This window comes from Malus sylvestris, chromosome 3, assembly GCF_916048215.2.
Source record: "Malus sylvestris chromosome 3, drMalSylv7.2, whole genome shotgun sequence".
NCBI lineage: Eukaryota > Viridiplantae > Streptophyta > Magnoliopsida > Rosales > Rosaceae > Malus > Malus sylvestris.
Window position 1 is genome coordinate 25343567 of NC_062262.1, and position 64625 is coordinate 25408191.

General features: G+C 37.3%; 2 protein-coding genes and 1 long non-coding RNA gene across 5 annotated transcripts; all 3 read right to left on the minus strand.

Moving 5' to 3' along the window:
* Positions 1–6163: 6163 nt before the first annotated feature.
* On the minus strand, positions 6164–7255 carry LOC126614463 (uncharacterized). The gene is made up of 2 exons (XM_050282140.1): positions 6997–7255; positions 6164–6693 (listed from the first exon to the last, which is right to left on the minus strand). The coding sequence occupies exons 1-2, from the start codon at positions 7103–7105 to the stop codon at positions 6347–6349; spliced, it is 456 nt and encodes a 151-aa protein (XP_050138097.1). The 5' UTR covers positions 7106–7255; the 3' UTR covers positions 6164–6346.
* Positions 7256–9571: 2316 nt separating this feature from the next.
* On the minus strand, positions 9572–10421 carry LOC126614466 (uncharacterized). Its single transcript, XR_007620396.1, has 2 exons — positions 10258–10421; positions 9572–9904 (listed from the first exon to the last, which is right to left on the minus strand). It is a non-coding gene; the product is annotated as an uncharacterized LOC126614466 (long non-coding RNA).
* Positions 10422–25298: 14877 nt separating this feature from the next.
* LOC126614462 (dormancy-associated protein 2-like) lies at positions 25299–40884 on the minus strand. Of its 3 annotated transcripts, none has more exons than XM_050282139.1 (2): positions 40716–40884; positions 25299–25859 (listed from the first exon to the last, which is right to left on the minus strand). In XM_050282139.1, exons 1-2 carry the CDS (start codon positions 40819–40821, stop codon positions 25483–25485), a joined length of 483 nt encoding a protein of 160 aa, XP_050138096.1. In that variant the 5' UTR covers positions 40822–40884; the 3' UTR covers positions 25299–25482. The 3 variants fall into 3 exon arrangements, 2 of the variants coding, with proteins under 2 accessions (XP_050138096.1, XP_050138095.1); XM_050282138.1 differs by lacking the exon at positions 40716–40884 and adding an exon at positions 26166–26357; XR_007620395.1 differs by lacking the exon at positions 25299–25859 and adding an exon at positions 30503–30946.
* Positions 40885–64625: the final 23741 nt, after the last annotated feature.

The following is a 64625-nucleotide window of genomic DNA, read 5'->3' on the forward strand; positions in this document are numbered from 1 at the left end:
GAGTCGGCCGTTCAAGACTCATTGGCTCTCAGTGTTCAGTGTGCTGGCTCTGTGTCCAATATGGGCCAACGCCTACTTGCTCAAACTCGCCAAGTTGAATCATTGATGGCGGAAGTGGCAAGTCTTAAACAAGAGATCAGAGGGCTTAAGCACGAGAATAGGGTGTTACACGTGCTTGCAAATAGTTACTCTACGAGCATGAAAAGAAAGCTCGTCCAACTGCAGGAATCCGAAAGTCGGATTCAAAGTGATCACCAGAGGTTCGTTGCTAGATTCCGAAAGCAACTGATGCCTTCCCCTTCTGGTGTTTTGCTAAGTACTGGGGTGCCACATGATCAATCTCCAGTGCCTCCCCCTTCTGGGGTACTTCCGAGTACTGAGGCTTCACATGAGCAACCTTTGTGAAGGCTCCATCCTGTTTGTTTGTTTTAACTCATGTGTATGTATATATCTGTAATTTCTTGGAGATATTAATAAATAAGCTTTATTTCATTCAATGTATTGTGCCAAATACAATAAAGCATATACTTCACTAAGATGTGGTACTTCTGGACCAAATATTAATTTATCTTTACCCTCACGAAGATAAATGATTATTCTTAGTGTCTTCATCATATGAGTATTCAACTCATAATCTTCAATCCATATGGTTCTTTTAATATCATAAATATCATGGATAAGATTCGTGTTGGTAGATTGTTCGATCTGCAGCTCGAGACAATAATTCCTTCAACACTTTATAATTTTTCTAGACTATTCAGGAGTCCCAATTTAATATCATCAACTCTTCAAGAGTTATAATTTAATGTCATTGACTCTTGCAAGAGATTTTAGTATGTTGCAACAATATCATAATGATAGTACTCACTAAGGCAATTTATATCATCCATTGATATTGAGTACATAATTTATGCTTTACCCTTCGGGGCCTTACTTCAAGCAATTTGAATCATTCAAGGATTTTCTACACTTCATGACACATTTTCCTTTGGAATTTATACAGAGCAATTTGCTCCCATGTATATTTGAGGGATTTACTTATGAAGATATGATGTGGGTGACTCACAACCCTTCATATATAATTCTCCATTTATATGAACTCGTTTACAACCTTGTGTCATATCATGTAAGTGTATTACACTGTATTACAAATGCCCATATATAATCTCCTTGGTTCAACATCTTTTGGCTATTTGTATTGTATTCAAATATATATAGGTTCATTTGCCCACGTTCTTACAAAATTGTAATGGAATTGCCTTTCTCCATTTTGGCCAATAATTTTCCTTTTGTCGACGAACAAAAGAACGTGACTCAATATTAACACAGCTCATTGATGAATTTAGTAGCTACTTGTAAAAACCAAAATTACCATTGGTTATCATCAATCCGTGATCCCATATTCTCATGTGTATGCGCATGCATAAAAGCTTTTCATTTCTTTGGATATCCATTGCCTCTTCAAGGGCATTACACTATCTCTTCCAGGATAGTCATAGTTTAGAGAATGCGGATCATAACCTCTTCTTGAGCGTTATAGAGCTTGGATTTTAATCTCCACTTCCAAGAGTTGAGTCATTTAGAACCTATACGTCAATCATGCTTCATGCATGAGACATCAATATTCCCATGTCTGTGGATTGTCCTATCTGGGACGTGTATCCACGCGGCGACTGTCATGCTTCTGGCATGCAACAGTTATGCTTCGGGAATGCAATAGTTCAGTAGTGCCATATTATTCTTCTTTCGAATAACTGAACCTTTTGAGTCTAAAAATCTGCCACGCTTCAGGCGTGCAACAGATAAATCATTTACTGTCTCATTATTTTATCCAACAGAGACATCAATTCTTGTAGGCACATTTGCAGTAAGTATATATGATTTCATCACTTTCGTTGCATCATTCAATTATTCATATTTCATTTTCTTATTGATTGCTTCGTGAATCAAAATAAGACAAATTCTCTTCGTTCTTCTGGAACGGTCTTTTCTCATTATTCTTTTGGAATGATATTTTCTCATCGTTCTTCTGGAACGATATTATTTTCTCCCCCTAATGGCAGGAAAATTGTCTTATCAAAATGACAGTCCGCAAACCATGCGGTAAACATATCCCCAATCAAGAATTCCAAATATTGAATGATAGATGGTGTTCAACATCAATGCCTAAACTGCAATGATGCCTCATTTCAGTACGTTGTAGCAGTCTTACAGGCACATAGACAACACAACCAAAAACTCGTAAATGTATAATGTTTGGTTGGTTCCAAACCCGAGTTGTACTGAGAAGTATTGATGGTCGGTAACATGTCTCAACCGAATTAATAATGCATCATGTAAAGTTTACATGTCCCCATGTAGAAAATTGGCAATTTCGTTTTCATGAGCAGAGCGCGGGAAATCAATTTCATTCGCTTAATAAAGGCTTCTGCTAAACCATTTTGAGTATGGACATAAGGAACTTCTGGTCCTTATTTAATAGTCTGTAAACTGAGACTCTTATGGCTTTTATTACAATTAAGTTAAGGCACTGCGGCACTTCAAACTAATGGTACTCATCTAGGAACATCATGTCCTGATCTTCAGGATCAATGGACTTCATGCCAGATCCTTTTGTATGATGGAACTTCGGGTCCAATCATTTTATATGATGAGGATCAAGAAACTGCAGGTTCTGATCTGATCAAGGAACTTCAGGTCCTGTATATACTCATAGTAACAAAAGATAAGTACAATAAATAAATTAAAGCAATAGACGGTAATTCCAGCCATAATGAATAAATTGCATTTAAGTAAATAAAGTTTGTGACAAGGGCTTTAATTCAGCACCATCAAAACTTAAAGCAATAGGCGGTAAAACCGTCCATGGTAAATAAATTGCTTTAAAGTAAATAAAGCTTGTGACAAGGGCTTTGATTCAGCACCATTCACATAAATATCAAAGCTTTAAAGCAAAGGGTAATAATTCTACCCACTATAAATAAATTGCTTTAAATAAATAGAACTTGTGACATGGGCTTTAAACCAACACCATGCACATAAATATGCCAAAACAGAAAATACAATGATTAAGTCCTCATGTTTTGCTTTTTCATTTTCTTGGTCTGCCACTTCTTTTGTTTCATCCCTTTTATTTTTATTATTATTTCACAGTTCGAAGTCATTTTGGTTACTCAGTAAATAATAGTAACAATAAGTTCCAATTGGTGTTCCTCCTCCGGTGAGTTTCGAAAAAGTCGAAACGGTTCCCATAAGTTTTGGAGTCAAGAGTGTCTGCAACTTATGAGAAGATCTAACCGTTAGTTTTAATTCAAAATTTAGTATGATATGGATAAGAGGATACCAAACAACTTTCGTGAAGAAACAATTTCGATTTGAGCTATCGAAATGGCGTTTTGGTACTCATAAGGTGGCTGCCCAGTTTTCTGCGGAAATTGGAAACTGGTTTGGTATTTCAGACATCTGCCACGATCGCACCGTTAACATTTTCTGAAATTTTGATATGTTGTAGATACTGAGCAGACGAACAACTTTCAAGAAGAAAGTATTTCAATCCGAGGTCCGCAAGTTAGAGTTCCGAGGCTATTTACATGGCTGTCAAATTCTTTACGAATTTTGAGTATGTACTCTTTTGCTTCTGCAAATGATGATATACAGTCATACAACAATATATATAGTTGCTTCAAGTAAATCAATTGTACTGAGATTTGAAGATGAAATGAAAATTGTTTCTTATCTGTGAGATTCCAGCTGAAGGAGGTGAACAGGATTTGTGGCGTTGTGCTTTCCACTGACATGAGAGCTTCTCGTGCTGATAACGTGTTGTAAAATCGACTGTGGGTGCAGTGGAATAAATGAAACAAGACACAAAATTTACGAGGTTCCTCTACAGTCAGTGTGACTGGAGTACGTCCTCGGGGCAGCAGTGGTGCTTTCATTATAATTTGAAATAATAGGAGTACAAAGATAACTCTCTCTATTATCTCCTCTCATCTTCCTCTATTTTCTCTCTTCCTCTTCCTTCTCTCTCTTCCTCTTCCTTCCTTCCTCTCTTTCCTTCCCGTGAACTCCTCACATTCATCTATCTATTCTTCCTTTATATAAACAAAAGAAAGCACTATTCACTTTACAAATTTTCCACAAATGAATAGTGAAAATACTGTGCATAAATAGTAACAAACTATTCATGTGGACCATCCACATAATATTTACAACATTAATGAAGTTTTACTTTTCAAATTGTGTATTTTCCGAATGCCTGAACTAGCCCTATTAATACTTGGATGGTTTTTGGATCAGTTACTTATTATATCTATTTAATTAATTTTATGTATTTTACAAAATAATTCATGCCATTCATTGTATATTCAATGTATTAACTTTCAAATTGTTATATAACGTGCCGATTAAAAAATAATAATACTAATTTCATAATTTTGTGCATTAAATATAAAAGTCAATTTACCTACAAACACAACAATAAACCTAAAACAACTTCGGCTAATACTCCAATCTCCAATACACAAGACAAAAACTATATGTTCTGCGCAATTTTCAAAATAGTCTAATTTACCTATTCCATCAAACCAAAATTTAAAAGGTCTAATTTACTTCCAAAATGGTCTAATTCACCTACATGATTTATGTGCATTAGATTAAAAGTTTATTTAATTGCCTACAAGCACAAACCCACATCATTCGAACATTATGTAATATCCTTAATTTTTTATTTTTTGGAATAGGTAAATTAATTTAAATGTAGGTAAATTAGCATAATATTTTACAAGTAGGTAAAATAATTTAATATTTTACAAGTACATAAATTAGTATAATAATTGTATGTAGGTAATTACATGATTCAAAATGCAGGTAAATTAGTATAATATTTTATAAGTATGACACACCCCGACCTAAATCGAGGCATGCTGGCCGTCATCTGAAGATGACGTAGCCATGTGCGTCGTGCGGAAGTGATAGTGATAAGAAAATGTGAGTAATTAAAAACCAAAACTAACTAATTTACAGTAAGATAACCATAAAAGTGTGTAGAGGTGTTTAAAGTAGTAATGCAAGTACTCAGAGCCTAGGTTCTGACATACTTCAATTAATGTAGGAATCTCTTTTAGGTTTTGTATAATTAATACTTAGCCTGCTGGACTGCACTTAGGCCTATCCTGGGATTTTCTCGTGTGAGTTCTCAGAAAAAAAACCATGAGGGTGTGGTCGAGGCCCAAAGCGGACAATATCGTGCTACGCGGAGTCGTGCCCAGGATGTGATGGGGGCTTGGGCCGGGATGTGACAAGTAGGTAAATTAATTTGTATGTAGGTAATTACATGATTCAAACAATATTATTTTTTCTGTACAAGATATGTCTTTTTTTTTTTATAATTTTGGTAAATTAATTTATATATGTTGCTAATATTTATGATACAAGAAAGGTAAAATATCCATATAGATTTAATTGCTCATCATAATTAGGATGAGTAATAACATTTATTGACCGAATTAGGATTTTGTGGCATAAGTTGTAAATGTATTGTAATAGTTGGTCATATATTTGTCCACATGGCAGTTTATTTGAAATTTGGGTTTTATTTGAATGTTTAAATTTAGGTGAGTTTTTATTTGGAAAATAGGAGTTTCAAGGGCCTATATCTAAAAAAACCCTAAAATTAATTGTGATGGAGCATGGTGCAGTCAGAATGGTATGGGTGGTGTTGGTTGGGTGGCAAGGGATTTTGTGGGCATCTTTAAAGGTGCTGGAGGTGTTGGACAAATTCCGTGTGTCTCAAGTCTTATGGTGGAAGCGGAAGCAATGCGACTGGCTTTGTTGTCTTGTGTGGAGAAAGGCTTTGAGTCTGTTCTGCTGGAGACCGATTCTCAGGTTTTGGTTGACATGATTCATGGCCGGTTACAACCAAAGGCAGGTTTAGATAGAATCTTATGGGATATTAATCTTCTTAAGCAACATTTTGATGCTATTGAGTTCTTATATGCTCCTCGTGCCTGTAATAAGGCAGCGCACCTTGTGGCTTCTTATGTCACACGTGTGGAAGGTAGTCATTCTTGGGATGGTTTTAAACCAGAGTGGTTGTTTAATACTCTGGCATTTAATGTAAACATTTCGATTCGAATTTAATAATATCCAAATTTCGACAAAAAAAAAAAAAACTTTTAGTATATTTCTTTATTTACATGACAAATTTTTCGACCCGCCGCAGTGCGGCATGATACTTGTGAGATCCAAATCGCACAGTTCATGGACTACTGCTTTTATTGACTAGCAAATCTTTATTGCAACGCATACTACTTCAGTACCACAGGCAAATTGAAGGGTCATATATCTAATTCTGTAATTCAGCCTCTGCAGCGCCAGCTACTAGTTTTCCGTGATGGCCGTGCCCATGCTCGTACTCCCAATGTCCGTGGCCATGCCCGGGCTCCCAATGTCCGTGGCCATACCCGTGCTGCTTCCAATGTCCATGGCCATGCTCTCCAAATCCGTAGCCTCCGTGTCCATAGCCTCCATGTCCATAGCCGTGATCATGCTTTCCATGTTTGTGCTCGTAGCCATGGCCATGTTCCCAATGTCCATAGCCATGCTCATGCCCTCCATGTCCGTGCCCGTATCCATTTTTATGCTCGTATCCGTGATAATGGTCACCATAGGTAGCCTTTTCAACGCTCTCCTCTTGAAAAAGAAAACAATTAAGTTGGATATCAAAAACCGAAAATTAAGCCTTGTAAGTGCAGTAGCAGTAACTACCGATGCATGCAAAGCGACTAACCATCCGGATGTTCCCAAGTTACTAGTTTTCCCAACAAAAAATGTTTAAGTTCGAGAAGAAAACAGGTGGGAAACTAAAGTCAAAATTCGTAGCATGCATGTTAAAACCTGCTAATGATGAATAAAATGTGCCTAGCAAAATTTACAAATGCGTAATCGAATAAAAGAAACAAAAATGAATTTTAATTGAGAAAGCGAGAAACTCACGGGTTTGAGTAGGAGCAGTCTCAGTCAGCTCCCGAGCGGAAACCTCAGAGAAGATAAGGAAAACAGCAAAGACAAGACCTAGTAGAAGAAAAGTTTTTGAGGACGCCATGTTTGCTGATAATTAACAAAACGAGGTGATGGAATAGAATTATGAGGTAAGAGATGATCGCAGAGTGAAGTGAATATCATGTGGTTTGGCTTTCTCTATTTATAGACCTTCAAAATTAAGAGAAGGAGAGGGAAGATCTTTGGACACCCACATTTTTTTCACAGTAGAGTGGTAAACGAAAACTATTTTTACCTAATACATATCAAATTCCCTCGAGTAGTTTGAACTCTACCAAAGCATGCTCTGTTTGGTTTGATGATATGTTGATACCGCTACGTATTAAGTAAGAAATGAGCCATCTAACCTAACTAGTAGGTCATCAAAATTTGTTTCTACGCAATATGTGGCAAAGTGATCATAGTTGTAGATGGCTTTTGCTAATTATGTGAAAAATGTAACTAAGCACCATTAACTAAATCAAACAGAAATTGGTTTTCAGTTGTGATTCCTTAGAATAATAAATTGATATTGTAAATGATCAACAACTAAGTCAAAATAAGTAGTTTGTCATGATTAATAGTATAAGATGACATTTCAAGGGATATATCTACGTATGTAGACGGATATACTTTAGTTCATATTTAAATCCATTTACAATTGGACTACCAGATCCTGCCCGTATTCGGCTTGTTAGATTTGACTTGATCCATATGAAATAAGCATCAGATTTGGATCAAATCTAACTAAGACCATTTTTTTTTTTTTTTAAATATCATCCTTAATGACTTCATTCTTCATTCTTAATTTCATGGTGTATACTAATTTATGATGGAATACATATGAACAATGCTCAAACTTCAAGTCAAGATTCTTCATTTCAAATTCTACCTTGAAGTGCAAGGTAGTTTTACAAGGCTATTTTAGAGTCCAATTGGGATTTATATCAACGATACGGAATACAACCCTAGCAACACTAGAATATGACTTCTTAAGGAGTGTACCAGCAATTGTGTCAATTTTGTTGTGATTGAATACTTGAATTTGTAATGGAATGTAGCAAGAGTAAATGCTATGTATCACCAGCGCATATGCGTTGCGTTACAATTCAAATCATGACACTAAGCAATGTTAACGAATAGGGCAATGCTAGGAAGATCAATTTTTTAAACCAAATGATATGGTGGCTGATTATTGGATTATTAATTAAGTATCGATTAACGTGTTTATTTTTTATTGGTAACACATCATTTGGTTTGCAAATTTGGTTTAAAAATTTAGTCTCCCTAGCATTATCCTAACAAATAATACCGATATTCTTAAGCCCCTTATTTTTAGGTAATTTGAAATTACACATAGATCGGGCATGCCTCAATGCTGCAAAAAGATAAGAAATGCATAATTATAAAGTTAAGCCCTTAGACCATTTCTAACCCTTGGATTAAAACCTTACATTTTTAACTCATAAATTTAGGTTTTAAGCCTTAAAGAGCTTTTCTTTTCCAACCCTTATGGGTTAAAATTTTAACCTAAGATTACTAAGGAATGAGCTTAGGTAAATTTATTTTCTAAAATAATTTTTTTGAAAAATAAAATTTATGTAGACTATCTTAATTTATTTTTATGGACATTTTAACTAAAAAAATATTTAGATTCTAATAGTTGAACAAATAGATATAGATATAGTTATTTATAGAGTTTTTGGGTGAATCTTGAGTTAAATAATTTTTTTTTAAATTGTTATAGTAGTTGGGCTATTTGATTGTGGCCGACATTGGCGTCAGCCTGGGGCTTGCGCATTGTCAACCTTGGCGCATTCCGTGCGCATGTTGTTGGGCTACGGCTCGCCTATTACCTGGGCGTATCAATGCGCAAGAGTGGGTCGGGGGTTTCACTTTGGTTGGTTTCTTGGGTTAAATTTGCCCAAAAATCAGTTTTAACCTAAAGCTGATTTTTGGCCCAAGAGTTGAAGCAAGTTTTTTATTTTATTTTATTTTATTTTTCGGGGCGGGTTGGGGTAGGGGAGCCGGGAGGTGACATTTTTTAAGAATCTCTACCCATGCATTTTATAAAGTTGTTGCCTCCATAATATTTGTCTGCATAAAAACAAAAGAACTAATAGTTTCGAATACATCCACTAGATAATTCGAAAATTAGTATGGACCTTTCAACAATACAATCACCACCTCATTCATGGCGTGTGTTTGTAATGTATAGCTCAACAGCTTTAACTTCTTATTTTACCATAGCTAGAGCTTCCAAACCCTTTGTCAACAGTGCACAAAATAATTCTTTAACTAGATAATGATCGGACCAACTAGTTAATGGTATCGAAGTAGTACTTCACTTCCTAATGTTAGAAGATGTCCCAAATTTGAATCAGAAGCCCAATAATCAAAAAAATTATTGTCACCAAAATGATGAGTATCCAAAGAAACTCCTTAATAGCAGACTTGAAATGCTAGACATTTTTAACTTTGCAATATTTATTGAGAAAATTAAGGCGCATCGCAACACATACTAAGGTAATCGATCAAGAGAACACATACTAAGATGATTGATTAAGAGAATACAAGATAAAGCTTAAAGCCTGCCTATATATGATTGAGAGTTCATAAACTACTCAACCAATACAACTTTAGTGCATATTATACGACTCTTACAACTCACATAGACGCTACGAGGTTAGCTAATTCTTTGTTTGAGTCTTTGCAGCACAAACTCCCAGTTTTCCATCATGGCCCGTGGCCATGACCTCCTTGCCCCCCGTGACCATGACTCCTTGCCCTCCGTGACCGTGGTCATGTCCATGCTCATGGCCCTGAACTTGGTCGCAGTCGCAGGCCTTTTCTACGCTATCCTCTATGGGTAAAAAAAGAGAGTAGAACCTTACAAATTGAGAAGAAATAAAATGTTGAAATATTAATGTATACGTCACTAATTAGCTAGTTATAACAGGGTCCAAAATTAACATGTGCATGCACGTACAAATGCCCTACACGCAAAATGAATAAACTAACAGCATGTTTTTACATCGATCCAGAAGTGCTTAGAATCTATATATATTTCGTTCTGCAACCAATTTAGATATATACTGTTCAAGTTGCTTAGAAGACAATTTTGTTTGCCATACACTTGAGTACATCATGTTTTCACTCCTTCGGTCTATTTACTAGTTAAATATGTTTTAGTTAAGAAAGGGAGAAGAAACTCACGGGTTTGAGCAGTAGTCTCAGCTAGCTCACGAGCTGAGATTTCAGAGGAGAGAAGGAGAACGGCAAAGACAAGGCCAAGAAGAAGAAAAGTCCTTGAGGATGCCATAATTTTCCGAACAATATTAATACAAAAAGAAGCACAGTAATGGTTTCTGAAGGTTGTATCTAAGAGAGGATTGCTGTGTAGTATAAAGTGGTTTGACTCTCCCTATTTATAGACCTTTGTAAGAGAGTGGGAAGTGGGGGGACGGTGGTCGGAAAGGGTGCATTTTTGCTCACCCACATTAACTATAGGGTATGCTCACCACCATTTTCAATGCTTGACATGTGTAATTCATACTAACTCTAGTTAAGCCTTATTTTTTTTATTTTTTTTGCTTTAATTAATAGGTGAGAGAATCCTATTTTTACTCATTTACTTCCATATATATCCTTTCTTTTTTAATATTCTATTAAAACTTAAAAATCCCCTTTTTGAATACAAACAGACGCAAGTCTGCGCTACCATCTTCTAGGTTTTCATCTGCTACGCTACTGGGTTTTCCATCTGCTAAGGTATGCAATTCCCTTTTTTTTTTTAAGGATTATTATAGCCTATTACTTATTACATTGACAGTTGTAAAATTCACCTTTCACCCTATGAGAGTAATTGTCCAACCCAACCGGCAAGTAAGGATGGGCATTGAAATACTTTAAGTTATGTTCCATCATGTCCCTATATGCACAAACTCAGGTTTAAAGTTTAGCAAATTTTTGTCATGAATGTTTTATTTATTTATTTATATTTTTGTTCATTAGCATTGTTTTAGTATATTTCTGATGGATCAATTGGAATTGGTATCTAGGGACATATTGGAATCCCAAGTCAAAACCAATTCAATATGGCACCCATAAGTCAAGTCACACATTTTCCTTATGGATTTCCAATTGTTCCTTGTGTTCAAGGGATTCAAAATCTGCCAGTTCAAGGGATTCAAAATCACCAACTTGGATTTCAAGATATAAGTCCCATGATGTCCAATTACTCATTTATGAATCATGGGGTTTGTATCTACACTTAATGTACTATATATATAGTGTACTATATTTTTGTTCTCTAGTTTCATAAGTAATTTTTTTCTTTTTATTAATTTGCAGGAAAACATTCAACCAATACCTCTGGGAACCACTTTTCAACTAAATTTTTCAAATCCATCAACATCAAACATTCAACCAATACCTCTGAGAACCACTCCTGAACTGAATTTTTCAAATCCATCAACATCTTAGATCAAGTTGTAATACAATTTAGAGAATTTTGTTTGGAACGACATCCTTTGAAGTGAAGAATATTCATCCTACTAGCTTTGTACAATTTTATTTTGATGAGTTTCATATCAAACAATTGTATTTTGTTGGATATTGATGAGTTTCATCTCAAAGTACTGCCCACTTTTTGGACTAGCTTTTTGTACAATTTTATTTTGCCGAGTTTCATCTAAAACAAGTGTTATTTCAATGACATCATTACCCTACCAGGTATGTCAATTTTATTTTGAATTCCTAATCCCGTCAGGTCCATGATGGAACATAACTTAAAGTATTTCAATGCCCATCCTTACTTGCCGGTTGGGTTGGACAATTACTCTCATAGGGTGAAAGGTGAATTTTACAACTATCAATGTCATAAGTAATAGGCTATAATAATCCTAAAAAAAAAAAAAAAAAAAAAAGGGGAATTGCATACCTTAGCAGATGGAAAACCCAGTAGCGTAGCAGATGAAAACCTAGAAGATGGTAGCGCAGACTTGCGTCTGTTTGTATTCAAAAAGGGGATTTTTAAGTTTTAATAGAATATTAAAAAAGAAAGGATATATATGGAAGTAAATGAGTAAAAATAGGATTCTCTCTCCTATTAATTAAAGCAAAAAAAATAAAAAAAATAAGGCTTAACTAGAGTTAGTATGGATTACACATGTCAAGCATTGAAAATGGTGGTGAGCATACCCTATAGTTAATGTGGGTGAGCAAAAATGCATCCGGTCGGAAACAGATTGAGAGAAGATTTTTTATTAACTTTTTCCTAATCAGAAGACAAGTATGATTAAAGGCTAAAGAGCTAAAACATTATATAATTCATTTTGGACTTTAACAAGCAGCTTTGTTTGTCCCCGAATCCGTTAAACCCGCTCTTCGAAATTACCCACAGATTTAGGAAAGATATGAAAATGAGAATTTGGGTATATATGGGGATGGATACGAGGAAACCCAAAATTTCTGATACGATTATGTGAACAAGAGGTACCGTATAATTGAGCGTGTGGAGCCAAAAATAATCAAGAGGCGACACATGGATTTTTGGGTGAAAATGACAAAATTATCTTTGAAGCACATCGGGATTCCTACGCGCGAGTAGTGGACAATCATCCCTCAATCAAGTCAAAGGTGAACAAAATAGGTAATAAATTCAAAGTTATTTCATCCATCCTCATCCTATATTTTCCACAAGGTAATTATTTCATAACCTTCAAAACATTCCATATAAATTGAGTTAATTGGCTAATTAATGGATTTATTCCTAATTAATCCATTAATTACCAATTAAATTACCCACTTCACACAAATATACCCCAAAGGGCCGGCAACCTTTTCTTAAAAGGAGGACTGGCCATACTCTATATATTGAACCCCATTTTCTCTAAAAACCTAAGTCCACACTCTTACAAAACTCCAAAAACTCTCTAAACATTTTTTTCTCTAAATTCTAACTTTGGCATTAGAGGTTCTTCGGCCAAAGCCCCCCTCATTCATCGTGGGAGAGTGAAGCTTTTGGCCTTAACCAAATGTGTTCATTGTTTTGTAGGTGCAATTTTGTCCAAGATCAAGGAGGAAGAAATTTGCATCCATAGAGCCCTCTCTATATTTTCTAATACTATATACCTGTTTTCGCTAGTCATAGTTTTGGATTTAAATGTTTTATGGTTTGATTCGTGATTTGATAGTATTTTTTTTTTCATGATTATAGCCTTTTATGCTGCTTGCATTATGTGATCAAAACGTTTTTTTTCCATTAATTATGAATTATTGGTGAAATCGTTAACCCATACTCAATGTATTTATAATTATGAGGGCACAAACGATGGTTAATTATAATATGAATAATATTCACAATTATGTGACTGAATATGAGTCCACGACATACTTGTCTCCAATCTGAATTCTGAAGTTAAATTTTAAAAAGACTTGTTCTTAAGTCTCTCGTTTGTGGATCTAGAGTATTCATATTTATAATAGAGCTTCGAAGAAAATGGCTCACATAACAAAATTTTAATCAATTACACTCTATCAATTTTTTAATTACAAGGACAAAAACAAGGGTGCAATGACACCATCGTAATTATATTGAATTTGGGCGCAATGGTATCGTAATTCATTTGAAGTTTGACTCATAAATTATCGAAAACTGTTTCCTCATAAATTACCCGCAATTGTATCTTCATAAATTACCAGCAACTGTTTCTTCATCAATTACCAGCATTTTCTCAAACCTAAACAATTTCTATTATATGCTTTAAAAAATATTAAAAAGTGAGTCTCATAAAAATGTATGTAAAAACTGTGTCTTTAGATCCAAACTCTTTAAAAAGTTTTACTTTTTTCTACTTCCCCACGTAGAAGCTACTTTCTAATTAAAAGACTATTGACAGTAAGTGAAGAAATAGTTGCATGTGTTAATGTATATACCACGAATTTGTAAGAACAATATTACAGAGAGAGAGAGAGAGAGAGAGAGAGAGAGAGAGAGAGAGAGAGATGAAAGCTCAAGCTAATTTTCATGTATTGATGACTTAACTCTAAAGTTATTACATGAATGAGGTATTTATACAACTCACAAGATTCTACTAAACTAACTGCCTGTCTAAGATTTAGACAAGTGTCAACATCTCAAGTGCACTATCTCTATCATCCCCCCACAAACTCATGCTTTGATAGTCCAAGCATGAGATTGCTGCAATGAATTTTGAACAAAGGTGCACTAAGTCCCTTAGTCAAGATATCGGCAAACTGCTCATTGGAAGACACAAATTGCGCTTGAAGTTTGTTTGAAGCCACTTCTTCTCGAACAAAATGTACATCAATCTCGATGTGTTTTGTCCGTTGATGTTGTACGGGATTGAATGACAATGCTATTGCATAGAGATTGTCGCAAAATAACACAGGTGGTGATGATACTTGGATTTGTAGAAAACTCAGAATTTGTTGAATCCAATCCAGTCCTGCTGCAATTGTAAAGAATGCCCGATATTCAGCCTCAGTAGAAGACCTTGAGACTGTTTGTTGCTTTTTAGAAGACCATGATATGGGATTACTGCCTAAAAACACCACTAAACCCGTAGTGGACCTCCTGTCATTAGGATCACATGCCCAATCAGCATCACTAAACGCCTTTAATGTCAAGTCTCCTTGAGAATAGGTGATACCACACTCCTTAGTTCCTTTTAAATAACGCATGATTCTGTTAACAACAATCCAATGAGAAACCATGGGATTTTGCATGAATTGACATATCTGATGCATAGAGAATGCAATATCAGGTCTGGTGATTGTGAGATACTGTAAAGCACCTACAATACTCGTATATAAACTAGGATTTGAATATGGTTCTCCATCATCCTTCAGTAGCCAATTATAAGGCAAGCAAGGTGTTTCACATGATTTGGATTCAGACATTTATGTTTTCTGCAATAAATCAGTAACATACTTGTGTTGAGACAAGAACAAACCAGTGGAAGTTGCAGTGATTTGAATACCAAGAAAGAAATGGAGAGGACCTAAGTCCTTGATATCAAATTCAGAAGTCAAATCAGAAATCACTTGTTGAATGGCCTGAGATGCACTGCCTGTTATTATAATGTCATCCACATAGAGTAGGAGAATGACAATATTAGATTCCACAATTTTCACAAACAAGGAAGAATCCGAGTAGGTGTTCTTGAACCCCAATTTAGGTAAAAATGTGGTAAATCTCTCATTCCATGACCGTGGAGCCTGTTTCAGGCTATAAAGAGATTTATGTAGTTTACAGACTAGGTGAGGATTAGAAGAGTCCTCAAAACTAGGTGGTTGGGCCATATATACCTCCTCTTGAAGAATGCCATGTAAGAAAGCATTCTTGACATCAAGCTGCCGGAGAGACCAATTAAAATTAGCAGCAAGTGCAAGAATAATTCGTACTATGGTAGGTTTAACCACATGACTAAATGTATCACAGTAGTCAATTCCAGGTTCTTGACCAAATCCTTTGGCTACGAATCGGGCTTTATGCCATGCAATAGACCCATCAGAATGTCTTTTGATTAAAAATCCATTTGCAACCAACAAGATTCTTGTTAGGTGGCAGTGGAACTAAACTCCAAGTACCCTGAGTATACAATGCACCAATCTCATATGTCATAGCCTGTAACCACACTGAACTTTTAAGATCAATTTTGTAGGTGAGAGGCTCAGTATAAGACAAGTTAGTATCCTTGGAAACTGATAAGAAAGCCTTTTTCTTGATAATGCCACTCTTGCTTCTTGTCTGCATAGGGTGCAAATTGAGATGAGGAATATCCAATACTATTTGAAGACTGTCAGGACTATAGTCAAGTGCCACAAAGATATGAGAAAAATCACTTGTTGCACTAGTAATGGGCTGAGAGGAAGCAAGAGGTATGGATAATGATGTATCAGGTGGAGAGCTACTATGAGGTGGTGATCTGGGAGTAGGTGCATTGGAATGAATACTCATTGGTGAAGCGCGTATAAGGCCAGGAGATGATAATACTTCAGGGGACACTACCACATTATCATAAGTAACAACTGGTGTTTGACTCACATGTTGAGTAATAACAGGGATGACTTGTGACTTTGTTGCTGTCAATAAGTCTGTGTAAGGGAATTCTTTTTTAGAGAATACCACATGTCTAGATACATATATTCTTTGCCTAGATACTTCAAAACACATAAACCCTTTATATTTGGATGCATACCTCAAAAAGACACATTTTGTGGTTTTGGTTTGAAGTTTAGAGGTGTTGTAAGGTTTAAGAAGTGGATAACAGGCACACCCAAAAGTTCTTAGATGAGATAGAACTGGAACACAACTAAATAACATTTCAAATGGAGATTTATTTTATATTTTGGGTGTAGGCATTCTGTAAATAAGGTATATGGCAGTTTGACAGGCAAACGATCAGAATTGAGAAGGTAATTTTGCAGTTTGTAACAAAGTGATTGTAGTTTCAATCACATGCCTATGTTTTCTCTCAGCTACCCCATTCTGTTCAGGTGTATGAGGACAAGATTTTTGATGGAAAACACCTATATTTGATAGAAAATACTGCAGTTTATTGGAGATATACTCACCCCCTCCATCAATTTGCAGGATTTTAACCTTGGAATTAAATTAAGTGAGTACATATGAATAAAAGGAAATGAATGTGGCACAAAGGTCTGATTTATTTATTAAAGGAAACACCCAACAATATATAGTATAATCATCAATGAAGGTGACATAGTATCTAAACCCATCTACTGAAGTAGATGGTGCAGGACCCCAAAGGTCACTGTGTACAATCTCAAATGGTACTACAGACTTATTGACAGTAGATTGAAAAGGTAATTTGCAGAACTTTCCTTTTAAGCAACTGTGACATATACTAGGATTAGCCTCTTTAGTACATGCTAGGTGTGATTTTTGTAACATAAGGGACACAATGGAATTGGATGGATGCCCTAACCTATTGTGCCAGGTAGTTGAATTGACAAGTTGACCAAGGAAAGCTTTGTGTTCCACAATTGGTTGATTGGTTGCAAAACAAGGATGAGCAATGGAATGGATGAAGTAGAGTCCATTACTGCACAGTCCTTTGTATAGTAGTCTCCCTATGGCCTTGTCCTGAATCCAAATACAGAAGGCATAAAAATAAGCCAACAATTATTATCCAAGCATATTTTATGTACAGAGAAAAGGTTCTGTGTAAGCTTGGGAACATACAACACATAATTCAACTTAATTGGATGCACATAGGGTTTTAAAATAGTGCTACCAATATGTGAAACAGGCAAACCTTCACCATTTGCTATCTGAATGGTTTCAGTAGAAGGATATGGTGATGCCAAAGATAGATTATTAAGATCTGCAGTTATATGATTTGTTGCACCTGAGTCAGTCAACCAAATCTAAGGAGTGGACTGAGACAATGTTTGTGATAAAGCTGAGAAGCCAGTGTATGCATAGCTTGCATAGGTTGAGAGGGAGCTTGAAATTGATTGCCTGAGAACTGAGACTGATGAGAAAACCCTTATGGAGAATATGACTGCATCTGAGAATATTGGGAAGTGGAACCAGCCCTAATGAAGTTGGGACCTTTCTCATTGTAAAAACAAAACCAGGTACTATGATTGAATCTGCCACATATTTGACACTTGGGTTTCTCTAGTGGTTTAGATCCACAGAAAGATGCAGAATGACCATCAACATTGCACAACTGACAAGTAAGCATTATTGGAGCAAAAGAGCTAGATGAGAATTGGTTTGGAAACTAACCAAGTACATTGCGAGCATTTTGATTAAACCTGGCCTTGCCCTTATTCCTGTTGTTATTGAACTGCTTAAATCCACCAAATATAAATCCTGATTGTGTAGGCCATTTCTGAGAAGAATTAGGATGATTAGCCATCATAGCAGTCATAAAAGGTGCATTTGTATTGGACTCAACGATGACTTCCTCAGCAAGCAATTAAGACCTGAATTCCTTCAATGAAATAACATTCGTTCTTCCTCTTATAACAGTTCTAAATGTATTGTATTCTGTTGGTAATCCATTAAGGGCAAGAATAACAATATCTTCATCAGCAAAGTACACCCTAGCAGCAGAGAGATAATCTATGGCCTCCTTAATCAGTTACAAGTACTGAGCAATGGAATCAGATCCCTTTTTAATGGTTTGAAGATTAGACTTCATCTGAAATATGCTATTTTTAGAAACAAAAGAGAACTGCTGCTTCAATCGAGTCCACAAATCTTTGGAACTAGTGCTGCAATTAGCACATGACATAGCTACAGGAGATAATGTAGCTGTGATAAGCTGCATAAGTGCCCTATCATGCATCATCCAAACTAAGAACGTATCACAATCAGTGGAAGAAGAGGGATTTAGAACATTCATACCAGATTCTCTGGTCATTGAGGAAATTCGAGATGGACGGGGATGAGATCCATCCACAAATCCCATAATTCCATTACTTTCCAACAATAATTGCATTTGGAAGTGCCAATTCAGATAGTTGGTATCATCAAGTTTAACATTTACAGATGTAGAAATTGAAGACACAAGTGTAGTTATAGGGGATTGAAGTAGCTGTAACTGAGAACAAGTAACCACTTTTCCCTTGAAAAAATCAAGAAAACAACACGATGTAGTTGCAGATTTACCTCACAGAACACACAGCAAACACTTGGTGTGCAAGAAACGCAATAGTCGAAGAATCGAAAAGCAGGGACTTGATCTGCAATGTGAGAGATTCAAGAAACCCTAGAATCGAAGAAGACGAAGAGATGTCAACTACACACTCTTATCTGCAGTCGATGATTCAGAGAAGATGAAATTGCAGAAATCAGAGAAGACGAAATTACAGAAATTAGAGGTACGGAAGACTGGGATCGAAGCTTTAGCTGTGAGCTATCATGGCGATTGATACCATGTCAATGTATATACCACGAATTTGTAAGAACAATATTACATAGAGAACTTAGAGAGAGAGAGATGAAAGCTCAAGCTATTTTTCGTGTATTGATTACTTAACTCTAAAGTTATTACATGAATGAGGTATTTATACAACTCACAAGATTCTACTAAACTAACTGCCTATCTAAGATTTAGACAAATGTCAACATCTCAAGTGCACTATCTCTATCAGCATGAACCAAATTTCAACTTATAATCATGACTTTCAATGAAGCCAAATTCAATATTGACGGTGTGTGTTTTTGAATAAAAAATTTGTGAGACATGGAGGCAGATTGTCTGCCTTTCTGTTTGGGTGCCCTTCTCTTCCCCTCCTATTTTGTGCAGTTACAGTTAAGCCACGTCAACATTTTATATTATTTTTTTTATAAATATAATAAGACAAAAAACAATAAGAATATAAAATGTTGACATGAGTTAACCGTAACCGCACAAACATGAGGGGATGAGAATGGCACCCAAACAGGAGGGCAGATAATCTGCCTCCTATTTGATTAGTTTTCTATATTTTCCTTGTTATTAAAATGGAATAGGCTACTCTCTGTGCAGAAATTCTAGAGTATGAAGACCGGGTCACGTGTTTCTTAAGGCCCACACACATAAAACAACTTATAGCTACCCCGTTAATTTGAGTAGTGTTAGACATATCTTTTATTATCATTATTTACACTATCTCTAATAAAAATATAGCCAGTAATGTACGTAGATCTTATCTTTACTATAAAAATAGTACACATGGACAGTAAAAGTAGTACTTTTGCCTAGCTTATTAGATGGACCATCTCCCAAATAGAATGAGGTCTAGATCCTCTTTGTGAGGATTTCAGAATTCTCTAATTATATCTGTTTATCATACATCATGTGGCTACTTTTCGTCAGGTACTGTTTATATTTAATTTTAAATAAAAAAATTTATAACTTTTTCTGATCGTACAATATACGATGAACGGATGTGATTGGAGAATTTCTAGAATCTTCACAAAAAGAATCCGGAGAGAATTCTCATTAGCCCAAATAACCTTTCCTGCATGTGGGGGCAAGCGCCACAAACCTTTTTCCACCACACAAAATCTACAAAGTCCCATTGCACTCTAGGTAACCCTATCAGTTTTGAGCTTCGTAGCAAACTGTATCGTGATTAAATGGATTTCAATTTCAATTTTCATTTCACTAAATATTTTTAAAGATGATGTTTCAAATATGTGTTAACTACACAGAGGGTTAAAGATATAAAAGGTGATATTTGATATACATGTTTATTTGCAAAGAGTTATATACAACGATTAGGTATGGACAAATGCAAGTGGCCCAAAGGGTTACCTATCATAGTAGACACTATTTGACTTCTATATATTCCTAATTTCATGAATTAAACTTGCCATGCTGTCCATCTTGGAGTAAGATTTGAATTGTCATGTCCCGAACCCGACATACGTCCATGATCGATGCGTGACATCACCCAACATCCATATATCTAACAAATCCCTCCTCCAGGGTATGGACAAGGCATAACTCAAGATCCAATTCCATAATAATTTTCTGTATGCTTTATGGCTGCATCTAACCTCCTTGTTAGACTGCCTACGTACCCTAAACAGGGAGCAAGTCATTCGTAGTTCGTCGATCACTAATTCAGACATTTATTCCAATGTGTTCTAACGGGAATACATAGAATTCTGTAATCAATTATTAGAACTTGACATGCATGACATTACCAAGTTCAGGGCTACAAAACAAACCAACATGCCATCCAAGAATCTCATTCATCCATCATATAAATTCCATGTTTTCAGCACGACACTTCCATCCACAGCATGTAACATATCAAATAACCAATGAGCACATATTATTCTCAAGCCACATTGATCAACTAAAATAATCATAATAATAACAATCATATCCAACGTCATTCCAAAATCCCATCAATTAATCAATTCATGACTCAAAGATGCATAATCTTAGCATTTAACTACGTTAATCAATCAATGCGAATACATATCATTTCATGTATTTAAATAAGGAACTCTACATAATTCCCTATTTGAATTATAAGTAATTAAACATGGTGAATCTAATTAATATTCACAAGGTATTTTGTGGGTAATTCCCATTCACTCGGATCTAGGGTTCTAGATTAACCTTATGGAAATGAACAAGAGCAAGGATTCCGACCACTCAACGGAATCCAAAATATCTAACGATTTCTCATATTGTACTCAAATCTATCACATATATAATCAGTGCCTACATCATGGAAATGGTGCAATGGCCAACCATAACTCGGATAAACTGCGAAGCCCAGCTGAGTGACAATAATACAAGTATCTGATATTCAATAAAAGGAAAGACCATTGATCACAGTTTATAAACCTCAAAGATAAGTTCGTAATTATGAAAACATAGTCCAGTCTCTAACAACTCCGAAAGAGTCACCCAAACATCCAACGGCTTTTCCCATTTAAACCACCAAGATTCTCAAAAACCATCGTTCATATGCGCATTAAAAACTAGGACTAGAGGGACACAGTTCGGCCGAAGCCTACATATGTAACCAAACAGGAAGTGGCCCCTTATCGCGGATTAAGCAAGCAAAACCACCCCTGCAATAACCAAGTAGTCAGTGACCTCCTATCGTTGATTAACCAAGCAGAGTCACTCCTCCGCATCTGTTAGGCAGTGATCACCTATCGCAGATTAACCAAGCATGATCACCCCTAAGTGTGTGTGTGTGTGTGTGTGTGTGTATGGCCATACCAAAGATATAAGGATCGCCTATCGCGGATTAACTAAGCACGATCCATAGAAAATATGGTCCCTTATCATGGATTAACCAAGCAGGACCAAGCTAACTAAATAGGTAGTGACCTCTATCGAGAATTAACCAAGCAGAGTCACATCTATGGAACTGTTAGGCAGTGATCACCTATCGCGGATTAACCAAGCATGATCACTTCTAAGTATGTATGGCCATAAGGATCGCCTATCACGGATTAACCAAGCACGATCCATAAATAATTCGGTCCCTTATCGCGGATTAACCAAATAGGATCACTAGTGACCCCCTATCGCCGATTAACTAAGCAGGGTCATGGTCTCCTACTAGCCTTCAATTTAACAAACATTTCAATATGCAATTCAAATCACTTTTTCATAAATATTACCAATCCATGAATCAATTCACATTTAATAAAAATAGATCAATGGCCAATTATAGAAGAATCGCATTTTAACAGAAAACACATTTATAAAACCAAGTCATATCTACAAAGAATATTAATATAAAGAATCGGGTAATCACCATATCACATATATTAAAGTCACTCACCTAGATAGGTCCACAAAGCCTCAATGAGCCTCTATTAATACTAATTTTAGTTTTATAAACGATTCGAGACATGTTGACCAAAAGTCAACTCTCGATCAACGGTGGTGCCCACAACCCTACGTAATTCAATCCATAAGATCCGCACATCGGATTTCAGATCCGTAACTTCCAAAGAACCACATTATGCTTCTAAAACAACATATTAAAATTTCATTATGATCCAACGGTCGGATCGCCGATTCCTGTAATAATCAAGTAGCGTACCATAATAAAACTAAGTTCACAATAATCAAATCACATCATACGTATATCAAATCTGAGATCAAGACATCAATTTAGCGTAAAATAGTATCGGCGGCCCATTGGCAACCCGCCGCCGTGGGTGGCTGTTGGCCGCCCCAACTCAGCCGGAAAATTCAACTATTTCTAAAAATTACCAAATTTTATAGGAAAGTAGATCTCAGTGAGGGGAGAAATTTTCATACCTGGGCCGAAGTCTAGTTTGGCCGAGAAGTGGCCTGAAATCATCAAGAACCGCCAGAAAACCCTAAAAGGGTAAACTTCAATTCGTCCATTTTGTCTCTCCGCCGCCCCAAATGTTGATTGGGCTTTGTTCTTGGACTCCAAAGACACGTGAGGGTGGTGATGGTTGACGGAAGAGCTTGCAGAAATGGCGGATTCCGTCGTTGTGGCTTTGGGACACCCTCATCGGTTCGTCATCAAATTACCACCAAATTTCTTTGAATTTTTTTGGTGAAAATGGCAGAATAAAGGCCATGGAGTTGTTTAGTGGGGGTGGAAGGCCGTAATTCACCTGAAAAATGGACGCAAAACCGTTGGGAATGTCGATGGAACTCGGGTTGGGTCGAAATGGAGGATTGGGTAAGGGATCCAGTGAGTCTCTCCTCTCTCCCTTCCTCTCCTTTCTTTTCTTTGCCATTGGCCCCTTCATTTTCCTCTCTCCCCTCATTAGCCGAGACCTCTCCCCTTTCCTCCTTTTCTTTTCTTTTCCTCCCTCTATCTCTCTCCTTTCTCTCCTCAACTCTCCATCCTGGGCACCCACGTGGCATTTCCCCCCACCGCTCCAAAATTGCTAGAGCCTTCTAGATGAGAGCCAATTTACAATAATACCCCTAACTTTAAACGTTAATAACTCTCTCGTTATAACTATGTTTCATGAACGGTCTGCGCCTACGCATTTCTGAGATCGAGCTCTATTCAAAAATATAAATTGTGACCTCAAATGGTCTATGAATTTTAAATAATTAATTTCCAAACTTCAAGCCTCGTAACTACTGTAATAAAAATCTAAATTCAAACAAATTAAAATAAATTCTTGAACAATAATACAAATCTCAATAATTCAAATACGTAAATCATAACAGTGAAATCTAGGAACAAGATTTCACATGAATTGTGATTCAATTATAACAACATATTACCACTTTTTTCACTTCTTTGGTCATCCTTTATATATTGGATGAAGCTTCAAATAGTTCTACCAAACAAGCCCCAAATTCTTTCTGGTAATTGAGATTAGTCTCTGATTGTTTGATGATGCTCTATATATTTGATGAAGCTTCAACTAGCTTCTACTAGACAACCCCTGATTTCTTTATAGTAATAGAACTTCATCTCTAATTGTTTATTGTCTGATTAGATTATTATAATATTTGGGTTGTTGGATATGTTGGGTTTGAATTGAGTTTTTGTTTTCGTATTTCAGAGTGATGGATTTTTGAATGAAATGCACTCAACCCTAAATTCCAGTGGGGGTGGCTGAAGCAGTTGTCCAATATGACAAATGGCAGCCAAGGTTCCCTAAATTGCCCATCCCTTTAATTTTATGAAGTATGACAATTTGATATATATATATATATATATATATATATATATATATATATATATATATATATATGTATGTATGTAGAGAACTTACACCTCTTGACAGATTGTGTTGCTAGATAGTCTTTCATGTACCTGATTAAAATAAAGTTCATCATGTTATTCTATCCAAATATTGATTTGTTACAACGTTATGTAAATACTTTTTACACACCATTTTTATAACACATTTAGTCCTGTATTTGAAGACTTATATACAATACTTATAATTCGTTGGACATTCCGCGGCAACGCACGAGCTAAATCCCTAGTCACTACTATATTGTACAACTGCAGTTGGTTGGGGAAAAAAAAAGATGAGAATTGGGAAAGGCCACACAGGATATGTCCGCAATTTGTCTCCACCCCTAAAGCATCAATTCATTTTGCTTGTAAATACGCACTTGATTGTTTCCCCTCCCTTTTCCCGGTTCAAGTTTTTCATTGTCGCCATTTGCAAATGATAGATACAGGTTCCAAACTGAAGTTCGATAGTACAACACAACACACGAGCTGGGGTCCAAACATTAATTCGAAACAACACAAATAAAACAAATCAAATCGCATATTGCAGTATATAACAATTACTCTATTCTAAATTTGGAGAGGAGTGGTACGCTTGGCTATAAGTGCAACTGAGGGGAGAATTTGGTAGTACAAAATTACCATTTTTTAATGTAGATATGAGCTATGGTGTGGATTTGTGGGTTTGGGGCTACATGAGTTATGGTGTGAATTTGTGGGTTTGGTCTGTCATGTTCCTTAACTAGAGTAATGCTTTTACCAATTTAGGCCCGTACTAGGTCTGGTTTAATTAATTGTGGCTCATTTAAACATATCTGCTTTTTATTTATGGTCAATGGTTACATTAGTACGGGCAAGTTCATTTTCATATTATGGCAATGATTTAAAGCAATGTTAAAAAATTAGTGGATGGAATGCAATTTACTTGTATTATTGTTGAAAATAAACGTATTTCTTTTTAAATATTGCTTTAATTTCATTTTGATGAGAGAATAAACAAGATTTCTTTTTCTTATTCTTTTTCTTGCACATATATATAGCATTAAAACTTTTAGTATATTTCTTTATTTACATGATAAATTTTTTGACCTGCCGCAGCGCAGCATGATACTTGTGAGATCCAAAGCGCACAGTTCATGGACTTCTGCTTTTATTGACTAGCAAATCTTTATTGCAATGCATACTACTTCAGTACTACAGGCAAATTGAAGGGTCATATATCTAATTCTGTAATTCAGCCTCTTCAGCACCAGCTACTAGTTTTCCGTGATGGCCGGGCCCATGCCTGTGTTCCCAATGTCCGTGGCCGTGGCCGGGCTCCCAATGGCCGTGGCCATACCCGTGCTGCTTCCAATGTCCGTGGCCAAACCCGTGCTGCTTCCAATGTCCGTGGCCATGCTCTCCATGTCTATAGCCTCCATATCCGTAGCCTCCGTGTCCATAGCCTCCAAGTCCATAGCCGTGCTCATGCTTTCCATGTTTGTGCTCGTAGCCATGTCCATAGCCATGCTCATGCCCTCCATGTCCGTGCCCGTATCCATGTTTATGCTCGTATCCGTTATAATGGTCACCATAGGTAGACTGTTCAACGCTCTCCTCTTGAAAAAGAAAACAATTAAGTTGGATATCAAAAACTGAAAATTAAGCCTTGTAAGTGCAGTAGCAGTAACTACCGATGCATGCAAAGTGACTAACCATCCGGATGTTCCCAAGTTACTCGTTTTCCCAACAAAAAATGTTTAAGTTCGAGAAGAAAACAGGTGGGAAACTAAGGTCAAAATTCGTAGCATGCATCTTAAAACCTGCTATGCATGATGAATAAAATGTGCCTAGCAAAATTTACAAATGCGTAATCGAATAAAAGAAACAAGAAGTAATTTTAATTGAGAAACCGAGAAACTCACGGGTTTGAGTAGGAGCAGTCTCAGTCAGCTCCCGAGCGGAAACCTCAGAGAAGATAAGGAGAACAGCAAAGACAAGACCCAGTAGAAGAAAAGTTTTTGAGGACGCCATGTTTGCTTATAATTAACCAAATGAGGTGATGGGATAGAATGATGAAGGTAAGAGATGATCGCAGAGGGAAGTGAATATCATGTGTTTTGGATTTCTCTATTTATAGACCTTCAAAGTTAAGAGAAGGAGAGGGTAGATCTTTGGACACCCACATTTTTTCACAGTAAAGTGGTAAACGAAAAATATTTTTTACCTAATACATATCAAATTCCCTCGAGTAGTTTGAACTCTATTAAAGCATGCTTTGTTTGGTTTGATGATATGTTGATACCACTACGTATTAAGTAAGAAATGAGCCATCTAACCTAGCTAGTAGGTCATAAAAATTTGTTTCTACGCAATATGCGGCAATGTGGTCATAGTTGTAGATGCCTTTTGCTAATTATGTGAAAAATGTAATTAAGCACCATTAACTAAGCCAAAAAGAAATTGGTTTTCAGTTGTGATTCCTTAGAATAATAAATTGATATTGTATATGATCAACAACTAAGTCAAAATAAGTAGTTTGTCATGACTAACAGTTTAAGATGGCATTTCAGGGGATATATCTACATTTGTAGACGGATGTACTTTAGTTTATATCTGAATCCATTTACAATTGGACTACCAGATCCTGCCCGTATTTGGCTTGTTAGATTTAACTTGATCCATATAAAATAAGCATCAGATTTGGAACCAATTTTTTTTTAAAACATTATCATCATCAACAACATTCTTCTTCATTCTTAAATTCATGGTGTATACTAATTTATGGTGGAATACATATGAACAACGCTCAAACTTCAAGTCAATATTCTTCATTTCAAATTTTGCCTTCAAGTACAAGGTAGTTTTACAAGGCTATTTTAGAGTCCAATTTAGTTCATATCAATGATACGGAATACAACCCTAGCAACACTAGAATATGACTTCTTAAAGAGTGTAGGAAGTCAAGGACAAAATGGTAAATTGATTATTTTCTAGAAGGCTCCAGATTTCTGGAGTAAAGAATTGTTATGCCACGTGTGTAGTTGAGTTGGAAAAGAAATGAGAGATAAGGAGGGTGCAGACCAATCAGAAGAAGGAGGTGAGGAGATGACCAATGGGAGATGAGAGAAAGCAGAGAAAAGAGAAAAGTAAGGTCCAATCGGAAAAGAAGTGAAAGAGAGAGTGACCAACCAGAGAGGGAAGAAAGGAGGGAAAGGAGGGAAAGGAGAAGGAGAGGAACTCGGTCCTTTCCCCTTGACCCGTGACCCCGTTTCAAACCCGGTACCTTACGTGAGATTTTGCCATTTCCTTCGGCGATTTTTTGACTAATTTCACCAGGCCCCCACCTAGAAACTTCTCACCAGCTGTTCTTCTTTAATTTTCCACTCCAATTCGATGGGATTTGGCCTCGTTTCATGTTGTACAATGACGGCAACCCCGTGAGTCCCTAGGTGGCGATCCGCCATTTCTGAATGCAATCTCATCAATCTCCACCATCATTAGACTCTTCTTGAGGCTTGGAACAAAGCACAAACAATTGAAGGGGTGGCAAAGCACCGAAGGTGATGGATCGAAGCCACCCATTTCTAGGGTTTCCGACAAGTTTGAGTGCAATTGGGGATTTTCCCAGCCAAATTGGACTTATTCACTGGTATAAACCTTGCTCTACTCATTGAGATCTTCATTTCTGTGAAATTTGGTAATTTTTGGAAATAGTTGATTTTTTTCAACGAGTCAGGGCGGTCGGCCGCCAAGTGCAGCAGCGCGTGGGCCGAGACCCCACCAAACCATCCTAGGCTAATTTGATGCCCCAATTCCATAATTGACATCCGTTTAGTGAAATCTTGATGTTTTAATATAGTTTCGTAGTGGACCGCCTAATTGGCCACCACTTGGTTATTATATGAATGGACGATCCGACCGTTGGATCGGTACCAAACATTAATACATGATAGTACGTAATATTTGTAGACATTAAGAACTTACGGATCGGGAATCCAACGCGCTGATTGCGAATCTGCCATCCATTTTCCAAAATTCAACTGTTTTAGGATAGTTCCGTTATTAGCCATACTTTGTACGAAAATGCATAATTTCATTAGCATGTTATATTTACCTAAATGGTTTCGTTTCTAGGCGAAATGCATCGCAAGGACTCTCGATGCTACCAGGCGGGTTCAACTCGATGACATGATCTGTAAGTGGGTCTATTCTTTATATATATTGGTTAGTTTCCATATATACAAGCATTAATAAATTCTTTATGCGATTGCCATGATTAAATTAATGTTTATAAGAAATACCATATTGTTGGGAAACGATGAAATAATCCTACAAGATGCACAGGTAAGCTTACTATAAGGAGATGCCTTGATTATATTTATGGTCATGAATAGTACGATATTGATTAGAATTGTTGAATGGTTGTGGCATGACTATATTGATGTTATATGCTCATCGTTTGCTACATTGGTGTTGGTACTTGCCTAAGCCAGGACCAGTCTTTCACGTGTATGTGTACATCGCATCGTACGCTCACTTTGGATCCATTGTAGGTGCCAGTCCTGTCGTACAGGTTGCCATGGGCAACTCCGACTCGTATGTGCTATGTATAGCACCAGTCTTCACGTGATTGTAGTACTACATCGTATATTATTGTTACACCCAATCATGTTCATGTCAGAATACCTTTGCATGAACTTGTGTGTTAGCATGTGTCGATGAGCTATCTGATATGATATGTTGCTTATGTGAGATTATGTGATTATGGATGTCATGCCCTTATTTACGAGATATTGTGCCATAATGAATTCTTGAGATTTTGCAAGCGACGGTAAGAATTTTCTTACTATACGTAGTATGTATATTTTGGAAACTATAATGATTTTACAACGAGGGGTTATTATGTTTTCGAAAAGGATTTTTTTACAAAGAGTCGACGAGGATTCTTAGCAAATCTTGGTGTAGATGATTACCTTCAATGGTATAATTCTCACCCTATCTTACTGTACTTACTTATACTCTAACATCACATGTGAAATGGGTTCATTCCTGCTCACCGTGCACTCTATTACTTAGGCACTTTTAGGTTTAAGTTTATACACATTTTCCACATCACTACACTTTATAGTTTTGTCACCTTCCAGGTGTCAGCCAGCACGGCTCGATTCGGAGTCCAAGTGGACATTCCGGGTCGGGGTGTGTCAAAATTTATTTTCTAAAATAATTGTTTGAAAAATTAAATTTATGTAGACTATCATAATTTATTTTTATGGACATTTTAACTAAAAAAATATTTAGATTCTGATAGTTGAACAAATAGATATCGGTATTTATAGAGTTTTTTGGTGAATCTTGAGTTAAATATTTTTTTTTAAATTGTTATAGTAGTTGGGCTAATTGATTGTGGCCGACATTGGCATCAGCCTGGGACCCTCGCATTGTCAGCGTTGGCGCATTTCGTGCATCTCCCGCGTTACTGGGTTGCGGCTCACCTATTTCCTAGGCGTGTCGATGCGCAAGAGTGGGTCAGGGGCTTTACTTTGGTCGGTTTCTTGGGTTAAATTTACCCAAAAATCAGTTTTAACCTAAAGCTGATTTTTGGCCCAAGAGTTGGCACAAGTTTTTTTTTTTTTTTTCCCTTTTGTTTGGGGGGGTGGGGGGGGGGGTGACATTTTAGGTTCTAATCCAAAGATTGGAGTGAGTCTTAGAGTTAGAGAGGAAAAGTGGCGAGAAAGGGTAGCAAAATAGGTTAGAATTTTAGGTAACAGTTTGGTCCATACATCTCCTATGATGGTAGAATTTTGGGTTCCTTAAGTATTGAGAATGGTTTCTAAATAAGTAAAGGTTTGTACGTCATTGATTAAGAATCTCTACCCATGCATTTTATAAAGTTGTTGCCTCCATAATATTTGTTTGCATAAAAACAGAAGAACTAATAGTTTCGAATACATCCACTAGAATTCGAAAATTAGTATGGACCATTCAACAATGCAATCACCACCTAATTTTGTATAGCTCAACAGCTTAACTTCTTATTTTACCATAGCTAGAGCTTCCAAACCCTTTGTCAACAGTGCACAAAATAATTCTTTAACCAAATAATGATCGGACCAACTAGTTAATGGTATCGAAGTGGTACTTCACTTCGTAATGTTAGAAGATGTCCCAAATTTGAATCACAAGCCCAATAATCGAAAAAATATTGTCACCAAAATGATGAGTATCCAAAGAAAACTCCTTAATAGTAGACTTGAAATGCTAGACATTTTTAACTTTGCAAATATTTATTGACAAAATTAAAGCGTATCGTAACACATACTAAGATGATTGATTAAGAGAACACATACTAAGGTGATCGATTAAGAGAATACAAGATAAAGCTTAAAGCCTGGCTATATATGATTGAGAGTTTATAAACTACTCAACCAATACAGCTTTATTGCATATTATACGACTCTTACAACACACATAGACGCTAAGAGGTTAGCTAATTTTTTGTTTGAGTCTCTGCAGCACAAATTCCCAGTTTTCCATCATGGCCCGTGGCCATGACCTCCATGACCGTGGTCATGTCCATGGCCTCCGTGACCATGGTCATGTCCATGCCCTCCATGACCGAGGTCATGTCCATGCCCTCCATGACCGTGGTCATGTCCATGCTCATGGCCCTGAACTTGGTTGCCAGCCTTTTCTACGCTGTCCTCTAGGGGTTAAAAAAGAGAGTAGAACTTTACAAATAGAGAAGAAATAAAATGTTGAAATATATATACATCACTGAACAATTATATGAAGGTCTATAATTAAGATATGCATGCACGTACAAAAGGCACAAGCCGTACATACAAAATGAATAATTAACAGCATGTTTTTACATCGATTCAGTAGTTTTTAGAAGCAATATATATTTCGTTCTCCAACCAATTAAGATGTATATTGTTCAAGTTGTTTGGAAGACAATTTTGTTTGGCATACACTTGAGGACATGGTGTTTTTACTCCTGCGCTCTTCTTACTAATTAAACATGTTTTAGTTAAAAAATGGAGAAGAAACTCACGGGTTTGAGGAGTAGTCTCAGCTAGCTCACGAGCTGAGATTTCAGAGGAGAGAAGGAGAACAGCAAAGACAAGGCCAAGAAGAAGAAAAGTCCCTGAGGATGCCATAATTTTCCGAACAATATTAATACCAAGGAAGCATAGTAATGGTTTCTGAAGGTTGTATGTAAGAGAGGATTGCTGTGTAGTATAATGTGGTTTGGCTCTCCCTATTTATAGACCTTTGTAAGAGAGTGGGAAGTGGGGGACGGTGGCCGGAATGAGATTGAGAGAAGATTTTTTATTAACTTTTACCTAATCAGAAGATAAGTATGATTAAAGGCTAAAGAGCTAAAACATTATATAATTATCATTTTGGACTTTAACAAGCGACTTTGGTTGTCCCCGAATCTTCGAAATTACTCACAGATAGAAAGATATGAAAATGAGAATTTGGGTATATGGGGACGGATGCGAGGAAACCGAAATTTTCTAATGCGGTTATATGAAAATGAGAAGTTGGGTATGTATGGGGACGGATGCGAGGAAACCGTAATTGTCCCCAATCCAGCTCACTCTATATTTTTTAGTACTATATGCCTGTTTTCGGAAGTCAAAGTTTTGTATTTGACTGTATTATGGTTTGATTCGTGATTTGGTTGTATTTTTTTTTTTTCATGATTATAGCCTTTTATGCTGCTTCCATTATATGATCAAAACCTTTTTTTCCATTAATTATGAATTATTGGTGAAATCGTTAACCATACTCAATGTATTTGTAATTATAAGGGCACAACCGATGATTAATTTTGTGATTATAATATGAATAATATTCACAATTATGTGAATGAATATAAGTCCAGGATACACTTGTCTCCAATCTGAATTATGAAGTAAAATTTTAAAAAGACTTGTTCTTAAGTATTTCGTTTGTGAATCGTTTGTGAATCTAGAGTATTCATATTTATAAAAGAGCTTCGATGAAAAGGGCTCACAAAACAAAATTTTAATCAATTACACTCGATCAATTTTTTAATTACAATGACAAAAACAAGGGAGCAATGATACTATCATAATTATATTGAATTTGGGTGCAATGATGGTATCGTAATTCAGTTGAAGTTTGATTCATAAATTATCCAAAACTGTTTCCTCATAAATTACCCGCAATTGTATCTTCATAAATTACCAGCAACTATTTCTTCATCAATTACCAGCATTTTCTCAAACCTAAACAAATTCTATTATATGCTTTAAAAAATATTAAAAAGTGAGTCTCATAAAAATGTACGTAAAAAATGTGTGTTTTTAGATCCTAACTCTTTAAAGAGTTCTACTTTTTTCGACTGCCCCACGTAGAAGCTACTTTGTAATTAAAAGATTATTGACGGTGAGTGAGGAAATAGTTGCATGAACCAAATTTCAACTTATAATCATGACTTTCAATGAAGCCAAATTCAATATTGACGGTATGTGTTTTTTATGACCAAGGCTTATGGCGTTAGGATAAAGTTGGTTTGGAGGAAATAGTAGTGAACTACTTTGAAAAATTGTTTTGACTCCGAGGGTCCATCAAATGGAGAGGAAATTCTATAGTATGTTCAACCAAGGGTTACCGAGAGTATGAATGAGGACCTTACGAAACCGTTTGAGGATGAAGAGATAAAATTTGCTCTTTTTCAAATGCATTCAACTAAGGCTCTAGGACCAGATGGAATGTCTCCGGGTTTTTACCAAAAACATTGGGATATTGTTGGCAATGATGTATGCAACGGCGTTCGGGCTCTTCTCTCATCGGGAAGAATGTTGAAAAAGATCAATTACACTAATGTTACTCTTATTCTGAAGAATAAAGATCCGATAGTGATGACACAATTACATCCGATTAGTTTATGCAATGTCATTTATAAAATTTGCTCCAAAGTGTTAACCAATAGACTCAAAAGGGTGTTTCCAGAGATTATTTCTACTAATCAGAGTGCTTTTGTGCCGGGGAGATTGATTTCAGATAATAGCTTGGTAGCTTCGGAAATTGCTTATTATATGCATAAGAAGTCTTCTGGATGGGATGGAGTGATGGCATTGAAACTGGATATTAGTAAGGTGTACGACCGTATTGAATGGAGTTTCCTCAAACAAATGATGAAAAAGTTGGGCTTTGCGGACAGGTGGATTAATTTGATGATGGCGTGTGTGACTACCGTTTCATACTCGTTTAAGGTAAATGGCGAGCTGGTGGGTTATGTTCACCTGAAGCGGGGAATTCGACAAGGTGACCCTCTTTCTCCGTTTCTATTTGTGTTATGTGCGGAAGGTCTTTTAACTCTTTTTTATGCTTGGAAGAAACAAGGACGGATTAGAGGGGTCAAAGTGTGTAAGGGCGTTCCGACTGTGAATCATCTTTTTGTTTGCGGATGACAGCTTCATTTTCACCAGGGGCACGATTCAGGAATGCCTACAGGTGAAACATTTGTTGAAAACATATGAATATGTATCAAGACAAGCTATTAATTATGCGAAGAGTTGTGTAGCTTTCAGTGGAAACTTGTCTAAGTATGATGGATAGTTGTTGGCGGATTGTTTGGGCATGCCGCGGGTAATTTTCCATGATCGATATCTTGGCCTACCGGTTCTGGTGGGAAAATCGAAGAAGGATACGTTCGCATACATTAAAGATTGATTGTGGAAAAAATTAAATGGTTGGAAAGGAAGTCTTCTGAGTAGTGCTTGGAAAAAGATATTGATAAAAACCGTAGCCCAAGTTGTACCCCTATACACCATGCAAACTTTCTTGCTACCAAAAACTTTCTGCAATGAGTTGAATCAAATGGTGGCACAATTTTGGTGGGGAAAGGAACAAGGGAAGCGAAGGTTATATTGGATTCGGTGGAAAAAGTTATGTAAACCAAAGGGAGAGGATGGTCTTGGCTTTAAGGATATCTATGCCTTTAATCTAGCTTTGTTGGCAAAGCAAGGGTGGCGGTTGATACATGAACAATCCTTTCTAGCATCCCAAATTTTTGAAGCCAAATATTATACACAAACTGATTTTCTTTCGACACTGATGAAGAAAAATTCATCTTATGGTTGGAGAAGTATAGCTGAGGCCTGCAAAGTAATTAGGGTTGGAGCTCGGTGGAGAGTGGGGGATGGTGCTTCTATTAAAATTTGGGGTGATAGTTGGTTGCCAAGGGAAACTTTTTTCAAAGTTCTTAGCCCTATACCTATGGGAATGGATCAGTCCATTACTGTAGAGAAGTTGATCTCGGTGGAGAGAGGGATTGCATGGAACATGGAAGTAGTAAATAGCATTTTTTTGGCTGAGGAAGCTCGATTGATTCGGTCCATACCACTTAGTATCTCTCTGACATTGGATGTTTTAATCTGGTCCGCGGAGTCAAATGGGAAGTTTACAATGAAAAGTGCCTATTTTTTAGCTCAGATTGGCAGAGAAGTCAATGGACAAGAAAGCAATGGTTCTTCGATTACACACGAGATGAAATTTTTGTGGAGAGCTCGAGTACCTGAGAAAGTAAAGTTTTGTGTGTGGCGATGTTGTATGAATGCATTACCAACATGGGATAATCTGAAAATAAAGAAAATCACTACGGATGCTGCTTATATGTTCTGTAATGGCGAAGAAAAAACCTTGGTGCATTTGATGAGGAATTGTCCTAGAACGACTTTGATTTGGTTAATAAGCCCGTTGGGTCTACGGAGTAGAACAGACACTAGGGGACATTTGGTGGTTGGTTCACAAGACTGGCTAGTGATTTATCAAGTGAAAGCTTTGATTTGTTACTTGTGATTATTTGGAGCATTTGGAAGGAACGAAACTCGTTTTTATGGCAGGGAAAGGCGCTTCAACCTTTGGAGTTGGTTTCTAGAGCACAAAGTTGGTTACAGGAATTCTAGTGATGGCATGGGTAAGAATAAAACAAGTAGCAGCAACGAACCAAAGAAATGGAAGAAACCGGAATTGGGCTGGGTAAAATGTAACTTTGATGCGGCCTAGGATGAACAACATGAGGTTGGTGGTGTTGGGGTGGTGATTTGAAATGACAAGGGGGAGTTTATAGCAGCAAAGGTGACACAACACACTGCCATTTGTTCCCCGCAGCTGGCTGAGATGATGGCAGCAAGGGATGCGGCTTTGTTTGTCAAGGAGTGGCAATTTCCAGCTTTGGTTGTTGAAGGTGATGCTTTGTTGGTGATGGCAAGACTAAAAAAATGTAGGAAGTGATGACACCTCACATTTTGGAAACATTCTAAATGACACGCGGTCAATTGTTCATTCATTGCCAAAGTGGAAGGTTGAATTTAGTGGAAGGGAGACGAATAAGGTGGCACATAGGCTAGCGCATATGAGTTTGAGTTATGGTAACATTATGACTTGGTTTGAAGAACCTCCTGATATAATTTTTTATCTTATCTTTGAGGATAGTAATTCCTAATTAATTATGATGGTGCGGGACACTTTTGTCCCTTCAACCGGGTTGAAAACCTCGGCAAGGTTTTTATCGAGGCCATTTGTTCGCACCCTATCCTCAATTATGTAAGTATCCATTTCTTATTAATGACTATCATACTTTTTCAAAAAAAAAAAAAAATGGAATACGCTACTCCTTGTGCAGAAATTCTAGAGTATGAAGACTGGGTCACATGTTTCTTAGGGCCCACACACATAATACAACTTATAGCCACCCCGTTAATTTAAGTAGTGTTATAGGGATGGGCAACGGTTATGGTGAGCGAGTAACCGCGGTTATTTACCCATAACCGTTTATATTCATACTCACATAACCGTTTACCAGTTGGGTAATTGCATATTGCATAAATGGTTATACCTATACCCATAATCGTTTATAAATGGTTAACCATACCCATAACTGTGTACTCATTTAACCATAACCGTTTACCCATTTAACCATAACCATTTACCCGTTTACCCATTTTTGAACCCATTTATCCTTTTTTTTACCCATTTACCCATTTTTTCACCGGTCTGCATGTTTTTCTAATAACTTGAAAATTAAAAAAGAACAATTTGTCATAATTTTTGTTTTTTAACAATTAAACACCGTTATAGGTACATTTTAGCATGCATTTCCCTATTTTAATAATTTAAGTCCTCATATAATTCCAATAATTGAAATAATAGTTTACAAAACTAAATGATTCAAAGCTTATAAATATTATGAAACTAAACACTTTCGAACACAAATGTTTTCAGAAGAGGTTAATTAATTATGTGGCTTTGTGCTTAGGTGTAATGTGTCCCTTAATTTACGTGACTTTATGGAGCAACTGCATCAGAAGTATGTATACTGATACATGGGATCTGCTTGCACAATGTGGTCACATCATGGGTACATAATCTTCTTGCTGTGATTTTGTTACCGGGCAAACTTTATGCTGTAATTTAAAAATATTTGAATCGCGTGAGTGTTCACACTCAAAAGTATTCATCCTCTATTAAATTAAATGGAGGGAGAGATGAGCAGGGATAGAGCGTTTGAGACTATGAATCTAGGGGACAGATTGAAAATTTAAGGTTTTTTATTTTTAATTTTTTTAATTTTAAATATATTAAATTAAGGGGTATGTTATCCACACTCCATTTTACTTCTCACACACCCTTTGATAATTTCTGTCTATTGATCTTCTTCAATTCATCCGATCCGACGGCTGAAAATTAAAAATGTGTGTGAGAAGTAAAATAGGGTGTGTGGATATCACACCCCTAAATTAAATGGGTAAATAGATATCCATTATAACCGCAGGTAATACCCATAACCGATGGATACCCATTATAACCACAGGTAATACCCATAACTGCCCATTTAAATTTCACGGATAAACGATTATACCCATAACCGTAACCCTAAACTTTAAATGGATGAGTAACCACAATTACCCAAACTCATGGTTATTTTGCCCATCCTTAAGTACCACCTCGTGTTCCGGTTACACTGAAAAATTTCTCTAATTTTGGTTTAAAAATGTGGTCTCCCTAACATTATCCTAATGAATATACTGATATTCGTAAGCCCCTTATTTTTAGGTCATTTGAAATTACACATAGATTAGGCAAGCCTCAATGCTGCAAAAATAAGAAATGCAGAAATATAAAGCTAAGCCCTTAGAACATTTCCAACCCTTGGGTTAAAATCTTAAATTTTAAACTCAAAAATTTAAATTTTGAGCCAGAAAGAGCTTTTCTTCTCGGATCCATCTAGGTTAAAATTTTAGCCTAAAATTATTAAATAATGAGTTTAGGCTAAATTTGTGACAACCCGTCCCTAATTTCACGATTTTATAAATTTTAAAAGAGTGATTTTATGAAAATGCCCTTAGAGTCGAGGATGTTTGACTTTCGTTGGCCGTCTTTCATGACGTGTACAAGTTACTCTTTTTGTGAATTCTCGAGGTACTCAACAATATGAACGCGTGGGCGCAAATGGAACACAATTTGGGATTATAATGACTGAAGTCGAGGACAAAATGGTCAATTGATTATTTTCTGGAAGGCTCCAGATTTTTGGACCAAAGAATTGTTATGCCATGTGTTTGGCTGAGTTGGAAAAGAAATGAGAGTTAAGGAGGGTGCGGACCAATCAAAAGAATGAGGTGAGGAGATGACCAATGGGAGATGAGAGAAAAGAGAGAAAGAAGGAGAGTGAGGCCCAATCAGAAAAGAAAAGAGAGAGAGAGTGACAACTAGAGAGGGAAGAAGGGAGGGAAAAGAGAGGAACCTGATCCTTTCCCTTTGACCCGTGACCCGTTTCAAACCCGGTACCCTATGTGAGATTCCGTTATTTCCTCCTGCGATTTTGTGACAAATTTCACCAAGCCACCACTTAGAAACTTCTCACCGGCTGTTCTTCTTCAATTTTCCAGTACAATTCAATGGGATTTGGCCCCATTTCATGGTGTACAGCGACAGCAACCCCGTGAGTCCCTAAGCGGCTATCCGCCATTTTTGAATGTTATCTCATTGATCTCCACCATCATTAGACTTTTCTTGAGGCCTGGAACAAAGCCCAAACAATTGTAGCGGTGGTGGAGCACCGGAGGTGACGGATCGAAGCCACCCATTTTTAGGATTTCCAGCGAGTTCGAGTGAAATTGGGGATTTTGCCCACCAAATTGGATTTGGCCACTGGTATAAAACTTGATTTACTCATTGAGATCTTTATTTTTGTGAAATTTGGTAATTTTTTGAAATAGTTGATTTTTTCGGCGAGTCAGGACGGCAGGCCGCCGCATGTGGCGGCAAGTGGGCCGAGACCCCACCAGACCATTGTAGGTTAATTTAATGACCCGGTTCCATAATTGACATCCGTATAGTGAAATCCTGATGTTTTAATATAGTTTCGTAGTGGACCGCATAGTTGGCCGCCATTTGATTATTTTATGAATGGACGATCCGACCGTTGGATCGGTGCCAAACTTTAATAAGTGATAGTACATAATATTTGTGGACATTAGGAACTTACAGATCGGGAATCCAACGTACGGATCTTCCCGAATTGAATTTCTAAAGTTTGTAAAATCCAACGTTGAACGCCACTTGAATTTGCGATTGGCGGAGATCCAATTGTTGGATCGTAAAGAAGTTTTAATATGTTGTTCTAGAAGCATAGTGTGGACTTTGGGAAGTTACGGATCGGAAATCCATGGGCGGATGTTCCAGATTGACTTGTGTAGGGTTGTGGACCTCACCTTTGATAGAGACTTGACTTTTGGACAATCTGCTACGAATTGATCTTAAATATTAAAATCCGTATTAATAGAGACTAGGTAGGGCTTAGTGGGCCTATATTGATTAGTGAGTTATCCTAGATAATATATACATTGGTTGACTTTTAGGTTTAACCGTTGACTTTTTGTAAAATTTGACGGGGACCCTCCTTAGCGTATTTCAATGCGCTGATTCCGAATCCGCGGTCCATTTTTTGAAATTTGATCGTTGTAATTTCATTAGCACGTTATATTTACCTAAATGGTTTCATTTCTAGGCGAAATGCATTACAAGGACTCTCGATGCTACGAGGTGGGTTCGACTCGACGACATGATCTGTGAATGAGTCTTTTCTTTATATATATATATATATAATGTTTATAAGAAATACCTTATTGTTGGGAAATGATGAAATAATCCTACAGGATGCATAGGTAAGCTTACTATAAGGAGGTGCCTTGATTATATTTATGGTCATGAATAGTACGATATTGATTAGAATTGTTGAATAGTTGTGGCATGACTAAATTGATGTTATCTGCTCATCATTTACTGCACTGGTGTTGGTACTCGCCTGGGCCAGGGCCAATCTTTCACGTGTATGTGTACATCGCACCGTACGCTCAGTTTGGATCCATTGTAGGTGCCAGTCCTGTCGTAGTTCCCATGGGCAACTCCGACTTGTATGTGTTGCGCATAGCACCAGTTTTCACGTGATTGTAGTACTACAACGTATATTATTATCACACCCAGTCCTGTTCATTTCAGAGTACCTCTGCATGAACTCATGTGTCAACATTTGTCGATGAGCACCCGATATGATATGTTGCTTATGTGAGATTTTGTGATTATGGATGTCATGCCTTTATTCGAGATATTGTGCCATAATGAATTCTTGAGATTTTGCAGGCGACGGAGTATTTTCTTACTATACGTAGTGTGTATATTTTGGAAACTAAATTGGTTTTATAGCGAGGGGTTATTATGCTTTCGAAAATGATTTTTTACAAAGATTTGTTTCTAGGCCCACTCACCCTTGTTTTTCACCTACCCAGGTTTTATTGCCGAGCTTACATGTCGATGAAGATTCTTGGCAAATCTTGGTGTAGACGATCACTTTCGATGGTATAATTCTCACCCTATCTTATTGTACTGTACTTATGCTCTAACATCATGTGTGAAATGAGTTCATTCCCGCTCACCGCGCACTCTATTACTTAGGCACTTTTAGGTTTAAGTTTATACACATTTTTCATATCACTACACTTTATGGCTTCGCTCACCGTGGTCATGTCCATGCTCATGGCCCTGAACTTGGTCGCCGGCCTTTTCTACGCTGTCCTCTAGGGGTAAAAAAAAGAGAGAAGAACTTTACAAATAGAGAAGAAATAAAATGTTGAAATATATATACATCACTTAACAACTATATGAAGGTCTAAAATTAAGATCTGCATGCACGTACAAAAGCCACAAGCTGTACATACAAAATGAATAATTAACAGCATGTTTTTACATCGATTCAGAAGTTCTTAGAAGCAATATATATTTCGTTGTCCAACCAATTAAGATATATTGTTCAAGTTGCTTCGAAGACAATTTTGTTTGGCATACACTTGAGGACATGATGTTTTTTACTCCTTCGCTCTACGTACTAATTAAACATGTTTTAGTTAAAAAAAAATGGAGAAGAAACTCACGGGTTTGAGGAGTAGTCTCAGCTAGCTCACGAGCTGAGATTTCAGAGGAGAGAAGGAGAACAGCAAAGACTAGGCCAAGAAGAAGAAAAGTCCTTGAGGATGCCATAATTTTCCGAACAATATTAATACAAAGGAAGCACAGTAATGGTTACTGAGGGTTGTATGTAAGAGAGGATTGTTGTGTAGTATAATGTGGTTTGGCTCTCCCTATTTATAGACCTTTGTAAGAGAGTGGGAAGTGGGGGAGGTGGTCCGAAAGAGTTTGAGAGAAGATTTTTTATTAAATTTTTCCTAATCAGAAGATAAGTATGATTAAAGGCTAAAGAGCTAAAACATTGTATAATTATCATTTTTGACTTTAACAAGCAACTTTGTTTGTCCCCGAATCCGTTAAACCCGCTCTTCAAAATTACTCACAGATAGAAAGATGAGTAATGTTATTCATATCATGTTTTTATATCATATTTCTATACTACCTTAGATGGCATCTGATGTGGATAGCCACATCATTTGAAAAAATTGCAAAACCCAAGGAAAGGAAGGAGAAAAACTCATCGTATACCACAATCATCATTTAATTAACTAGTTTTTCTTAATTATTAGTTTATTAAATACAACAACAACAACAAAGCCTTTTCCCACTAAGTGGGGTCGGCTATATGAATCCTAGAACACCATTGCGCTCGGTTTTGTGTCATGTCCTCCGTTAGATCCAAGTACTCTAAGTCTTTTCTTAGGGTCTCTTCCAAAGTTTTCCTAGTTCTTCCTCTACCCCTTCGGCCCCGAACCTCTGTTCCGTAGTCACATCTTCGAACCGGAGCGTCAGTAGGCCTTCTTTGCACATGTCCAAACCACCGTAACCGATTTTCTTTCATCTTTCCTTCAACTTCGGCTACTCCTACTTTACCTCGGATATCCTCATTCACAATCTTATCCTTTCTCGTGTGCCCACACATCCCACAAAGCATCCTTATCTCCCCTACACCCATTTTGTGTACGTGTTGATGCTTCACCGCCCAACATTCTGTGCCATACAACATCGCTGGCCTTATTGCCGTCCTATAAAATTTTCCCTTGAGCTTCAGTGACTTACGACGGTCACACAACACGCCGGATGCACTCTTACATTTCATCCATCCAGCTTGTATTCTATGGTTGAGATCTCCATCTAATTCTCCGTTCTCTTGCAAGATAGATCCTAGGTAGTGAAAACGGTCGCTTTTTGTGATCGTCGCTAGATTGCTCCGGTCATTAGTGTGGATAAGTATATAAATGGATATAGAGATAGGAAAGCAAACACCAGATGTACGTGGTTCACCCATATTGGCTACGTCCACGAAATAGAGGAGTTCTCATTAATTGTGAAAGGTTTACACAAGTACATAGGTTCAAGCTCTCCTTTAGTAAGTACTAGTGAATGATTTAGTACAAATGACATTAGGATATATTGTGGGAGAATGATCTCGTAATCACGAAACTTCTAAGTTCCGGAGTGTGGTATCGTCTTGACTTGCCTTATCTGTCTCGTAGGTAGATGTGGCATCTTCTCTGGAAGTACTCTTCCTCCATCCAGGGGTGGTATCTTTAACTGGTGGAGATGCACAAGGTAATGTATCAATTTCACTTGAAGCTTACTTGTAGTTTCAGGCTTGGTCAAGCGCGATACAAACCATGTAGTAGGAGTCCTCCAAGTCGCCGAGCTAGGGGATCTGCTGAAAGAGGTGACAGACAAGGTAAGCAATCAAAGCTCCAAGCAATCAGTCCCAGATCAGAACTTTGATTTCGAGTTCCGGCTGATTGTTCACATTCTCCCTATCTTGCAGGCAGCATGAAGGATAAAGAGAAGAAAAAAGAGAAGAGATGATATGGGATACTTTTGCTTTTGAAAAAGTAACTTTCCATAGGCTTATTCTTGAACTGGGCTGGAGGGTTTTCTGGTTTCCTCCAGAGTATAAGGCCGACTGAAGAATTTGAGGGTCAAAACAAGTCCATCAAATCTATAGTACGTTCGACCCTGCTGATATGGAATACTTTTGCTTTTGACAGAGTAGTGGATGTATCGGCACGTGTGCTGTTACGCTTGTCTTCACATGCTTCCTTGTATCCTTCTCACTTGCCCTATATGTTCCTCAGGCAGATGCGGTATCTTCCCTGGAAGCATAAGATGTTGAAGATGAGTACTCGAGAGCAATGCCAGGTAAGTAATCAAGTAAGGGGTTCCAGGCAGTCAGTTCCTGACTGGAAGCTTGATTCCAAGTGCTGACTGATTGCTCTCTTTCTCCTTGTCTTGCAAGTAAGAACAAGGCCAAAGGAAAAGACAGGGAAAAAACATGATATGGGATACTTTTGCTTTTAACCCTGATGATATGAGATATTCTTGCTCTAGTATAGCTTGTTTGCAGAGGTATTATCGGGGGGAAAGAAAGCTGAATATTTCGAAAGGTTTCTTTGGGAGTGCCCTCTCAGATATGAGGAAGGGTTGAGCATTTTTGCAGGTCTGCCTGTCTGTTGGGGATGGAGGTCAACATATATAGGAGTCTCCCTAACAACAAGTAGTAATGCTATTCCTTTACCCTGCTTGGTCATAACACGGTAGTGGGAGCTGACAGCTTCACATGTTTTAATTTTGTCAGAGCACTTTGAAAAAGTGGTATGTGGTATCTGGAAAGCTGATGTTTCGTGTAAAGATTACAGACAAGCTTTATCCAAGGAGATCTGGCTCTTGAAGTTGGGAAAGTGGTGCCTCTTCGGTTTTTGAACAAGCAATCCTGTCGGAGATCTGGCTCTCGAGATTCGGAGAACGATGCCTTTTCGATTTTTGAGAAAGCAATCCTGCTAGGGGTCTGGCTCTCGAGATTCGGAGAGCGGTGTCTCTTCGATTTTTGGGAAAGTAATCATGTTGGGAGTCTGGCTCTCGAGATTCGGAGGGCGGTGCCTCTTCGATTTTGGAGCAAGCAATCTTGTTGGGAGTGTTTTCTCGAATGTGAGAAAAGGTTGGGCATGTTTGCTAGTCTATCTTGCCACGAAGCACAGAGGTTGACACACAGGGACTTTCCAATTATCCAGCAGTGGTACTGTTCCTTTACCCTTGTGGGTAATAATATGGTAGCTAGACCTTCAAAATTTATGTGTCTAAACTTTGTTAGTGCTATTTCTTTGCTATTCTTTTACCCTTCTTGGTCAGAGCGGTGTAGTGGGAGCTGCAAGCTTCACGTGTCTCAACTTTGTCAGAGAACTTTGGCAAAGTTATCTGTGATACCCATGAGCTAATGTTGCGTGTGGGAAGTGGGTGATTGAACAGTAAGATTCATGTGCTTTCTACTTCACCAGAAATCTTCGACATAATGCCCATAATTTCCGCAAAGCTGACAGGTGCTGACAAGGCTGGAAAAGTAGGTGCCTCTTCGATTTCTGAGATCGGCCCTCGTGGTCTCTGAGCAGCCCAGCTTTTGAGAAAGCAAGCGCCTCTTCGATTTCTGAGATCGGCCTTCGTGGTCTTTGAGCAGCCCAACTTTTGAGAAAGCAAATGTCTCGTGGTCTCTGAGCAACCCAGCTTTTGAGAAAGCAAACGCCTCTTCGATTTCTGAAGCTCCGTCGAATGCAGATTTTTATAGAGGCTGGCATTAAGTTCCAAAGCACACTTAAATCTCCACCAGTAGAAGCTCCATTCTTGCACTTCTAAGATCTTGATTTGTCCGACCTCTTCTCTCTTCAACACCTTTGAAAATGTCTGGCCCCTCCGACCGTCGTTTTGACTTGAACCTTGTTGAAGAGGCAGCCACGCCTTCTCCAGACAACATATGGCGTCCATCATTCGTCTCCCCTACTGGTCCTCTTACCGTTGGGGATTCCGTGATGAAGAATGATATGACCACTGCGGTAGTGGCCAGGAACATTCTCACTCCCAAAGATAACAGACTACTTTCCAAACGGTCTGATGAGTTGGCTGTTAAGGATTCTCTGGCTCTCAATGTTCAGTGTGCAGGTTCTGTGTCTAACATGGCCCAACGCCTATTTGCTCGAACCCGCCAAGTTGAATCATTGGCGGCTGAAGTGATGAGTCTCAAACAGGAGATTAGAGGGCTCAAGCATGAGAATAAACAGTTGCACCGGCTCGCACATGACTATGCTACAAACATGAAGAGGAAGCTTGACCAGATGAAGGAATCTGATGGTCAGGTTTTACTTGATCATCAGAGATTTGTGGGTTTGTTCCAAAGGCATTTATTGCCTTCGTCTTCTGGGGCTGTACCGCGTAATGAAGCTCCAAATGATCAACCTCTGCTGCCTCCTCCTTCTAGGGTTCTGTCCAGTACTGAGGCTCCAAATGATCCCCCTTCAGTGCCTGCTCTTTCTGGGGCTCTACCGACTGCTGAGACTTCTCTTAAGCAACCTTTGTGAAGGCTCCCTCTTGTTTGTTTATTTTGAATCATGTATATGTACATATTTGTGACTTATCGGGGATATCAATAAATAGCTTTCCTTCATTTCAACGTATTGTGTTAAATACACCAAAGCCTTCTTCGCTAAGTTCTCTGAATTTTCTTTTGTTGAAGCTTGTATGTTGAAGCTTTGTGAGTGGAGCATGTAGGTTGAGGTAGTATTCCCTTAATTTCCCGAGTGAGGAAAACTTCTCGGTTGGAGACTTGGAAAATCCAAGTCACTGAGTGGGATCGGCTATATGAATCTTTGAACGCCATTGTGCTCGGTCCTGTGTCATGTCCTCCGTTAGATCCAAGTACTCTAAGTCTTTTCTTAGAGTCTCTTCCAAAGTTTTCCTAGGTCTTCCTCTACCCCTTCGGCCCTGAACCTCTGTCCTATAGTCGTATCTTCTAATCGGAGCGTCAGTAGGCCTTCTTTGCACATGTCCAAACCACCGTAATCGATTTTCTCTCATCTTTCCTTCAATTTCGGCTACTCCTACTTTACCCCGGATATCCTCATTCCTAATCTTATCCTTTCTTGTGTGCCCACACATCCAACGAAGCATCCTCATCTCCGCTACACCCATTTTGTGTACGTGTTGATGCTTCACCACCCAACATTATGTGCCATACAGCATCGCCGGCCTTATTACCGTCCTATAAAATTTTCCCTTGAGCTTCAGTGGCATACGGCGGTCACACAACACGCCGGATGCACTCTTCCACTTCATCCATCCAGCTTGTATTCTATGGTTGAGATCTCCATCTAATTCTCCGTTCTTTTGCAAGATAGATCCTAGGTAATGAAAACGATCGCTCTTTGGTATTTCTTGATCTCCGATCCTCACCCCTAACTCGTTTTGGCCTCTATTTGCACTGAACTTGCACTCCATATATTCTGTCTTTGATCGGCTTAGGCGAAGACCTTTAGATTCCAACACTTCTCTCCAAAGGTTAAGCTTTGCATTTACCCCTTCCTGAGTTTCATCTATCAACACTATATCGTCTGCGAAAAGCATACACCAAGGAATATCATCTTGAATATGTCCTGTTAACTCATCCATTACCAACACAAAAAGGTAAGGACTTAAGGATGAGCCTTGATGTAATCCTACAGTTATGGGAAAGCTTTCGGTTTGTCCTTCATGAGTTCTTACGGCAGTCTTTGCTCCTTCATACATATCCTTTATAGCTTGGATATATGCTACTCGTACTCCTTTCTTCTCTAAAATCTTCCAAAGAATGTCTCTTGGGACCCTATCATACGCTTTTTCCAAATCTATAAAGACCATGTGTAAATCCTTTTTTCCATCTCTATATCTTTCCATCAATCTTCGTAAGAGATAGATTGCCTCCATGGTTGAGCGCCCTGGCATGAACCCGAATTGGTTGTCCGAAACCCGTGTCTCTTGCCTCAATCTATGCTTAATGACTCTCTCCCAGAGCTTCATTGTATGACTCATTAGCTTAATACCCCTATAGTTCATGCAATTTTGTACGTCGCCCTTATTCTTGTAGATAGGCACCAAAGTGCTTGTTTGCCACTCATTTGGCATCTTCTTCATTTTCAAAATCCTATTGAAAAGGTCAGTGAGCCATGTTATACCTGTCTCTCCCAAAACTTTCCACACTTCGATTGGTATATCGTCTGGGCCTACTGATTTTCTATGCTTCATCTTCTTCAAAGCTACAACCACTTCTTCCTTTCGGATTCGACGATAAAAAGAGTAGTTTCTACACTCTTCTGAGTTACTCAACTCCCCTAAAGAAGCACTCCTTTCATGTCCTTCATTGAAAAGATTATGAAAATAACCTCTCCATCTATCTTTAACCGCGTTCTCTGTAGCAAGAACCTTTCCATCCTCATCCTTGATGCACCTCACTTGGTTTAGGTCCCTTGTTTTCTTTTCCCTTGCTCTAGCTAATTTATAGATATCCAACTCTCCTTCTTTGGTATCTAGTCGCTTAGACATATCGTCATAAGCCGCTAACTTAGCTTCTCTCACAGCTTTCTTCGCCTCTTGCTTCGCTTTTCTATACCTTTCACCATTTTCATCGGTCCTATCCTTGTATAAGGCTTTACAACATTCCTTCTTAGCCTTCACCTTTGTTTGTACCTCCTCATTCCACCACCAAGATTCCTTTTGGTGTGGGGCAAAGCCCTTGGACTCTCCTAATACCTCTTTTGCTACTTTTCGGATACAACTAGCCATGGAATCCCACATTTGGCTAGTTTCCCCCTCTTTATCCCACACACACTGGGTGATTACTTTCTCTTTGAAAATGACTTGTTTTTCTTCTTTTAGATTCCACCATCTAGTCCTTGGGCACTTCCAAGTCTTGTTCTTTTTTCTCACTCTTTTGATATGTACATCCATCACCAACAAGCGATGTTGATTAGCCACGCTCTCTCCTGGTATAACTTTGCAATCCTTACAAGTTATACGATCCCCTTTCCTCATTAGAAGAAAATCTATTTGTGTTTTTGACGACCCACTCTTGTAGGTGATCACATGTTATTCTCTCTTCTTAAAGAAGGTGTTGGCTAAGAAGAGATCATATGTCATTGCAAAATCCAAGATAGCTTCCCCATCCTCGTTTCTCTCTCCAAAACCATGGCCACCATGAAAACCTCCATAGTTGCCTGTCTCCCTGCCCACGTGTCCATTTAAATCTCCTCCTATAAATAACTTCTCCGTCTGAGCAATTCCTTGCACCAAGTCTCCAAGGTCTTCCCAAAATTTCTTCTTCGAACTCATATCCAACCCTACTTGAGGTGCGTACGCACTAATCACATTGATAAGTTCTTGTCCTATTACAATCTTGATTGCCATGATTCTATCTCCTACCCTCTTGACATCTACCACATCTTGTGTCAAGGTCTTGTCCACGATGATGCCAACACCGTTTCTCGTTCTATTTGTGCCCAAGTACCAAAGTTTAAACCCTGAGTTTTCTAGATCCTTTGCCTTAAGACCAACCCACTTAGTTTCTTGTAGGCACATAATATTTATCCTTCTCCTCACCATAACTTCCACTACTTCCATAGATTTTCCCGTTAAGGTTCCTATATTCCACGTTCCTAAACGCATTCTACTCTCCTGAACTCTACCCTTCTGTCCTAGCTTCTTCACCCTCCCCCGTCCAATGGAATCAAAGTACTTCTTTTGTGTGTCCCGTGTAAAGTTGATAGGTGCATATGCTCCCAAACAACTTTGAGTGGAGTCGTTCGAAAAGAAGTTTCTATGGCCCCCTTGCTCATTTAACACTGCATCTGGGTGCCTATGGAGATACAGCGACCCTTACTCACTTATCACTGTGCTCGGGCCACACAGCGCGCCACTTACGGGTGACGCCCTAGCTTTAGCGCGATTTCGTTCTGAATTCATTTTCATAAGGATTCGACGTAACTGTGGAGTGCCAGCTGTCGACTACCTGACACCCTCCCCCTCCTCCTTTACCCGGGCTTGGGACCGGCAATGTAAGATAAACTTACATAGGCGGAGTTTATTAGTTTATTAAATAATGAACTAAATTTAAAAATCTGATTAATTCAAATGATGTGGCTCTCCACATCAAATGTTACGTAAAGTGATATGAAAATGTGGTACAAAAATATGGTATGAATAGCATTACTCTAGAAATATATGAAAATGAGAATTTGGGTATATATGGGGACAGATGCGAGGAAACCGTAAATGTCCCCAATCCAGCTCACTCTATATTTTTTAGGGAACTTTCATAAAAAGGGCTTATACTAAGTTTATTTTAATAAAAAATCATGCTATAACTTTATTTAATAAAAAAAGACTTAAATTTTAATGAAAAACCCTTGAGTTTTAATAAAAATGACAAAAGAACTTAAATTTTAATAAAAAGACATAATTTTAATATTAAAAAAATATCTGACGTGCACACCTACGCATCCTCACACAAACAAACTGTTTATGAAACTTTCTACACTGTTTACGAAACTTAGGACACTGTTTATAAAACTTAGGACATTGTTTATGAAACTTACTATACTATTTATGAAAATTTACGATACTGTTTATGAAGAAGAGGGCACCATCGAAGCCCAATGGAGAAGACGAGGGATTGCTACACATGGATGTGGCGAATTCATGCCCAATGGAGAAGAGGGCACCATCAAAGCCCCCAAGGGCCTCACCTTTTCGATGGTGGATGTTTTGTTGTGTTGCACATCCTTTCAACCACTACGGTTATGCACACGCATTCCTTTCTCTCTTAAATTTTAAATGCAAAATCAATTTGAACTCTGAAGAAATCTCTATTTCTTCCCCTTATCAATGTTGGCATTAGGTTTTGTGAAAACTTTACAAAAGTATTCCACATATATTAGCACAGATGATGACTCAGTTAATTCAGGTTTTTCCATTCTTATAACTTTAGTCACATTTTGCAACCTGGATATCTTCGTGATCTTTTAGGCATTACATCGAACACTTGGCAAGCGCGCTAAGCGGAGCAAAATTTCTTTAACTTATCGACCACGGATTCATCCACTGAGTACTGAAATTGCAAGAATACGTGACATTCAAAGTGTACGCATACTCTGGAAGAAAAGATTATGTATCAGTATCTAAAGCATTAATCATCTTAACCATAACAAAGAGCATTCGGGGGTTATATCAAATCGATCTCTAAGTTGTTAGGTATTAAAATTAGTTAAAAGATAGCTTACCAGGAGCAATATATCCACAAGAACTGCAACTACAGACATAGTCGTAGACCGTGGCATGTCCATCACCCTTGCCAACCCGAAATCCCCAACACGGGATTCAAACTTGTGGTCAAGAAGAATGTTACTGGACTTTATATCACGGTGAAAGATTATAGGTTTGGTATGTATTTGAGGATACTCTATTGACCGTGGCATTTAATTACAGACATAATGCTTTAGATACTTGCTTGGCGTAGTAAGTAGGGCCGCACCAAATTTTTGTTATGTATTTTTTTATTTATTTTTTCTTTCTCTTGTCCTTATCATTAAATAAAGTTAGTAGGTGGTTTTTGGGTAAAGTACAAAAAACTACCTCAACTATTGGTGTCACGACACTTTCATACCTCATCTTTTAAAATTGACAATGTCATACCGCATCTAACGAATTTGTGACAATGTCATACTTCCGTCAGTTTTTCTGTTAATTTCTCTGTTCAATGCTGACGTGGCCCGACACGTGTCCCACTCACTAATCCAGCTGGATTAAAAAATAATTAAATATATTTTTAATAATTAAATATTAAAAAATTAAGAATAAAAAAAAACAAAAATTTCCTAGGGGTGCGGCATCCTTTCCTTCTCCCACACCAATTTCAATTTTTTTTTTGTTCTTCTCTCTCCTCCTTTTTCTTCTCATCTTCTTCTTCTTCTCCTGGGCAATTTGTCACTTTTTTTTTTTTCGTTTTCAATTTTTTTTATTCTTCTCTCTCCTCCTTCTTCTTCTTCTCCTGGGCGATTTGTCACTTTTTTTTTTTTCATTTTCAATTTTTTTTGTTCTTCTCTCTCCTCCTTCTTCTTCTTCATCTTCTTCTTCTTCTCTTGGGCCGAAACATCCAATCACTTTTTTTTTTCCTTCTTCTTCTTCTTCTTCTTGGGCCAAAACTGGGTTCGATTTTTTTTTTTTTTTTGTTTATGGGTTGCAGGTAGAGGGAAAAGGGGATGAAGATGAAGATGGGGAAGAGACAGAGAGGGTTCTTTTTCTTCTTCTTGGGCCGAAACTGGGTTCGAATTTTTTTTTTCTGGGTTGCAGGTAGAGGGAAAAGGGGAAGAAGATGAAGATGGGGGAGGAGAAATGAGTGCCCGTTGGGTTGGGGGGGACGAACTGGGTTGGTAGAGTGAAGGAGTGGCGAGAAAGGGGGGAGAGAGAGAGAAAAGAGAGAGAAGGTGGTGGAGGATGTGTGGGTAGGGGTTTTGGGTTGCAAAGAAGAGAGAGTGGCGAGAAATGGGGGAGAGAGAGGAGAGAGTGAGAGAGATTTAATATATATATTTTATTATTTTATTATTTTTTATTATTAAAAATATATTTTATTATTTTTTAATCCAATTGGATTAGTGAGTGGGACACGTGTCGGGCCATGTCAGCATTTAACAGAGAAATTAACAGAAAAATTGACGGAGGTATGATATTGTCACAAATTCGTAAGATGCGGTATGACATTGTCAGTTTTAAAAGATGAGGTATGAAAGTGTCGTGACACCAATAGTTGAGATAGTTTTTTGTACTTTACCCTTTTCTTTCTTATTCAAGTCTTGTCATTGAATTTTCTGAGAAGGCAAACCTTGCCCTTCATTCATTGCTTTTTTTACTCTTTGCATTTTCTTTATTTTGGATCAGGATCCTCTCCTGAGCAAATGGAGAGGATCCTCCTGATCAGGCCCATCTGGCCATTCAAATTTTATCCGACGGCTACAATTATTATAACTTTTAGAAAGCCCCCTGTTTATAACCGTTGGATAAAATTTGAATTGCTTGATGGGCTTGGTTAGGAGGATCCTTTCCATTTGCTCAGGAGAGGATCCTAATCCCTTTATTTTACTCAATACCAAAACATTTTAATATTGCTTATCTGTCAATTATTGTCTAGGGTTGGTAATCTTGGTAAACTGCAATTAATAATTAAATATTACTTGTATACTGCATACTGATACTTGTAAATTGCAATTATCTAATATTACTCGTAAATTGCATTTCATTATTAAATATTACTTGTAAATTGCATATTGTTACTTGTAAACTGCAATTACTTAATATTGCTTGTTTGTCAAGTGATTTGACTACAATTGCATCAGTGCGTGATTATTACAATTTGTGTGTGATTATTCAGTACTAACAATTGCATACTGATATGTATAATATTAAACTATGCGTAATTATCATTATGCTTTAATTAAATCTTGTGCTTTAATTAAATCTTGTGCTTTAATCCTGACCAACAGTTGCATACTGATATATATATATATATATATATATATTGTTTCATGCTTTAATTAAATGTTGTGTGTAATTATCTTTATTAATTGATCTCTGGTTATTATATAGTAGTATAGTTTATCCTATACTTGTTAAAACTTTTGAGTGACAAACTGTTTTAATTTCTACAGTATTATAGCAATCTTACATCTCTCTCACTTGTTATTAGTCAGTATTACATAACAAATGGCAAGCCTAGAAGAAGCCAATAGTGTTAAGCCTGGAAAATTTAGTGGCCATAATTTCCGTAGGTGGCAAAAACAAGTGAAATAATGGTTAACTGTCTTAGGACTTTTATCCGCACTTGAAGAAACTCAATCAAACAAGAATTTCTCTTCTAAAGAGTCATTTTCTAAACTAACCCCTGAGCTAATAGAATACCATTGTCACAACAGAATCTTAAGTGCCCTTTCTGATCACCTCTATGATGTGTATCATGCTACTACATCCACCATCAAAGAACTTTGGGAAACTTTAGAAGCAGAATATGGAATTGTAGATGCTGGGATGGATAGGTTCACGGTCTTAAACTTTAATAATTATGAGATGGTAAATAATAAATCTATGGGGGAACAAATATATAAGTATCAAGAGCTATTAAGAGGTGTTGAAAAGAAAGGAACGAAGTTCAATGAGGACTTTAAAGTTTCCTGTCTTATTGATATACTGCCTCAATCTTGGAATGACTTTGCTAGAACCTTAAGGCATAAACAAGGAAAACTTACTTTGTTTCAAGTCATAAATTCAATTTGGATCGAAGAGAAATATATAGTGAACTTAGTTGAGAATGACATCCACAAAAATGGAAAAAACAAAAACAATTTCACCATTAATAATAAGAAGAATTTCAAACCTAGAAAAACAAATTTTAAATTCAAATCACCCAACCAAAATAAGAACTTCCACAAGATTAAGGATCAAAGTAGAAAGAAGGGGGTTTGCTTCGTTTGCGGAAGAACCAATCATAAGGATAAAGATTGCTTCAACAAGAAGACTAAGGAGAACAAGTCTAAGTCCAATCATAATGGTCCACAAGCTCAGGTGAATATACTGATAAAGCAACAATCTACTGAAACACATTTTAAGTATGATTCCTTTGTCAATTTTACTTATGAAAATAAGGATTGGTGGGTAGATTCTGGAGCTAATGTACATGTCTGTTTTGATCGTGAAATTTTTAAAACCTACCAGAAATCAGGTGAAGGACATGTAACTTAGGAAATGACTCAATGTTGCAAGTGCTTGGAATTGGAGACATAGAACTAAAGATGACATTAGGAAAGTTCTTAATTTTGAAGGACGTGCGACATGTACCTGATATTAGAAGAAATTTAATTAATGGATCATGTTTAGTAAAGCAAGGCTATAAAGTTGTAATGGAATCAAATAAGGTTGTAATAACCAATAATAATGTATTTATTGGAAAAGGTTTTATTAGTGAAGGATTATTTAAGTTAAGTGTTTCTTCAGAGTGCAATACTCTTCCAAAAGTTCTTAATGTTGAATCTCGTAATGTTTGGCATGGACGGTTGGGATATGTAAACTTGTTCAAAATTAAGAAAATGATGGATTTGGACCTAGTCCCAAAGTCAAATATGAATCTTAAGCATAAGTGTGAAATTTGTGTACAAGCAAAACAACCTAAGAAACCTTTTAAGTCCTTGGAAAGGAATACCCAAATTTTAGAGTTTATACATAGTGTTGTTTGTGACTCGAATAGATTACCTACTAGAGGTGGTAATAAGTATTTTGTCACATTCATACATGATTGTTCGAAGTATTGTTATATTTATTTGATAAAGAGCAAGGATGAAGTATATGGTAAATTCAAGATTTACAAGACTGAAGTGGAAAATCAATTAGAGAAAAAGATAAGGAGACTTAGGTCTGATAGAGGTGGTGAGTACACTCTTACCGATCTTAGTGTTTTTTGTGAAGAACATGATATTATACATGAAGTAACAGCACCCAATTCTCCACAATCAAATGGAGTTGCAGAAGTGAAGAATGGGACCTTATTGGACATGGTGAATGCAATGCTTTTGAGTTCTGGATTACCGGAAAATTTGTGGGTGAAGCAATTTTGACTGCATGTTTTATATTAAATAGAGTAATCATTAAAGAAAATACTACTACTCCATATGAAATGTGGAAAAAAAAAAGAACACTAAATCTCCAAGTCTTGAAAGTGTGGGGGTGTTTGGCTAAAGTTGCAATCCCAGAACCTAAGAGAAAGAAGATAGGACCTAAAACTGTGGATACTGTTTTCTTAGGTTATGCTCATAATAGTAGTGCCAATAGATTTCTAGTCATCAACTCTGAAATAAATGAAATTTCGAATAACACTATATTGGAGTCTAGGGATGCAACATATTTTGAAGACATATTTCCTTTCAAGACTAGAATGCAAAAGCAAGTGGTAGATATATCATGCACTAGTACTAACAAAGCTTCCACAAGTATTAGCCATCAAGTTACTAATGAAGAACCTCTAGCAGAACTTTGAAGGAGTAAGAGACCTAGAGTGGAAAAGAACTTTGGTGATGATTTTTATACTTTTTTAATTGAAGGTGATCCAACAACATATAAGGAATCCATGATCTCTGTCGATGCTCCATTTTGGAAAGAAGCTATAAACAACAAAGTTGAGTCTATTTTACAAAACAACACTTGGGAACTAACGGATTTACCACCTAGTACTACACCAATTGGTTGTAAGTGGGTATTTATGAAGAAAATGAAGCCTAATGGAAGTATTGACAAGTACAAAGCTAGGCTAGTAGCCAAGGGATTCACTCAAAAGAAAGGAATTGATTATTTTTGACACTTACTCTCATGTGTCTAGGATTACCACAATTAAGATTCTCATAGCATTAGCTTCTATACACAATTTAGTAATTCATCAAATGGATGTTAAAACAGCATTTGTGAATGGAGACTTAGATGAAGAAATTTACATGGAGCAGCCCAAATGATTTATATTGAAAGGCCAAGAACATAAAGTGTGTAAGTTGGTTAAATCGTTATATGGATTCAAGCAAGCTCCTAAGCAATGGCATGAGAAGTTTGATAAAGTCATTTTAGAATATGATTTTGAAGTTAATGAGCATGAAAAGTGTCTACAGTAAGGAATGCAATGGACAGTGTGTTATACTATTATTTGGAACAAGTCTGGAAATTGTCAAAGATGTTAAATCATATCTATCAAGGAGATTTGACATGAAAGATCTAGGAGAAGCCAATATTATTTTGGGAATGAAAGTAGAAAAAACACAAGCATGTTTTATTATAAACCAAGCTAGTTCAATTAAGAAAATGCTTAAGAAGTTCAATTTTTTCAATTGCAATCCTATCTCGACACCATATGAACCAAGTGTGTGCTTACTTAAAAACGTGGTGAACCCGTGTGTCAACTCGAGTATTCTCAAATGATTGGGTCTTTGATGTATATAGCAAATAAAACTAGACCTGATATAGCTTATGCCGTTAGAAGGCTAAGTAGATACACTCATAATCCAAGTAAAGAACACCGGAATGCTTTAAGGCGAGTGTTTAAGTATCTAAGAGGAACTATGGATTATTCTATACACTATAAAGGATTTCCTTATGTAGTAGAAGGGTACAGTGATGCAAATTGGATCACTGATAGCTCCGAAGTGAAACCTACTTTAGGTTATGTATTTTTATTGGGAGGAGTAGCTATATCTTGGGGATCTAAGAAACAAACAATAATTTATAGAAGTACAATTGAATATGAACTCATAGCTCTTGATACTACATGTATAAAGGCTGAATGGATTAAGAATTGTTTGCTTGATACCCCATTGGTGAGCAAGCCTATACCTACCATCTCCATACATTGTGATTATAAGGCCGTGATAGATTTAGTGAGGCAGACATATACAAATAACAAATTAAATAGACGTATTAATGTTAGATACAAATCAGTGAGAAGCTTGTTAAATAAAAAAGTTATTTCTTTGGACTATGTGAAGTCGGAAAAGAACATTGCTGATTAATTGACCAAAGGTCTATCTAGTAAAGGGGTCTTAGATTTGTCGAGGGGGATGGGATTAAACCCATAAGGAAGTCACCTAGGGAAGAAACCCAACCTTTGTGATTGGAGATCCTATGAAGAAGGTTCAATGGGTAGAAACAATCCATATTGCGTGACTTATATTCCAGCACTCTAAAATAGGAGATTTGAAATGAAATCCCCTACTCATCCCTATGACATTTGTGCTGATGATATGTGATGTTAAGGAAAGACATTGTCCTAAATGAGTTCCAAGGCGGGGAATCTCCCGTAGAGTACAAGTCACATGTACTCTTGGAGGACTCATCTAAGTGAGAGTATTCATGAGGCCGCAACTGTGAGAATTGGGTTGTTCTCTAAAAACACTATGAGAATCAAGATTAAGCGCATGGTCATAAATAGCGCTAACCCGCACCAAGTTTTTTATCAATACTATGTGTGTCAAATGTTGTAATCTGAATTAGAGGAATCTAGTTCAAGACTTAGTTCACTGTGATTCCTTCAGATGAAAACTGTGAACACTAAGTGTAGGTTTAAGTCCAAAAGACACCTACACCCATTGCATGGTATACAAATTGCCCAAACTTCCGTTTCTTCAATTGTGTCTATTTTATTCCTCATAGAGTTTTGAATCTTATGAGGGATTGTTGCTTATTTTAATTATTTTAATTATATGTTTTTTTTAAGATTCAAAACTTATCATTATTTTATTTTATTTATTTTAATATTTAAGAGTTGTGTTTTATTTGAAGAGTCATAATCATTTTCTAAAAGGGTATGAGAAGTTCTTTAAATAAGAAACCTCAGACAGAAAACATAATACGCAAAAACTTTTCTATCTCCCTCAATTCTCACATCTCTATCAGTTTACATTCATACTTCATAATTCTTGGGCAACTGATCACTACTTGGCAATCCCGTCTGCAATTGGCGTGCATATCGGATCAGACATCCTGTGAGGCTTTGGGTTGTATCTTAGAGTTGTAGGCACCGCCACAACCTGCACATAGGGAGGCATCTACAGCTTTAGGGCAGCGACATCGCGCCTCTCTTTGGTTCATAGGCCAAATATTGTTATTCCCTTTTCCTAATTTAATTTTCATAAGTTTGATAGTGATTATACATTTAATTTGCTATATTTGATCATATAAATATTTGGTATATCTCTGCAATATATTTCACATAAACGAATCAAACTTTTGGGCGAGCAATGGTGGTGGCCGGTAGGATGTGTAAACAAGGCAGAAGATGTAGCCGCAAAGGTGTATATGAAGAAAGGGTTGTTCCCACTGTCATGTTGAATACCTTGCCTTATCTCATATGTCAATAAACAATGTTGATTTGTCGTTTTTTAACCAAATCTTCTACCTAAGAGAATAGATATGCAAATCATATCTGTATTTCACCACTACCATATTAATTCTCCCTCTTTACGTCACTAGTCTTCAATTTGGTATGGAAAACTAAATTCTAATCTTATAATTTATCCTTAGTTTTTGCTTTTTTGACATATCAAAATGACTCATGGTTTCTGCACCTAACCATTTGTTTTTTATAGTGGTGAGTAAGATGGCTGGTTTATTTTTATCTGATTTTATTAATGTCCAACATGTCATTACCTATTGCCCGCTGCTTTTTCCCTCTCGATGGATCCCACCTCCACCGAATTGGATTAAGATAAATGTTGATGCTTTTTTCTGTGCAAATTCAAAATGCAAGGGTATCGGTGTGGTTTCTCACAACAAAGCAGGCGGCTATACTGGAGGTTTCGTTTGCAAAACTCACAACACTACCAACCCCAACACTACTAAGATCCTAGCTGCTCATGAAGGATTGCATTTGGTTTTCAAAGACAATGGCAACACATTGTTCTGGAGTGTGATGCATTACAAGTGGTTCAAGTTATTGGCAGCCCTAGTTGTGGGCTTTCTACCACTGGTTTACTGATTGAGGATGTTAAAACTAGCCTACGGAGCTACATGTCTGTGAAAGTTAGTCACAACGTAGATCCGCCGATTTAGTGGCACATAGAATAGCCAAGTTAGCCTTAATTTTTATTGTTTCTAGTTGTTGGTTTAAGGTGCCTCCAACTCCTATTCAGGATGCCCTTCTTCAAGATTGTATGCTTGCTTAATATTATGAATATCTAACATAACTATACAAATAACATCTATAAAAAAACCAAGTTAAAGTGGACAAAATCTGCACAAGCAACTACAAAAATCTAGCATATCTCAAATCCGAACCCATATAACCCAAATGGTAATGCTATGAAGACAAATTTTATAAATCAAATTATGTGGATGTTAATTATTGGATTATTACTTAAGTGTTGATTAACGTACTTATTTTGTTTATTGGTGACACTTGATTTGGTTTGCAAATTTAATTTAAACATTTGGTTTCCCTAGCATTGAAAACAACCAAAACTCTAGATCATAATTATCACGGATCACCAGATTCGTGGGTTTTGCACTTGAATCTCAGACCTCACTTACAAGTGAAGAGAAATACCACTAGACCGTAGTATTAAGTAGCCTGATGATGCCAAGTTAAACAAAGTATTTCACTCTTTAGTCTTCTTCAAATGGAGAACCCTATGCTATTTACAAACCCAGTTTTACCTTCTACACATCTTTTTCAATTTCTAGCCGTTAAATCGAATAAATTGAAGAGAATAAAATGACAAAAATTAACAGGGTGTATGTGGAAGGTAAACAAAGGATGTATGGGTAGCACAACCGTTTATAATAATACAAATGAGCAATACTATTAAATAAATCAAAACAAATCCTAATTTGTTATAAACTTTGTATTTAAGTGTGATTGTGTAAATCTTATATTAGGACTTGTATTCCTTGGAGGTGAATGATTCTTCCCTCCCTTATTACTATAAATAAAGGCTCTGTGTATGGGGAATAACACATCCTCTACACAACCCTACAAACACATCTCTCTCCACTGTGACGAACCATCCCTAATTTTCTATGTAATTTTCTCCCCAAGTGTGTAAATTGACATTTATTCCCTTTTTGGAAAAAGTGGAAACTAATGTGGACGTACTTATTCGGTTTTTAATTTACTTTTCTTGCTATCGTAATTAATTAGTAATCGTTGTTATGATCGCGTGAGCGCAAGTTAGACTCGAAACGGTGTTGTAACGAAAAAGTTACTTTTAGTTAAATTGTGTTAACAACGGGTAGATTTTGTACACGTGTGTGTTAATTATTCAGTGTTTGAAAACCACTGTTTTTGATAAGGCACGTTAGATTTCGCGTGATTTTTGCTGTATAAGACCCTATTATTTTTCTCTTTGAAAATCTGACATGTGCCTTACTTTTTCTCACCAATCAATTTCTCTCCTCACTTTTCTCAACCAATCAGATCGCTTCCTCTCTCTTCTCTCTGCCCAATCAGAAAGCTGTTTTGCATTCTCTCTCATCTTTTCATTCTCTCTCACTCACTCGTGACTCTCTTTCCTCTGTAACACACACACACCAATATCAAACCTCACAGATCGGCCTTTCAAACACCACCATCGTGTCCTCTCATCCCCACGAACACATCCGTACCAATCGATCACCAAGTGGACAAGTTTTGAGTGTCAAACTTGGAACAACTCGGAAGCTCCGACTCGGTAAGTTTTCCCTCGACATTTTTCCAGCCATGTTACAAGGTTTTGGACGTTGGGGAAGCATCCACACAACTCTCCAAGGTCCCTAGTTTAAAGTTAAAGCTTAGTAATGTCAAAATAGACGGGTTCAAGGATTTGAAATTTGGTCTGAGAGTTTCGAGCTAATTTCAGTCCACTTTTTGGACTTTTGAAAGGTACAATCTTGTTTTACTCTTCAAAAGCTTCATTTCCATAGAAAATGCATCGAAAATGGTTGAGAAATGAGCAAGATATGAAGCTTTGAAAGTTTTTCCAAAAACAGGCGAGTTTTTCCAGAATTCGATGAACCAGACGGTGACCAGTGTTCTAAAAAACTCCCTAGGTGGGGTGGGGGGACTGACGGGATGGGATATGGGGAATAGGGTTAAGGGTTTTTAATTTGAAATAGAATGGGGATTGAGATGGGGATGGATGGGGACCAGTGGTCCCCCGTTTATATATATATTTTTTTCTTCATTCAACCAAAACGACGTTGTTTACCAAAAAAATTTAATTTTTTTTTACCAGGCCCAAAACGACGTCGTTTTGGCCTGGATTTTAAAATTTAAAAAAAATCCCTCCCGGTCGTCTTCCCCGAGAGCTATCTGTTTCTGGTTTCAGAACCCGGGGCTCCCCAGTTTCCGGCCGAACTAGGGGGGTTCAAGGGTCGCTCCTGCCTTTGTTTTCCGGCGAGCGGAGGGGCGAACGCCCCCTTTCGCTCCTACGTAGCTTCGCCTCTGGATGCATGCGAGGACCCAATCTGCATATATTTATAAACAAGAACATCGTCTGTCACAATTGTTTGTATAATTGGGCATATACATGAACCTTTTTTTAATATAGCCTTTCGTCGAATGAGCTTTCCAATTTATGATGGCTGCCTTTAGAGTTAGATTGGTTTAGTTAGCTATTCTCAGAGCTATAACAGCAACATGCATCAGTTGAGTGGAATTCTGCATCAGCAATTTGGTTTGGTTAACTGGCAGGTTCTTGAACTGTTTTTCCATTTCATTTAGTTATACTTCTAAGTTCTGATCATCAATCTGAGTTGGCTAACTTGGCTTATAAGTTAAAATACTGTGATAATTTTTTGTGGGAGATTAATACCTAAAAGTTTGTAATGTTTATTTTATATGAATTTTAGGATTGTTTCTTCTCTTGTGTGATGATGACTGGTACTTCATCTTCTGGAGCATCTACTAAAATGTCGTCCTCCTCCCAATCTGAAGATGTGTTGAAGCGTAGCTCGGAAGATGTGGGATGGGAATATGGGATCTTGGCAAATCCTACAAACTCAGATAAGGTGAAATGTAAGTTGTGTGACAAAATCATTAGTGGTGGAGTACATAGATTAAAACAACATGTAGCCAACATAAGGGGAAATGTAGCGGCATGCACAAAGTCTTCGGATAAAGATAAAGCCAAATGTCGAGCCGCATTAGAAGAAGCAAAAAATAAGAAGAAACAAAGGGATAAGCACATTGTGGAAGTGAGGGAAGAGGTGCAACTTCAACAAATTCAAGAAGAAGAAGACATTGAAGTGATTGGGTCAAGGAAAAGGCCTCGCACTCTTGGACCTATGGATAGGTTTGCATCCTCCATCAATCCCGATTCTTCAAATGAGGGAAGTAAGAAGATTCGGCAAAAAAACATCCATAATGCAATTTGGAAAGAAAGAACACATCAAGTGGATCAATATGTGGCTCGATGGGTGTATGAAGCCTGAAGGAAATTTTGTGAAAAACATGTTCATTTAAGCAACATCTATAACATGCAATTAACAATTAAAAGGCGGAATCATGCTTGTATGCACTTAAAAATAAAACATTAACCATGAAATTCAAAGCCTAGTAGATTGGTGAACCAAGACTCAACTCAAATCAAAGTGAGTTGAGAAATTTATACCTTTGTAGATTTCTCTTTGCATAAGCAAAGGCTAATCACCCAAGGAGAGGGCCTTCATTCCTTGCTTCTTAGATCCATGGATTTGGATGGAAGAATATGTTTCTCCAAGTTCTCAAAATAGAGAACCTCTAAGTCTCCACACCAAGGTAAGATGTGAAGAAGAGATGAGTGACCTTGGAGGAGAAAGATTACTAGCTAATCCCTCCAAGGGTGGCCGGCCTCTTTAGAGAGAAATAAGAGCTTTGTGTTGTCTCCAATTTTCTCCAAAAGAAACCCTAAATGAATTTTGGCTATAAAGTCATATTTATACCTTTATTCATTGGAGTGGCAAACTTGTAATTAAGTCCAAAACCCACTCCTTTAACAAAATGACCGGCCATAGGGTTTCATTGGGCTTTTAAGGCCTTTGTGAATTATTTGTCATTAAGTTGTCATACAACTTAAGTCAATGGGCTTGACGTTCGAAGCCCATTGGGCCTTGAGGCCCAAAACTAACCCGTGGTCTTTTAACGAACTTTATACTTTTGATTAATTAACATATTAATTAATCATTGCCATATATAATTAAACCATTTAATTATCATTACTCATCTCCGTTGTTTCTTCAATCTCTGCCTTACACGGTGTACGATCCATTAGGTTCCTTTTAGCGAGGCAGTGGGCGATTAGAACTCTTTCAAATCGATTGTGAATTGAAACTTACTTTCAATTCTCCCTTTAGTGATTATACACGTTTAGGGCTTCCACAAACCATGAGTGACACCTAGCAGTATGTCATAGTTACCCAAGCTAATCAGAAGAGGTGGAGAACCTATTCAGTTTAGGATTACAATGCAATACGGTCTTTCTCTAATACAATACTCTTGACCACATTGTTTGGTTTGATAGTTTATTCATGTCGACTATCCAATGTGATTCGTTTACTTATATGATTACCTTGAATGTGATTTGGAACGACTTCCTAAATCTCATTCATACTCTGGCCAGAGATTCTTAATCATATCATAGAGTATTCTCCCTCAAACGGTTTGAAGGTTAGAGATCCCTTGTTGCGCATTTACTTGCCTCCATGCCTAAGTGGCTTAACCCCAACTATGCCGTGGACACCCTCGGACGGGGTGACTTTGACATAGTCAAAGATCAAGGACCTAACCACAAGACAACTATGATGTCTCAGGTCAAATGACTACTTTGCATTATCCCAACTATGAGTTCTCATGTGACATGAGTATGAGAACTCATCGTTGATCGTGTTCAGTGGACTCATTCTCTATTGAGCACCTACATGCTTGTCTTGGTGTCAATTACACCAATGACTCGAGACCAGTCACTCTCCCTGAGAGAAGACATAGCATGTACTGATCTTAACGGATTGTCAATGCCCAATTGGCAATCCTATGATCAGGAATGTTTAGGATATGTATACGAAAGAGAATGGTCTCATGAATCTAACTTGTTTAAATTACATTCTCCTAATTACATATTCTTTGGACTTATCGTTTAAGCATATAACATTTATATGAGATGGCTTAAACAATAATCTTTACCCTTGATATTAAACTAGATTAGTTTAACATGTGAAATGTCCGTAAAGTATCATCATATGATTGGTTTTAGGGCACATTTCCAACAAAGCCGATATTCCTTTCCATGCTATTGATAATGATAGCTTCAAGCGTGTAATGGAAGCGATTGGTCAATTTGGCCCGGGTTACCTACCTCCAAGCCAATATGAATTAAGGGAGCCATTATTGGAAGAAGAGGTACAAAGAGTAAAAAAGTCACTCAAGAAACATGAAGAATAGTGGGCTTTGAATGGTTGCTCAATCATGACCGATGCTTGGAGTGACCGAAAAAGAAGAAGCATAATGAATTTATGTGTCAATTGCAAGCAAGGCACCATATTTCTTTCTTCTAAGGAATGCTCTAGTGAAGCACACACCGGGGAATATATTTTGAATATGTTGACAAGTGTGTTGAAGAAATTGGGCCTCCAAATGTGATTCAAGTGGTAACCGATAATGCTTTTAACAATATGGCGGCTGCAAACATGATGAAAAAAAAAGAGGCCGAATATGTTTTGGACATCATGTGCAACTCATACTTTGAATCTCATGCTTCAAAGGATTGGTAATCTCCCTAGGTTCAAAGGAGTTATTAACAAGGCAAAGGCTTTCACTATCTTCATTTATGCACATCATAAAACTTTGGCATTGATGAGGAAGCATACCAAGAAAAGAGACATAATAAGGCCTAGAGTCACTAGATTTGCAACTTCTTTCCTCACATTGCAAAGCTTGATGGATAAGAAAAAAGACTTGAAGGTTATGGTTGCTAGTGAAGAATGGGAACAATGCAAACATGTCAAGACTACAAAGGGGAAAGCGGCATATGCTACTGTATTGAGTTCACATTTTTGGAGTGGGGTCTTACTTTGCTTGAAAGTGTTTGAACCTTTATTCAAGGTACTTCGAATTGTGGATGGGGATAAGAAGCCATCAATGGGGTTTTTGTATGGAGAGCTACAAAAAGCAAAGATGGAGATTAAAGAGACATTCAAGAACAATGAGGCCAACTATCAACCAATTCTTCAAATTATTGATGAAAACGCTCGTAAGCGGCTTGATAATCCATTGCATTTGGCGGGCTACCTCTTGAACCCTTATTATTTCTTAAAAAATCAAAGCATACAACATGATCCAATTGTCATGGAGGGGATTTTTACTTGTGTTGAGAAGTTCTTCCCCAATAACTATGAGGTTCAAAACCAAGTGATAAATGTTGAGATGCATAAGTATAGAGTAAAAGAAGGTGGATTTGGAAGACATTTGGCCAAACTTGGATGCGCTGAGAATGATGAAAACTATAATCCGGGTATGAATATTCACATATGCTTAT

Bases quoted from the DNA above. Each gene is read 5' to 3' on its own strand.
- LOC126614463 (XM_050282140.1), bottom strand. From the start codon at position 7,105: ATGGCGTCCTCAAAAACTTTTCTTCTACTAGGTCTTGTCTTTGCTGTT. The intron at 6,694-6,996 runs GTGAGTTTCTCG...TTCTTTTTCAAG, and splicing joins GACTGCTCCTACTCAAACCC to AGGAGAGCGTTGAAAAGGCT.
- LOC126614462 (XM_050282138.1), bottom strand. From the start codon at position 26,274: ATGGCGTCCTCAAAAACTTTTCTTCTACTGGGTCTTGTCTTTGCTGTT. The intron at 25,860-26,165 runs GTGAGTTTCTCG...TTCTTTTTCAAG, and splicing joins GACTGCTCCTACTCAAACCC to AGGAGAGCGTTGAACAGTCT.